Consider the following 69,849-nt stretch of genomic DNA (forward strand, 5'->3'; position numbering starts at 1 on the left):
AACACACGCACACGATCAATACTTCAAACAAAAACTGTGCATCTGAGAAGGATTGGGTGTCCAAAGCTTTATTCAAGCCTTTTATCGATTAAGAGTTTGCTCAATAGAAGTGCATTCAGTCAGTTAGAAATAATGGATGTGCTTTCTGGATGAACTACATTTTATTCTGGATATAAACAATTTAGGCTGAGAAGCCCCCAAGAGGTTTCAAAGCCACAGGTGTGTTAGCTAGAGGACTGCTGCAGTTACACAACAGCAGTTACTCAAACACATGTGATCAGTCTTATGAGTCAAACGTGTCAAAGCCAACATATATGACGGAGCTATGACTTCAGAGAACACAGACACAGTGCTCGGTTTGTGAGTCCCTCACTGAAGCAGAGACAGAGAGGCCACTTTGTGGAGCAGAGGCAATAATCTATAGCATTCTGCAAATATCCACCAAATGACAGCCGATGTACCAGACATCAATAATGCAAATTCATCACCTTCACCCCCCAGAGAGTGACGTGCAACTGCTCAATCATCTTCTGCAGAGCAGGATCAGCGAAGTCCCGCTGCTCAGAGTAACAGACAGATGGATTGATAAAGCCAAGTCAGAGGCATGCACGGACAGGCTGATTCTGAACGCCTTGAGCAGCAGATAACAGCGGCCCAAGCTTTCCCACACGATTTCTCCTACAACTGGCCTTAAAAGATCCCAGGATCCCTGCTGCTGAGCCAATTTATATGTGCTTCTCTCACTGCAGTTTCCTGGAAGAAAAGCACTCGTGAATCCTGTGCCACCAACTACAAGCTAATCCAATCCCCTGAATAAAACCACTACACACTGACACGTAGTTCCAGTGATCTACCTTCAGGTAAGGGCTGAGCGCAATATCAACAGAGGATGATTGGACTGTATTTACAACATTTGTCTGGAACTTGATGACATGAAGATTATGCACCGACTTGTGGTTGTATAAAATCGCACATGGGCTGCTCTTCTGATTGTATGTGTTTAATTATACACTCACAATACTTGCTACTGGTATTAATCCAAGCACAGCAGACAACTTGTGCTAAAAAGTCTGCATTTTTTGTTGGTTTTCCTGTGGTGAGGTGCCACCCTCCTCTATCTGCCATTTAGCTCCCGTCTAAAACTGCTGATTAACAGGAAAGCAGACTCAACACTGGGATGTTTGCTTCTAAAAAAAAAACCCTCAGAGGCTGGTCCAAAAAGGAAGACTTTAAAGTGACCTCCCTATGAGCCAGCACACTCAGTTTTGCAACATTGTCCCCTCTGTGCACAACAATACACATACAGATTTGTACAAAGTTGTTCTCCTGGGACTGTCTCGAAGTTTCCTGTCAGTATACTGTGTTTTGTTTACGGCAAAGGTAGAGAGGGAAGGGGAAACTCACTTTCTAATTCACAAACTATGCAGACAGGAGTGTCACAAAAACACAGAGAGGCAGACAATAAGAAGTGCTTGATGTAACAAACTATGAAATGAAGATTTAGCATGAAAACACGAAGATGACAGTGAGTGACTCAATACATCCACCGTTTTCAGCCTTTCATCTCAGTTTACGACACAAGTGCTCGTTATTCAGTCCAGTAAACCTGAGAAGGTCTCCTGAACGGTCATTATCACTGCCCACACTCATAAAATACAAACTTTACCAGTGACACAGCTCTGACATCTTGATCAGAGATAAACAAAGTTTTTGTTCTCCAGAGCTACACAAATGGTTTCAGGGACTTCATCACAAACAGAGGTTTTCATTTCTGCCAGGGACATCATTTTAACCTGAACAGCCCTGATGGTGTTCAGAGAGTCTTCACATCATCATACAAAGTCCAACAAGAGGACACTTTCCCAGGTAGTGTACGAGAGAACTACGAGCAGCAGAGATGCTACCAGGGGAGCTTTTTGATTGTAGTCACCACAGTGCCCTCGAAGTAGAGAGGCAAGTAGGACAAAGTCCTGTGGCAGATACTTAAGATTATTCAGAGGTGGGATTTGGATCAGCTCCTGTGACAGTGAGTCCTCAGACAGGCACACAGGGGGCTGCTGCTGAACTCCGAGCTCAACAAAGACTCAAAAACACAGAGATGTAAAGATGTGTGCTTTGTGATGTTCAATGCAGTCGCTATCTGAGAACAGTGAGATGAGCTGAAATATGTGCTGTATAAAGTCAGCATTATTAATGCCGCTTTGAATAAGCTGTTTGGAAGTCTTCAGATTTTCTTCCCGCCTCTGAAGCACAAATCTTCAAGTCCCCATTATCCGGAGTGTGACTAACACCCGAATGAATGAACACACAGGCTTTTGATTCACACCTTCCACATAAGTCCCTAGGAGAAGCCTTTGTCCATTTCTGGAAACCTTTCAACACCATTGCTTCATCAGAGACCAACCTTTCATTTTCACCTGTCTGTGGCCAAGAAAAGAAATGGATGAAGAGGTAAAGGAACAAAATACAACTAGTCAGAAACTTCTTACAGCTTCAAAAGGAATGTCTGGCATGGGCACAAGTATTTAAAGGACTTTAATCCCCAATTATTTACGTTACAATCCACTTATCTTAATTTGTGATGATTGTGTTGTGTATCAAATATCCGCAGATTTTACAGTAAACAAAGAGCAATCTTAAGTTACTGCATTGAACTCTGGGAACATAATGCTTTGAGGATCATATGCTTAATGAGCTACATCCAAATGTTCCACGCATTTAACATGGGTTAGCAATAACCAGATGTTTTGGTTGCAAATATTTTCACTATAGTTTGAGAAAATACTGCAAAAAAAAAAGATTTGAAGTATCTAGGCATTACTGAAACTCTTGTGCAACACATTTGCTAGTTTGACCTTTCTGACAACTCTGGCCCAGCTAAATAAGTATGAGCAGATGGACAAGATGCTTTGCTGTTCAGTCATTCCTATGGGCTTCTTACACGCCTGCTACAGCCTGAGTTTCCCCAATTTGATTTAATTTTTTTTGTCGGAGCACATGATTTAGGGATTGGTTTTGAGATGTAAGGAGAACTTGAAATGATGCCAGAAACACTGCTTCAAAAACAAGTTCAGGGAATGAAATCCTTCAGCAGCAAATATTTCCCATGACAGCATGGGAAGTTATTAAACGCCTCAACTCCTTCAAAGTGGAGGATGATGAGGTGGAAAACAGCAATTTACCTGGGCAGGACCACCTTTGTTTAAAGAGATTAAACCTCCGTCTGTGCAAAGCCAGCAGCCAGGTGTAGCTCATCATCCAGGCTCCACATTAAAGCAGCCTGCAGCCCAAGCCCAAAGAAAGTTGCTTATCATAGAGTGCCACTTTGACCCCCTTGACAACCACAAATACACACACACAAGCACACACACACACACACACACACACACACACACACACACACACACACACACACCTCATAGAGCGAGGGAGCTATCAGCCTAATGGAAAAGTAAAAGGGGCTGCTCTGGTTGACTGGAGCAAAGCAAACACACAGAGACAGATAGGACAAGACAAGAGACAGGTGGAATACACGCAGGGAGTTCGCACACGCACACACACACACACGCACGCACACACTAGTCTGAAGGGGTAATAGAGGCAGTAATGTGCACACTGCCACTCACACAAATCATCTCATACACACACAGCAGGAGAATATACACGGGGGAATTTGCACGCACACACACACACAGCTTGCCCAAGCTGGATGTTCCCAACACAATAAAGTGACTGTGCTCTGTTGCTCTCCCTCACCTCACACACACACTCACACTCACACACATGCACACAAGTACACACCTGAATAAGGATGCAAGTACAATGGTAGGATGTCTTCTACACCTGGAGCAGATTTGAGTTACAACCCATGCATGACATACTACTGCCTGTACAGGCCTGAAATATTATGAATGGAATCTTTGCATCCACATACACAAATAATGCTCTCCAGCTTCTTCTTCTACTACAGGATAAGGTTTGTAACAAACTTTATGTTTCAGTGAGAAGAAATTGATATACACCAGCTTATCAAGTACCATACAGAGTGTAATAAAGCAGACTTAATAACAATGTAGCAAAGTTTTCATATAACTTTATGGTAATTTGAGAAGCTGGGTTACTTCTCAGTTCTATTAGCTTATGCTGAAGGGTGCTACAAACTAGGCTGCATACTAACACTGTTATCTACTGATCAACCAGGACATTTATATTAGTGCTAGATCTATCTAACATCTGAAAATGAGTAAAAAAGGTATCAAATGTCTCTTTGCTGCAGTGAGGTTTTTTTTTTAATGTAGCATAGTTTCATCAAAATCTATCATTTCTACTTGATAAACTCCCATACTGATTAAATGATAATCACTTGAATCCGAAATGATGGAGTCAGCTTTTGCCGGTAGCCTGAATGGCTGTTTAAATTAAGTTCGTATGAAATTATTGAAAGGCTTCAAAATGTTTAACCCCTTAAAACCCAATTTTTTAATTTTTTTAAGTGGCTATGCTGTTTCCGTGGTAGAAATCAGATATAATCGCAGCTGGCATGTTGAAAATCACGGACAGTGTGGATGTACTATCAGAGCTTTGACTCGTTGAAGCAGCACACTTCCTCATCTCTGCTCATTTCTCGGAGAAGCAGCAGCAACTTGTGCTGACGTGCTCTACAGTCTCACCCCCCTCCACACACACACACACACACACACACACACACATGCACACACTCATACACACACCACCACCCCCGGCCCTGTGAGCCAGGCCAGCCGCCCTTTATTAACAACAACCCTTCAGCATGCCTCCACCTCCACACCGCCCATACATTAACCGGTAACGCCACGTTGAAGTGGTTACCATGCTGCCCGGTGAGGACGTGCTCCGCTCCCGCTGCCACGAGAGGGGAATCACCGGCACAGCGGGAGGTCTGTGCACGCCGACCGACGGCCAGCCTAACTACCCTGCTGCCCTTGTCCACGCTCATCTCCACCAAATCAATGCCTGCCCACTGATACTAGCAGGCCCTTTATCCCGACCGTCACAGCATCAGAATTGCAAAACCGAGCCCCGTACAGCAGAGGAGCGTCAAATCACGGCGCTCCATCTTCGCTTTGTCCTGGAAGAAAACCTCCACACGGACCCGCGACGGACCGTGTAGCCGAAAAGGTAGTCGAGGAAAGGAAATCCTACCTTTCGACTCAACGCTGTCCCCGAGTAGAAGTAGTAGGCTATCCCCAGCACCCACAGCACCGCAAAACACAATAATATCCTCGATTTCCTCCGCATGGCTGCCCCGTTTTCTCGTCCTCCTGCCTGCGCGAATCGTGGCTCTGCTCCGGTCTGACTGTAGCAGCGGCTCGTCCCGGTCGACTGTGTCCGAGCAGGGCGCTTCTTCGTGCGGCTTCTGCAGGATTTGTCAGTCGGTCAGGGGGAGCGGTGGGAGCAGGAAGCAGCCAACATCAGCGAGGTTAGAGGGCAAAGGCTAGCATACTCTAATCCAATCAAACACCGGCTCAGGCAGCCCTGGAGGAGGGCCGGTGCTGGCAGCGAGTCGAGCTGTGCCGTGCGGTTCTGTGCTAAAGCCGAGCTCAGGGGGTGGGGTCAGGCGCTTCAGCAAATGATTGTTGTCAAATATCAGTTCTGTAGCTATGGGAGCTGTGTGAGAGAGGCTCTGTGATCATCATCCTGCTCAATGATTTCACTGTCTGTCTGCTGAGAGCTGCACTTGCTCTGTAGGGACGCCAGGGGCGCCAGAGTCTCCTTAAACCCGGGTTAAACCAAGAAAACAGAAGCTGCCTTATTTTGGTTCAGAGCCAGTACAGGGACAAGCCGAGAGCCTCTGAGATTATTACATTAGTGTGCTTTAACCTTTGTTTAAAACCTCTATCTATTAATTGATCCAACCCCTTCTGGCTAATTTCCTTGTTTCCTTTACTTCTCCAACCCCCTGGCTCCTTCTAAACTTCCTCACTTTCTTTTTTTCCTTTTTTGGTACTCCTCCCTTCTGTCCTTCCTTCCTATCCTCTTAATTTCACCTTTCACCCTTGATCCCTTCCTCGCATGCTTCCTCCCTCCCTTGCTTCAATCCTTCTTTCATTGGTAATTTATTACTCCCTTGTTACTATTATCCTTACACCCTTTCACTCTTCCTTTGCGCCTTCTCTGTTTTCATTTTCTATTTCTCCCGCCATCCCTTAATTTACACTTCCTTTACTCCATTATTGATAGCTTTTATTTCCTCTAGTCTTTTCTTTTCCTCCTTAGTCTTCCTCCTACCATTTATTCACTGGTTCCTTCATTCCTCCCCTTACTCCTTGTACTTTTGTGTGTATACAAAGGCAAATCATTTAGATGTCCATTTATTGCCAATCCCTGAGATATTCGATGGGCCAGCAAAGCTCCATAGTAAGACTGAAGAATTACCCTTTGATCCAAAACTTGCCTCAAGTGTGTTGAAAATGAGGAAAGAGTACGTATTGAGCAAAGATTTGGTCCCCTTTGTTGGTTTTTCATTGAGTTTGTACAACGTAGAAGAATTTGTGTCTCTTACTCTAACACACTGGGAATCAGATCAGTGTTATGTAGCTAAAATGGTTGAGTTCAAGCACATATTCCAAACTATTGGATAGAGGGGGAAAACTGGATGACCTCTCTGGAAACAGGTAGTTTGGCCATGTTCTGTCTGTCCATAGGAATGTACTTCCTTGCTACTGGTAGGCTGAGACATGCTTACGGATCCACTGACAGACAGGGTATTTAGATCCCAAACAACAGTTCTTTATCTGTAGAGGAAAGTGTGTTTCTGCTGGATCAAGTGGCTTGTTGGAAAAAAAAGAGATATTTAGGACCTTGAAGTATTCAAAAAAGCATCCATTAAATATCTGGTTGCTTTCAGGTATACAGAAAAAAGACGTATTAGAGGCCACTCCTTGTAGTTCAAGAGTAAATTTGAACACTGGATGAAAATCAATGTTGAAACAACTGCTCAAACAGAGTATTTTATGGTCTCTGGCGTTCAGATAAACCCTCTTAAAAAGAGCTCAGCCATAACACCTTCAGCTAAACTAAAAGGTCTAGTTCATGTTCAGCTCCTCTGACATCTCTCATTTTAACTGTGACAAAATGTGATTTAACTGGAGAGCGAAACGCTCCACAGTTCTAGTAAAATACTTTCAATACACACTTTGTGCTGTGCCTCCAAAGAGCGTCCCAGAAGTATTACACACACACACACACATTTATTCATCGCTGCTCTCGCTACGGTGGTCTGAAAAGTGTGTTTGTGTTACCTACAGTTGTGTTGGAGCGCGGGTGGATGGGAGTCAAACTGCAGTTAGAGGGAGGTGGAGGAGAAACATATGTGCAGATTTAGCAGCACAGAGGTAAAAGAGGGTTTTATCTTTCGCCCTTTGCCTCGGATGTCTTGAGTAACTATTACGAGGGTCTCAAATTACCCCTGAAGTGGGTCACTTTGGCTTTCAAGACCTCTGACAGAAATAGAGCAGAGAGGTGACAGGTCTGTTTACTAAACTTGTTGAATATTTTTAACTTGTGTAAAACAGTTTAGGTCATTAAGATCATTAGGATTTCCTACTCTTCATAACAGTAGTAACATTACTGGTGGAGAATGTGGTCATAGAAGGAGTACAGGCTTTAGATTTCATCAGAAACCTTTTAGATTTTAGGGAAATTGGTTGAAATATCAGCAAAACTTTGAAGAAGGAACATTTCAACATCCCCCTGAGAAGTTTCAGAGGCCTTATTGGTCAATTTTTTTAACAGGATGAAAGATAATACATAACAGCTGAGGAAGAGAAACTGCTTTTGTTCCAGAAATCTCTGTGAAAGTTTAGTTCCGTTTGTATCTGTGTAACCAGAAAAAGATGTGGTTACATCAAGACCTCAGTTGATATAAAGCCTGAATGAGAGTGTTAACCCTCAAACGTCTTGCCCGTTGAAGATTTATTCCTTTTTTTATTTCAAGTTAAACTGAACACATGTTGGATTGTTATCACTACATAAATATGGAAAATACACACAGTGTGTTATCAGTTAGAAGAGAGGACAAATCAAAACTGAGTTCAACTAAGATCAAAGTTTTACAGGAAAGAAATTTGTGTGATAGTAGGAAGGTTTCCAAATATATTTATAAAAGGAATCAATTAAAATAACAAGTTTTACAAGCGTGTGTTGACATGTCACTGAGACTTGAGCCCATCCATTTCACATACAGTATTTTAAATGTCAGCTGAGCATGGAGGGTGGTGTCAAACTTGCTGAACTGGAGGAACTGCTGCCAACAAATATATGCATTTATTCAACCTGTCATGGCTGTTTGAGGCTTTGTGCTGCTGCTCTGCTGATCCACTGGCAGGACCAGCGTGGCTCATACAACACAGACCTCCAACAGAGACACAAAACAGCAGTTTAACGGCTCTCTTTGGATGATCAGAAACAAACAAGGGGCTTCACCGACATGTCTCAACTCAGCGGTTTCTCTATTTGTTGGAGAGATGAACTCTCATTCTGATTCATAATAAGCCCAGTCATCAGTTCAGACACCTCTTTGATTTGTTTCACATTGATCAGGATAAGTGCTGTTTTCAAACACTTTGTCTATCCCTTCAAGCTCTCTGCTGAGGTTAGATAAGTAGAGTGAGAGCTACACTAAATTCCTCTTTATTAGCACTGATTTGATAAAGGCTAAAGTGAAACCAGTGGAGTCAGAACAAACAAAGCAGTGTCCAACTCTACTACGAATTGATGTACTGCAGAAGTTAAGTATAAAAGCCATGACTTGTTAGGAGACGTCTTGTTTGTGAAGTTGACTCACATTTTCTTGGACTTTAAGTTCATGAGAGAAACATTTTTCTGTTCCCTCATATTTACATAAACCTTTGAGTCTGCACTGAAAAACTGGATAAAAGTGTTAAATGTAGACTTTCATCTTCTGTGCCCACAGTACTTCAAAGCCCCACATCATTATTTTATTCAACGCAGCGGTGATGGAAATCTCAATGGATTCGTGTGCTTTTCATGACTGCTTTATAAACAATGTCAATCTGAATAATCTGTTTAAAGTATGAAAACTCAGAGCTGTCACTGACTGCAGGCTTTCCAGTTACCAGCTCTGTCCATTGATGAAGGTGAAATGAAACACCTGTCAGTTTACTTTACATGAAACATAAAGATAACTGCTAATAGGGTGTCGCACAACAGGAACCTTATAATAAGTTTAATAAAACGTCATTTAAGAAAAGTAGAGTTTCAGTTGTAAGGTTGATATTTCTTTAATTACCAGGGTTGGATGTATAAAAGCTGTATAAAACAGCTTCAGAGGCGTTTTTTCTAAAAAATCAGTTCACACTAGAGAACGGATGAGCTCATGATGTTTTTTGTGATGTAAAGACAAGTTTCAGTAAATCTTATTTATGCTCTGTACAGTCACATCTGCACATTTTTTTTAATTCATTCGTTTCCCAATTGGGGTCTTCAAAAGAAAAACACTGCAATAAATATGACTGCAACATAAAAATGAAAACTTATTTCACATAAACAGAATATCAATATTTTATTCTGTGAAGCCACAGTATTTAAATCGGAGTATGAACTTCTGAAGTCTTTCTGAAGTCTTTGTGCCTCCCAACAAACAGCTACAGTCAGTCATGAGCTGTAAGTTTATCCTCCAGGGTGTGACCACAGCCATCCACCTGCAGACAGCTTTGTATTTACAGACAATATTTAAAAGTTGCTGTAAATGCAATTTGTGTAAACACATTCATGAAGCCCAGGGACTGCTGGTATGCCTGGTTACAATCCTGTCCCAGCCATGATGGATCCACTGTCTTCTTCCTTTTAAACTTCACGGTGGTTTTGTGACTTGCAGCTTGTTGCGCTGAGTCCAAAACTCTCATGTTCCAGATAAGAAATTACACATAAACACAATCTTTTCATAAGAGTTGAAAAAATATATTTAATTTGAAAACTGAGGTGAAGGTGGGCACTGCTCGCTGCAGCATCTCAAACCGTGTACTTGTCCTCTCCCTGCCTCTGAGCTTTGTGGTAGTGTGTGTAGCTGCTGTACAGCTCATTGAACACTTCCCTCACTCCCATCTGCAGTCCGGCAGTCAGAAACTTGATATCTGACTCCAAACACAAGTCCAGTATGCGATAAATCCCCTCTGTCAGATGCTGCTTGATGTCAGGCCGCAGGGTAACCTGGAGAGGTGGATAAAAACAAAAATATGAAAACAGAGAAGAAAGCAGTGATAAGCGAGACATGACCAGAGCTCTAAATGGGTCAACACTGGCAGAAGAATTAGAGGTCAAACAGTATTCATATAATTTTCCTCAATAAAAAGATAAAAAGGACAACAAGCAGGGTTGATTCTTTCAGTTAAACATCTCTAACTTCATAATTTGCCTCACACACTTTAAAGCCTCAGTGAGAAACTTTTACTAGTGTTGATTTTGGCGCCCTCTGTGGACAAAGTGGTCCCTTTCTGATAAAGCAGGAAGGACTTGAGTTTATGCAAATTTTCTTTTTATTAAAAGAAAATCCTGATCTTCTTCTAACAGTAAAGCATGTTGTTCATCGAGTCTTCTCTGCTGTAGAAAATGAAAAATCACCAAAAAGTCCGGTTCAGCAGCGTGCTGTTTATCACTTCATCTGACACCTACCCTGAAGCAGCTGTTTAACGTTTGAAAAATAAAATGCTCCTCAATGGTATTCTCGCTTCCTTTTGTAGGTCACAAAGAAACAAATCTTAATTTCAGATGGATTTATAATCAGTCAAAACTGTCTCAACAGATTTAACAAGAGTTTTACTTTTTCTGAGTTGATTAAGAGAAACACAAGACCATGTATCTACGAAACTGCCTGGGTAAAATATCAGGCTCTAAAAAGCTTTCATTTTGAGCAGCATCAAAAGACAGACAACATGTATCCTGACAAAATATTTAAGTGATTGTTACAAGCTGAATTTGAAAGGTCTGTTGCAAATGATCACTTTGTTGCTTTGTAGCTATTATAAAATACCTCGATCCAAAGCCTTTAATTTTATCAAGACTCCAAGAGTTGATCAAAGAAAGTGTCACAAGGCTGGTTCAGTTATGAAACTTAATACAAATGTCAGTCAATAACCTCTGTGTGTCTTATTACTGTAATTGGAAAGGTAAACACACACTTCACACTCATCACCATTCACATGCAAACACACAAAACCACAACAGACCTTTTTCTCTTGAGCTCAGCAGACCGTGCGTGACAAGCCTATTCAATACTGTTTAGTTACTGGTCCTGGTCTGATTATAGCCCACAGCTACACAAGCACTACACGCCATGACCCTGTGTACGGTCAGCTGAGCCCGAGTCCTCTGACCTCACACACTCATCATCACAGAGAGTGTGAGAGTAAACGATGAGATAAAACCTCCACCTTCTGATTACAGGCTTCACATTAAGGAGGGAACAGCCTTCTATGGATTATCTGCAAACAAATCATTAATGAGAAGTGCAGTGGAGCGGCAGTTTTCATAACTTACAGTTAGAGGAGCTCAGACCGTCATTACCTTATTATGTTATTACAGAGAGAGTCTGTGCTCTGCAGACTGTGACACTCAGAGACAAACTCTGCATTTTGGATGACATAATATGCTTACAAAGCCTTTGGTTACAGATCAGCACATACAGACGCTGCAAAGTGTTTTTCCTAATACAGACCACAGTGAGGTCTGCATCTTGTCTGTTTGCTACCTCGGGTAAACCTGTGACATTTTGGTTCCAATATCTTAAAAGTGATGTTAGAAAGAAAGTTCACCAATTTTCTAGCAGTTTGTTTGATTTGCTGCTACACACGTGAGATACCAAAAATACAGAAAAGTCTGACTAAGTATATGATCAGATGCCTTTCTTCACTATAAAGTTAACCACAAACCACTCTTATGATAAGTATCAGTTAGTTTCACAGTAGGGAAAGACAGATTATCCGCCAGGCCAAATATTGGTCTTTCTCATCTTTGAAGATTACTGATACTAAACACAAGAGTGGTTAGCCAAACATTATGAGGCATGTCGACATCAGCCTTTTGGTTTGACTGTCGATGGGAAATCAATATAAAAGCGTTATTTTTTTGGCTCTGACGCAGCCACGCTTCTCTATCTGCAGCAATTACTCTATCTCCAGCATTGTCCCACCCTCAGTCACCCACCATCTGATTGGTTACACGAAGAGACTTTTTTCTCCGAAACCTTTATTTGTTGTAGGAATCTAATTTTTAAAGTTTTCATTTAACTTTATGACATGCTGCAGTGCCTGTGACTGCAATATTTTGACTTTTACTGTAAATGAATATCAGCTCTAAATGTCAATTATCAGCCTCCTTGACTACCAATAATTGGTATCAGCCGAGAGAAAATATATTGGTCTATCTCTATCTTAAAGGTTTGTAATATGCATAACTTCTTAACTTCTGAATCATAGTGAGCTAAACTAGGGATGGGCCAATACACTATTTTACATTCTGATCTATTAAAATTTAATTGTGCCGATTCCTGATCCATACCGATACAGAAGGCAACATACTAAAACATAAAACAAACAAAACATTCTCAATTTCAAGCCATTTATTAAATAGAGTTATAACAACCTGAGTGCAACATGTAATAGCATGGTATGTGGGGATGCACCGATCCAACTTTTCTGGTTCCGATACCGATGCCTGGGCTTTGGGTATCAGTCCATACCGATACTGATCCGATACCAGTGTTAAATAATAACCAGCATGCCCCACTGTGGGATAAGACTGGTAATGTTTTGGGTAAAAGGCAAAAAAATGAGTAGATGGAAAAACTGAAGTGAATATTTATTTAAACTACAGAATATTCAAATGTTAAGCACCATTTTGGTAAATACAATGCTTCAGAATGTACAGAAATCCTATTCAAATGTAAACTTTAATACCCTGTAGACTGGTAACACAGCAAAAAAAGTGCATCAAAGGAAACATTTTAAATCAAGTAGCCAAGAGAGCCAGTGAAAAAAGGCATGGAGCTTTTTGCCTGGATCAGCACTATGGATTGTCCCCTTTCCCATTGATACCCATCCAGCTTTGAGGGGCGCCAAAACACTGATACCAGGATCGGTATCGGTGCATCCCTAAGTTAAACATCTAGTAACCTGTGTTTGGAGTTAAACTTTATCTGGTGAAGTTGCTTTCGTTCACTATGGTGTCATTTTCTGAACCAAACTGTCTCCTAACCTTAGGTCTGATAAACCTCACAACCACTTTAAAAAAGTCTTAATACACTGTTTTCTCTCACACCTTTGGCAATTTGTGTGTTTTGTGTGCGCGTGTGTGTGTGTGTGTGTGTGTGTGTGTGTGTGTGTGTGTGTGTGTGTGTGTGTGTGTGTGTGTGTGTGTGTGTGTGTACCACAGACTTTATAAAACATGGATGTGGCTTTAGTGACATTACACATTTGCTTCTGAGGCGTTACAAAGACCAAAAATGGACATCACCATAACTCAAACTAAAGAAATATTTAGCCCACTGCCTTGCCACAACACACCCACCTGTCAGTCATACCAGATGCACCACCAGCCCCCAGTCACTGCACCCATAAATACTCTTTGCCCTAATGCAATTAAAACCACAATTCCCAAGGCCTGCTCAACTCCAACTGCTGCAAATATAACCATCACTCATGGTTAGTTATCATTTAGTCATTGATTCTGTCTTTTACAATACTCAGGACATAGAAACCATCAGTCTGATTAATGCAGTGTTTTTTGTGTGTTTCTATCCATCTCTTACTTCCTGCATCTCCTTACCCTCCCACTTTCTCAGCTTATGCAGTCCAGTCCGATGACTGGTACCCAGTGCTGTGGTTCTGCTTGTCAAAAGGGAATTGTGCCTTGTTGCTGTTTTTTCTATGCTTAAGATTCATCAGACCAAAAGTTGACCTGTTTGTTTAAAGTAATAATGGAAAGATGAATTAAAAACAAAATTCTGTTTATTTTAACAGCTATTCACATTGTTTACAAGATATCCAGAGTCCTGGAGCGACATTCAGAGTCTTGAGATTCCAACAGCCCACTTCAAATTTCTGCTTCAGGACTTATTGTGTATAGCTTGTGTTAACATTAACTCCTTCTTTTCTTATAATCAATCATGAGAGACAGAGTTATGCTGAAGGTGTGGCAGCTCGTAACAAGACGTTTCAGCGCGTCATAAATGAAACCACATGCTCTAATTCATAGTCTAAACCAGCAGAAAAACTGTTCTCCTCTCCTAACACCTGTGTGCTGCAGGGAAAGCTCACTGTCAGGAGTGTTTCTAATGAGCTGCAGCCTGAACTGAGACAGCCAAATGACCTCTGAAATACAAAGAGGTCCAGCTCTCTGAAAAGACCCATTCAATTTCAATCTAAATCCAATTTAGGATTATTGGATAAATCACAAGGAGCTCCTTAGAGTTACAGACACCTTTTTCTCACTACTTCTGTCCCTCTGTCTGCCCGTCTGTCTTTCTCTTTCACTGCTGGAAACTGCTGAGTCAGGTTGGCGCCAAGATAAATACAGTCTGGTAGCAGAGAGGAGCCGCTTTCACCGGCCAGACGTGACTCACTGCAAACTGGATGAAGCTTCAGGCTGGATGTTCCCTCCAAGCAGAGTTACAGTAATCCTGGACCTGCTCGCCCAGATCTGTGAACATCCACCACCCAGCCAATAGCAACACTCCCCCACCCCTCCTCTGCTTCTGAGCGTCAACAGCCCATCACTCCGCTCGGCTGATTCACGTCAGCTCAACGACAAACTAGCCTGGATCAAAGGATCAGCTGAGATCGTCATACGTGTGTGTGTGTGTGTGTGTGTGTGTGTGTGTGTGTGTGTGTGTGTGTGTGTGTGTGTGTGTGTGTGTGTGTGTGTGTGTGTGTGTGTGTGTGTGTGTGTGTGTGAGTGTGTGTACCTTCTGCAGCTCTGTGACGTACTGAGCCACCATGAAGGCAGACAGCGTGGTAAAGCTCTCAGACATGGCAGCGATGTGAGAGTACATCCTCTCTATCAATCTGGAGCACTGCAGATACACGGCACTGTCTGGTCCTGAAATTAAATAAATAAAAGATTTTATATAAAGAATGTAAATATATTCTGAGATTAAGCTTTTTCTTGACATCACTTCAACAGCAACAGAATCAGAATAAGATTTATTTCCAAGTAGTTCTTACATTCCAGGGAAGCTGTTGGTATAAAGAGTTAAAAAGACGGAGAACATCAATAAAATAATACAATAATGAGAATACAGACAAGAAAATCCAAGCTAGATGTACACAAATGTGTTCCTTTCTGCAATAGTTGTAGTTTCACTCAAAGACCAAAACAACTTTACAGAGTACGACCAAATATATGTAACTAATTCATTGTAATTGCCTGCCAGGTTAGAAACTTGATTCTGATTGGCCGTAACCACATGATAGTAATTCATTTCACACACAGTATTAAATCAAACCCTGTAAGGAGTCACATACATTTCCCCTCTGTCTGATCACACTGGTAAAAACACAAGTGTCTCAGGCTGGTCTATGTAGTGAAAACTTAGGGAGAGCAGCCTGAGGAGCTACTGGACCCCGACGATTCCTGACATTGAAAACATGAACCAGGCAACAGGAACAGAGGCTGGTGAGGGCATCTCAAAACTGATGATCTTAACAAAGTCATTTAGAGGTTGTGATAATAACAGCAGTGTTTAAAGTTGTGAAATTTGTCTCATGTCTTTTTTAAATTGATGTCACTGAAAATCTCCATAAAGAAGGAGAGCTGAATGATGGAAAAAATGCCATGACTGATTTTGGCATTTATCTGTATTTTTAGAGTTGTAAAAATAAATCCTCTTTTGTGTAAGATTTGTCAATTTGCATATTTCTGCAATTTGAAAGAAATTCCCTTCAGGGTGAGACCTGCTCAACCTGTTGGGATTATAAAATATTTGCATAATCACTAAGCATGCACCGGTCAATTGGTGCCAATTTCTTTAAAGGTCCCATATTATGCAAAAATCCCATTATTAAGTCTCTTAGTGAAATTTTTGGGTCTTTGGCTTTCCTCCCAGCCCACAAAATGTGATATTTAATGACATTTATCCTCATTGGTCCACCAGAGCAGATACCCCCATACCCCCAAACCCCCTCCCCGTCCACGTCTCTCCAGCAGCGGGAATGCCAAAGTTGAAGAGCCATCACTGCTCTGTTTTTGGCTGTAAACAGCCACATAGTTCATGCACAAGCTTCCCATCTCGGAAGAAGACAAGACTGAGTGGCTAAAGTTCATTTATCAAGGAAATGTTCCAGCTACACTCAGTAAAACTGTGCATGTGTGTGCTAGTCACTTCACAGTTGACTGCTTTTCCAACTTTGGACACTACAACAGGGGGCTAGCGAATAGACTGGTCCTGAATCCAGGCGCATTACCAACCATCCACCAACAAACCTCGGACCCTGGAAATGTGAGTATTTTAAATGCTGTGTGCTGTGGAGCAGATGTAAGAGCTTTTCCTCAGTGTCCCCCCTGTCTCTGTGTTAGCTTCAGGATGCTAACTTTAGCTGCGGTTAGCCTGTTGTTTTAGCCTGTAATGTTACGGTAAACGAGCTCCGCTCTTTTCTTAACATTGTGCACTCAGAGCTCGTGGCGCCGCTCTCAGTGATGCGGAAGAGCGGGGCGGTATCAGTGGTGGCTCATTTACATATGAAGGTCACGCCCACTAAATCAGAGCGTTCTGAACAGAGGGGCTATGAGAGCCTGGAAACAATGCTGCTGTGCTTGATTTATTGGCTTTTTGGACCAAAACATGTTACTACCATTTCATGAAGTCATCAATGATCCATATTAAACTGCAGAAAAGGAGCATAATATGGGACCTTTAATTTTGGGGGGGTCGGTAAACGGCCCATCCTTTCATATGAAACTGATCTTATATACCTCCAGGATGGTCTGACAGCCAGCCATTGTTGCTTTTTGCTCTGAGATCTAAAACTCAGGACACTTAAATTAGTTGTTTTAGTTAAAACATAAAGATTTCATTGTTTCACAGGTATTGTTCAATGATTTTTAATAAAATAAGATTGGAACATTGAATGTATATGCTGTCAGTTATAAAACATAAAAATCAGTATCAGCCCAAATCGGTATCGGCAGGTCAGGCTTTGAAAAGATGTGCTGATCTGATCTGATCTGTGATCAGCCAGAAAATTATGATCGATGCACCCCCAGTAATCACACGTTTTCTAAACATTATCCTTCATATGTGTGCCATGAGTTTAAAACGCATCTGCCTGCTTTTTAAAAGGTTGAACTAGCAGCGATGAAACATTCTAGTCTCCAATTTATGTTACTTCAAAGATTTTAACTTAAACAATGAGGCAATTTACTGCGTCTCATCTTACAAATACCTGAGAGTTCTTGAGGAATTGAATCTGTCTTTAAATCAAGATTTCTCAAATCTCACAAAAAACTGAGGGTGACATTGTATTGTATTGTATTGAAACAAACTGATTGATTTTCTTTGGTAAATTTCCCACATATATCATAATATATGTAAATGTGTCTTCTCAGCGCCTGTGTTACCTGAGTCACTGTCTCCTCTCTGTCGACCCTCCTGCATGATGGATGCCAGCAGGCGATGGAAGATGTTTAAAAATGATGGAGCTGCGTTCAACATGACCTGGACCAACAACAAGAGAATAGTCATGAAACATCTGTGTAGTCTACTCACAGAACAAAAGATGGATCACACCCATGACATTCAGCTTTGAACATATTCATACAGAGTGTTTCTACAGCCAGTAGACTGTAGACACAGCTTCAGAAAGACAGGAAACCTTTATAATTGGATGTAACTGTGTAGATGTGTAGATGTTGGAGTGTTTTGCTTCATTGAGCATGGGAAGGGGAATCTGAAAGTTTTATGGCTTTAGAGGATGAGCAGGGGCCTTTTTAAGTAGGAAAAACAGTCCTGCAGCATCCATCTGTCACATCATTTTCACTGTTTGAGTCATAGCAGAGCAGCTCATAAACTTACAGTCCAGAAACTTTTTCTGAAGTAAAACTTGGACCCTCACAGCAGTTGGTTAGCTTTTCTGTCTACTCTCTCTCAGCTCTCTGCTGTCTGTTCAAGGCCTACAGGACCGACTCAGTGCAAGCGAGACAGGAGAGAAAGGAGAGGAGGTGATGTCACCAGCTCTGGTTGGAGCTCGGTAATGGTTTCCAGCGCCTTAAACTCCTCCATGCCAACTGACGCTGCCTGCCAGCTCCCCAACCTCTCCCCTCCACCTCCTCCACCTCCTCCACCGCCTCCCTCTCTGCCTCATCACACCACCTTTCCCCAGCTCATTCTCCACTTTCCAAAAACTTTCCTCTCGAGCATCACATCCAAATCACATCAAGGGCTCTTATTCTCTGTCAAGTGCTTCCTCTGTGGTGTCTTTATCAGTTCTCCTTCTTCCTCTATAAATGTCCTCTCCCTTCCTCTGCTCCTCTATTAGTTTTACCTCACCCTTTCCTCCCCCTCTCAGCCGCTCTTCTTTACAGCTCTGTTTTGTCCTCACAAACATCTGATATTGGTTAACTGGGTCTTGCCAAGTTTAACTCAATGCAGCTGCCCTGATTCAGTCACTCTTTTTGTCCCTTTATGACAAAAAAGATTATTAATAAAAACAACAGTTCAGAAGTAGGGTGAGAAAACTCAAAAATTATCACATTAACACCATTAAACTTAACAAAAAGACATTTTCTGGACTATAATGTGGAGTACAAGTTTAATACTTTACATTTCTAGCAAATTATTTTGTACTTTGTGACCTTTGGGATGAAAAGCATGCACTCTGAGGGGAAAAAAAAGATAATTTAGATGCTGTGAGGTTTTTATACAGCTGCAGTGGGACTCTGAGCTGCAATATCCTTTTGTTCAAAGTGAGTGAGACAGTCCTCAGGGGCATCCTGTGGGTTCACAGGCAGGGATCAAGGCAAGTATGACCAATTCTTGAAAATCGTGGATTCAAGCTTGTAGCATCAAGCACTACACGGAAGCTTGGGCTCAATAAGCAGGAGACACGATGGCGTCAAAAAACAAACACCAAGACAATGATATAGGGCCTAGGCGATGTTATTTCAGTCTGCAGCCACTACTTTACAATGAGACTCGTAAGCAAACTTTTCCTCACCACTCTGCCAACAAAAAGCCACATGATTCACTGCATTAAAATAAATCTTTTAGTCTAAAAGCAAATCCCAGCAATCCCACGCAAAAAGCCAAAAGTGATCCAGAAAACTCATGAAGTAATGCTAGATTTGCATTATCACAACAAACAAACACTGGCTTTACTGGAATAAATGACATTATTTTCCCTTTGTTTACTTAAAAGATTTTGTTGCAGCCCAAAAAATTACCTTGTAAGCCTAAATTTAATTTAATCTTTTAGATCTCTTCTCTGAGTCTTTATTCATGAAATCCCTCCCTCCTTCCGTCCATACCTGAGGATGACACTGAATGATGGCAAACAGCGCCTCGTGAACAGCCAGGAACACTGACTGGTAAACAAGCGGGGTCAGGTGGTCGAGGGGAACAGACTGAAGAGCCCCGAGGACCAGGATCACATGGTGAGGGTTTGAGATGAGCCCCTCTCCCTGACGCAGCAGTGATGTCATCGCTGTCACCGTAGGAACCGTAAAGGGGAGGGTCAGAGAAATGTCCTCACTGGAAAACCTCACCAAGAACTGTTAATAAAAACAGAAATATATGAGAGTGCTGAACTCCTTTATTTGTTATTGTGCTTTCCTAGTGTCTCATGATAAAACAAACACCAAAGAAGCTATTTTATTTATTGTTCCAGCTCCACATGCGCTGAAAACATGCTGTTCGTGTTGCAAAGAAAAGACAAAGAGCTTTTCTACTGCTGTTACTACATGAATATTTAAGAGGCATTTAATTTAGATGATTTAGGGCTTCTTCCTGTGACACTATCTAAAGAGAAAAAGCTGGAAGAAAGACAGAGAGAAACAGAACAGACAGCTGACAGACATATGGACACAGTGAGAGTGGGTAACAGGACACAAACAGCATGGTTAGCATATTTATATTTGAGTACAGTGCTGAGTGTGTGAGTGTGTGAGTGTGTGTGTGTGTGTGTGTGTGTCAGTGTGTGTGTGTGTGTGTGTGATGGTCAAGCAGATTGCCATGTTGTCTGTCTGCTCCACCCAGCAGGCCTGATGGAAAACACATTGACTTAAAGAGGAAATTACAATGAACAGGCACTCCAACGGAAATCAGCAGACTGTGATTGTCATTTTGGTCGCTGAGTCACTCCAGACATCTGTCACATGTACGTCCAGCAAACTGTCACTTACACTATTACGGATGTGGGGCTTAAGAGCGTACTCTATAATACACTCAGCGTGATTCTGCTCATAGCTTGTCCTAACATTTCTATAGATGTTTCACTGAAAGGTCTTAATTTACAATTTCCCCTTTACCTTAGCATTTATCTTATTTTATTATGAAAATATTATGATGAAGTTAAAGCTATGCTTTTGTCACCATGGAATACTTCAGAAAGGTTTTTAAATATATTACATTGGAAGGTGGCTCCACCTGCCAGCTGTGCGGAAAAAATATTGCTATCCAAAAGTGTGAACCTCAGATTTTGTCAACCTTAAGCACAACTTTCAAGAGTCAGAACGCATAAAGTCTCATAATTCAAAGCAAATTGGAGACACGATAAACTGATATAAATATTAATATATTAGGGACGGAACAGTTCACAAAATCTATGGTTCGGTTCCAATCACGGTTTTGTAGTCACAGTGTTGTCGTTACGGTTTTCATTTCGGTGCGCATTGCTGTTGTTTTTAACACCTTTATTTTTACCATTTACCTAATAATGCACCATGAACAGATTTTTTTGATCAATTATCTCATGTCTAGGCTTTTTCCCATTTGAAACATAATTAAAACTGAGTGAAACATTGCTACTTGCAGCAACACTGCTGCAAGTGAAGACTGTCTCTGTGTTTTGGATTGATGGGGGGGCTCACGATTGACCACGCTGCCCATTCAGGAGATCAAAACCATAGAAAGGTTAGACTCCAAATTACTGGAAAGTTGCGAGAATTGTTGTCTTTAAAAAAGCTTGCCAGAGGGGTCTGAAATCTATTCTAAAATGCTCCAGGAGAGCAGAACGACTTAATGCCACAGACACACACGCCTCCCCATAACTGTTTTCCTGGATCTTTCGCCTCACGTTGTGCAAGCGTACGATCAGAGATGCTCGCTTCAAACTGAGCTGTAAAACGAAGAAAAGAGAAAAACACGAACTGAACAGAGCACATGCACCCCAAACCAATTGAGGGACGTTTTTTTTTTTTTTCATAAACTGTTCCATCCCTATAACATATGTATTTTCTGAAGCAGATTTTCAGAGTTCCCTAAATCTGACTTGTCTGGCATCAAGTGTTTGGGTGTGTGTGTGCATATTTTCCTCACCACCATAGAAGATGTAATCTGTGGTGTAATGAGCCACAGAGCTTTAGAGCAGGGCTCAGGTAACTGACAGCAGGACAGTAGCTTGGTGATGATGACTGCAGATAACACCTCCTGGAAAACAGCAGCGAGAAGGCAAAGTGAGAACAAGTCATGAACAATATACTACAATATTATTCTCACTGAGAAAAAGGGAAACTCTCTTTAAGTAGAGGGACTGATCGCAAGAGGAATCAACAACATCAGAAAGAGGAAGTGTTAAAAAATACAACAGTTCCTCAGAAATTTACACATGTGATGACACGTGGCCTCACCCTGTAGTGTCCTGCTCTCAACTTGCTGATGTCCAGTCCCTCTCTGATCAGCAGCAGAAGCAGGTTCAGCTGACCTGTGGTGCTCTTCTCCACCAGGTGGCGCAGCAGCTCCTGTACAGCAGGCTCCAGTTCACAAACCTCATCTGTGGAAAGCCAAGAGGCTGAAAGCACAGGAAAAAGTAATGTTATAATAATCATGCATCACACATAGACTTATTCTTGATGAAAATTTGTATCAAACACACTTTAAATTAAAGTTTAAGTTTACTTTAGTTCCTAATTTCCCTGAGTGGGCTCTTCTTTCGTCCTCTGTGACAGTACAACAAACGTTGTTTTGGGCAGCAGGAAACTCAGACGTTTGCCTATTTCAGTAAATTAATTAAAAAAAGCAGGCAAATATTTAAGATTAAGATATATTATTATAACTATTATAATTATTCTTTCAAGTTATTTTTTGCCTTTAATTTGTGACGACAGACACTAAATAGAGCAGGAAACAGGGAGAGAGTGGGGAATCACACAGAGGAAACAGGCCACAGGCTGAACTCAAACCCCGGCCACCTGCTCAAGTTCGCACCTCATGGGGTGGGACCTAGACCAGTAGGCCATATGCACTTCAATGGTGTATAATTTTAAAGAGAAAATGATTTAACTGCATGTTTTTAACTAAGTTCATAGTTTGAGGTGGTGCTAAAGAATATGCTGAAAGATGTTCCCGTTGTTTTGTCCAAAGCTGATCTGAAGTCATTTTTCTCGTGTCTTATTCTCAAAGAAGCACAAATATCATTTTTATACTACTTCTGAGCTATTTAAGCCCAACACTGCTCATACATACGGGAGAGAAAATTCTTGATATTAGTTTTCTTTTTGTCTTTTTCATACTGAAAAAAAACTGACTAACTGCAGAGAAAGTGAATGTCATGTCAGTATAAGTACCTGTCAGCAGCCTGTGGATAGTCTGCAGCATCTTCATGTACAGCTCCTCTGACTCCTTTTTCTCCTGATCCTCTCCTTCCTCCTCCTGACTCTCTACTGCTGTCGTCTTCACTGCTTTGTAGAAAGCCGACAGGAAATGGAGAGAGGAAACCAGGAAGTCCATGGGCCTGTGGGCAGAACTTATCTCTTGGAGAATCTGCTGGCAGAAGCTCTGATAGAGACACATGTGACTGAAGGTGGGCTGCTCCTCTCCCTCCACCGACCGGGTGGAGAGTTCACTCTGCAGCATGACTGTAACTACTTCAGCGATGAAGGCCTGACCCAGGGCACTGACTGGCTGGAGGGCTGACTGACTGACAGTGTGCGGCTTCAACACTGACTCAACAGCTGGTCCCAGAGCAGCTGTTGTTCTTTTTAGCATCTGGGTCAAAATTGGACCTATTGGTTTGATCTTGCCCAAGTAATAAGTCATCACCTGGGAGAAAGAGGTGAGTGAGGCCAGCAGGAGATGAAGAGACAGCACAGACGCTCCTGGATCGGTTTTACTTGACTTGTCTTCTGAACATGATACAGTTTGCTTGCTTGATATCTGAGTAAGATAGGAAGCAAACTGGTCCAGGTTGAGTTTTATGCTGCTGTTTCTAGTGATGATCACCTGGACCAAGCACAGAACAAAGCTCTGCAACGCTTTCATAAATTCCAACCAACCAGAGCTGCTTGTGGCTCTGAATCTCCCACTGTCGCTCTGCCAAAGAAGAGAAGACACAGCGGCCTGCAGCAGGGTGCCACCGTGGATTAGTTTCAAAACACTTGAGAAATTTCTGCCCTCCAGGAGACAAGTCAGAATCTTCAGCAGGTTAACTGAAAACAAGGCATCATCTTCAGGTTCAGGTGTATCGGCATCACTCTGGTTTGAATGTTTCGAGGTGGAGGTGAGCACGAAGAGGACGAGGAAGAACACAGAGGGGAGATCCTCAGAGTTCATCCCATCTGGGTCCAGTTTAGTCAGGATCTTCAGAATGCTTACCAGCTCTTCTCTCTGTGTGTCAGTAAGAAAAACAGACATCTGCCCAGACTCTGAGGAAGCCATGATATCCTCAACCAAAGTCTCTTTTTTCAAAGGTGTGGACAGATCTCCTTCTTCCTGAGACCTCAAGAACGCAGGGCGGACTTTGGGAGCATGTCCTGCCTTGAGAACTTCAGTAATTCTGTGTGTGAGGGATGTGACCGTGGCAGAGAACAGTGAAGGTATCTCAGTGAGAACAAAGCTTTCCAGGAGCTGAGAAGAAACAAAGGAGACTGTCAAACAGCCGGGCGGTGGGTCTTTCCCTCCGTCTGTCTCCTTACTGAGGACAGAACTGATGAGCACATCCGCCATGAAGCTCACATCTTCTGCAGCCAGGTATGGAGCTATTACAGGTAAGTTAGATGTGACAACATACCAGTGAGCAGCAGGGTAGGAGCATACACTCACATTTCCTATCTGCCCATCCCACGCCTGCTCTTCATCCTGACACACCTTCAACTCAGATTTAGCTAAAATAAACTGAGCAGCTTTTCCAAGCAGAGCAGCAGTTCTTGATTCAGACAGCAGTGAGGAATCCAGGAGGACTTTTTTTAGCTGTTGCAAAGTGAGGAGTTTGAACAGAAGACAGCTTGAGGGGCTGCAGGATGGTTGAAGACGTGCAGGAAAAATCTCACCACATAGAAGACTTTCTACTTGTTTCAGGGCCTCAGCCTCACTAGAGCCAAGAGTTTTATATTTGCTACAGTAGATACAGAAAAGTGTGTCCACTTCCACCCAGGTGTATCTGAGGAGGAGAGTAGCCTCCTGGGTCTTCTGTTCCCACAGTGCTTCTATTTTAGACTCTGAAACCTCCTCAGACTCTCTTTGAGCTGAAGTCTTATTGCCTTTCTTTGGGGTCTTTTGAACTAAATTTAAGTTTGTTTTAACTTTTCTTTCTCTTGACAAAAGATCTAGCATCTCAGTAACTAACTGTTGCATCTCCTCCATCATCCCCTGACTCTTCTTCACAGTGGGAAGAGGAGAGGAGTTATCGAGAGTTTTCAGACTAAACATGATGACATGAAGCAGCTGGCTGAGCGCAAACAGCTTCAGAGATGCATCCTCTTTCTCCTGGTTTATCTTGTCACATCCTCCATCCACCTCCATCTTTTCTGCCTCGCTGCCCTCCTTCTCCAGGTCAGGCAGAATATGTCTCCTGATGCCCTCCAACACCAGTGAGCAGATCTCAAGACTCTGTGAAGGAGGAGTGTCCAGAAGACAAGTCTTGAGGGAGGCGGAGATGCCCTCAGACAGCAGGGTGGGGCGGAGGGTGTCCAGAGCAGGCTGATGGATTACAGAGAGGAGCTCACAGAAGAGGCGAGGCAGCTGTCGGAGCTTTGTGTAAGTCTCGAGGAGGCTGCACACAAGGAGCTGTTGGGAAATCAAACATTTTGTTTTGGTCAAAAATAATCTCTTAGTAGATATTCATAAATAGTTCATTGTTTTAAGTAGGGTTGTACAAGGTTGTTAGTGAGTGTATTAGCCACATGGGTTGCCGATGAGCAGAAGCTAGGCTATCAATCACTGCAGACGGGTTCAACAAACCACGCTGTGCTAGAGCACAGTCTATTTGAGACTCTTCAGTGCTTTGCTTTTCTCTCAGAGAGCCCGTTTGTTTTTGCACTATTCTCAGACATGACTCACACATGTTCTTCCACCTGCAGCGCAGCAATCATTTTTTTGGGGTCTGCAGGCTTAAAGAGAGACAATAATAAAACCAAAAGAAGTTCTGATTCTGACAAAGCCAGTGACATGCTGTTTACTGCAGAAACAAGCAGACACCAATGAAAGCCAGAGTTTGTGCAGTAAGACTGAGACTCTAAGTTATTGAAGGAAAGGGGAAGGACTTGGGTGCTAACTGAACATGTTGGTGCAAGTGTGTCAACTCACAAAATAAGAAAGCTACTTGCCTCCATGAGTGTGACTTGGTAATAGGGCTGAACAATTTTGGAAAATAATCGAATTGCGATTTTTTTCTGACCAATATTGCTATTGAGCATGCGATTTTTATTATTATTATTATTATTATTATTTATTTATTTATTTATTTTTTTGAGGGGGGGGGGGGGGTATCTTCTGCATTATTCACTTAACACAAGCAATAAATCATCATTCTATAGTATGATCAACATAACAAAGGGTAATGTAACATATTAACAATTCTTTCCTGTAGGTCATGCCTACATGCTATGATGAAATGAGATGAACTGATGCATAAATTAATACGAATAACATATCTTTATTGAACTATTATAGTCACATTAGAATATTGACTGATTGGTTTGACTTCAAGCCTTGTAGGCGTGTAATAAAATTCTCATTAATTACCTTAAATAGAATTAGCGAAAGAAACAAAGCACTGCAGAACAGGCCTGGTATGAACAATAATATAAAAGATAAATGTGAATCCTCCTCTATGAATCTTACACTAAACAAAGTGAAGAAATGTAAAAAAGACCAAATCTCTGTCTCAACCACTGAAATATTTCAACTTCAACTTAACTTTTTGATAAAATGAAAGGAAACACTGAGTGAAGATAAACATGTGTATAAAAGTCTCACTGATCTCTCAACATTAACGGAACACAAACTAAATTTCAGAAATATAAATAAAAAATAGTTTTGGCTTGACCACTGAAATATGGAAATGTGTGGATTGCACTTTTTAAATGCACTTAATTTTTTTTTTTAATTGCAGCCTTTGCAATTTGAAAATTGCATTCTATTTCATTGGGATGTCTGTTTAAATTTGATTAATTGTTCAGCCCTACTTGGTAACAACAGTACTTTGGGGGAACTTAAATCAGAGGACCACACACAGCAGCATTCACCAGCCAAAGTTTCCAGTCTCTCTGACCACTGCTGTTTTTGTCATCTTTCCTCACTTTCAAGAAGTCAGATCATGAGAGTGTTCTGCTCTCATTATCTTTTTATTGCATAATGACACAACTTGCTGTCCACACATGTTCATCTTATCAAAACACGATGTTAGCTAATGAAGAGGGACGGGGTCTTCTTAATTATCTTAAGCATTAAGTGCCTAAAATTATTTTAATCACCCAAGAATCATACCGGCCACCGGCCACCTGGACTTTTTTTGTTATTTTGGCTTCAAAAGAGTCAGCTCGGAAAGCCTGTTCCCTTTTCTTTCAGAGAATATTTATTTTCTTGCAAGCCCGAATGGTTGGGTGTTACTGTACTTTAAAGAGCACTTGTAAAGTAGGTGCGCCTGTACTCTGCTGGGTTTCAAAATGTTGACTGATATACAAAGAAATTAAGAATTCACACTGTCAGTTATGCATCATATACTTGGTTAGCTGATCAGTGCAATGTAGGCAGAAGGTGGAAAGGTAGAAATTTCTAACATGTAGCTAGATAGAGTGGTAGAGTAGACACAGTCTGCAGTTGATCTGGGTCTTTAGGGAGCTTAGCTGACCAGCATCCCCTGTGGTTAATGCACTTACTTAAGACAAGTACCTCACACAGCCCCACTTTGAAAAAATAAAACCGATTTATCCCTCTGACAAAAAAAATCCTTTTCAGGGCTGAACAAACACCCCTCACTCTTATAAAACCATCTGATCTAGACCTCAAACAGTTTTCAACTTTGTGTCACTACTGAGTTTCATCTATATTTTTTTACATGGTGAATAAATAGAATATAATTTCAAAGGACTTTCTGATTGAATAATACACCAAAAGAAGAACAGAAAAGTAAGTTGGAGATTATACCTGTCTAGCTCGTTGCACTCGTGTGTCCATGCATTCTGAGTTAACCCAGGCTGAAGATAACAGCTGGTCCAGGTCTGGCTCCAAAATCAGATGGTTGAGACTCAACAGCAGCTTTAAACAGCGGTACCACGCTGGGATGCTGAAAGCAAAGATGGTAAACGTAAATCAATGTGGGACTAAAACATTGTCTACAAGAGGAAAGCTCTGAAGTTACTCTGAATCTCAAAGGCATTTAGTAGATGTAAAGGAGTTTATTCTTCTACCTTGGTTGGGCCTGGTTGAGGAGTATTTGATCCAGGGCTGTGTAAAAGTTTAACTGCACCTCCCCATGTCTGATTCTGTCTGCTGCTACATTGTAAATATCCATGGAGAGGGCCTGGCTCAGCAGGGACTCCACAGCCAGCAGAGCCAGACCCCAGCTCTGTGGAGATGCTGGGGGAGGTTCCTGCTCAGTGGGCACTGGAACCGGCTGCTCTGTTTTAGAAGGTGACAGCAAGTGTCCATCCAGATCTACGTCCAAGACGGGGACCAACTTGGTGAGGAAATGGAAACACAGCATCTTCTGTGCTTCCTCACTGTCTCCTCTTCCTCTTCCATAGCTTTCCAGGAAGAATTTAAACAGCAGGGGCAGTGTGTTTGACTTCACAGAGTAGTGCAAAGAAGTCTCACAGAAGCCTTGACTATTCAGTTTGGATAGTAGTGCACTGACAGGCCTCAGAGGGCCTTTTGCTCCTCCAGGGCCACGTTTCCCAGAATCCTCTTTGGACGGAAGGAGCTCCTCCTTGTAGGAGGTCAGGTGCTCAGAGGGGAAGAGAGCTATCAGAAGGATTGAGTCTATCTTCATGCGGAGGTCTCTGCACAGGTGCTGACGGAGACCCAGATGTGTGTGAGAGGATGAAAAGTCCCCTGAGGTCAGTAGGTGTCTGAGCAGGACTAATGGCTGCATCAGCTGGTTTGTTACCATAGTGAAGACTCTGTTCGGATTGGCTTGTTGTCGCTGAACTGACAAATAACAAGATAGGACCTGAAGCAACACCTCAAATAGATTTGGAGAGCGGAGGTTCTCTACCGGCTTGGAAGTGAAATTAACTGAACTTAATTGTTTTTCATCTGAAGGGTTTTCTGTGATCAGATCAAACTGGGAACTGTCTAAACCGCAAGAAGGCCGAGCTGGAAGACCCTCAGCCATCACCTCATCCTGGCATGTGACAGACTCAGTCATCAAAGGTTCTGTAGACAATGGCTGCTGAAGCTTATGACAGGCCAAAAGGCAGAACTTGGCCAAGAGGTCAACCATGAGTTCATACTTTGTGGTAAAAACAGATGAGAGAGCAGGAGCAGAGAGGAGGCCCTGACACACACTCAGCACAGTGGAGACACACACTGGTGACTTGGAGCCAACACATGCATAATCCTGGAGACGGTCAAGCAGCAACTGTAAAAATACAAATCAAAGTTATTAAAGACTCATGTTAGCAGAACCACACAAAATAACAAGTTAAAAACTGTTTATGCTGCATTTGACCCACCCCCTAGATTTGCAGGTAGTAATTATTTATAGCTCACCTGTGCCATGTTGAGCCTCAGGCTAATAGTCTTGCCCTGTTTTAGGAGAGAGTGGAGTTTGCGGCTGTGAAGCAGATCATCAAAGTAACACCACAGTCCCTCCAGGACTTTCTCAGGAAACTCCACCTTCTGATTGTACCAGCCTGTCAGAGCATGTGTGCACCAGTCCAACAGCACCTACAGAGGAAAAGAGGCAAGACACAGACATGAGAGAATGAATGAACCACTGACTCGGTCTTTTATTCAAATATATTTATTCAAACAAAGATAAATTGGAACAAAAAGTATATTCAAAATGTATTAACAAAACAACTCCAATATCATGTGCAATTTTGGATTTTTGTTATTTAAATAAACCTGTCCCATAGAAAAGAAACTACTTCTACATAAACGAATATGTTAAACAGCTCATTGATTTAGACATCTGAACCATACTTGCAACACTGATCAAAATATATAATTTTATAAAGACACAGGCATCTTATGACATGTCACCTGCTCTTACCTGTTCTTTGTTGGGAAGAAGGCACTGAGTAGAGATCCAGGCAAATCGTGCCAGCTTTAGCTTATCCTCCCATGGAGTCTGAGGACTCTTCAGTTTCAGATGGATACCCGAATAGATGGCAGCCATCGCTGCGACTAATGTAACCTCTGCACAGGAGGACAAAACATGAGCAATTCAATCTATAAGAGGGACATAAATATTGGCGATAATGCTGTTCAAATGAACTGACACTTGAGAATCACATGAGTGAAAACACTGTGAAAAAGCCTTTCCCTCCACGACAGCTATGCTAAATCTCATATTAGCATGCAGTTAGTTTTATTTAATTTAGCCCTGACGCCGGGTGTTATTATTTTTCTTATATTTCTATTGAGATACTGTCAGACCTCAGCATGTACAGGGATATCTTGTGAACAAACCTCAGAAAAGATCTATAGTAGAGGTTTTTTTGTATTAATTGTTTTAGTCTTTCCGAAACTCAATAACTTTAACCCTCTTCTTCATCTTTGAAACACCTGCAGGCTTTGATGCAGATACAGATACTATCTACTAGCATGCTAGCATATGATTGCTAACATTAACGTTAGCCAGGTTTAGGGCCGCTTTTAACTGCACGTCAGCAAACCACCACAGAGCCTCGGAGCTGTATAATATTTAAGAAGTGTAACATCGACCTGTTTGATCACGATAATAACACTCACCACTTTTCAACCTCCACGTGTCTGCTGTTTTCAGATGAGGGCGAACTTTCAACTTTCACCCTGCCGGCCAGGCATAAGCAATCGAGAACCGCTTTAAACTGCTAATTCGAAATAATCCACTCATCCACTTCCTTCAGCAGCACAAATCGTGGTGAATTTTTATGCCAGGGGAGTTGTATTTAACAAAACTACTAATTGAGCGTTATATAAGCAAAACACGGAAATATTTTTAACGAGAAATTTGTAAGATTTTATTGATAATCTGATACGGATTCAACAAAATCCACGAACGATGGGCTTTTTTGGGTTCAAGAGCTACACGCTCGTTTTGAAGTTTGTCTCGGATTCAAAACGTGTAAAACGAACGACTCGGTGTTCCCACTATTATTCCCCATTGGGATTACCTATCTGGATTTGCTTGGTCATGTCTGGGAAAGTTAGCTTATATCATCAGCCACCGCATTCCGCGTAGAACAGGAGGAGGAGGAAGAGGAGGAATTGTGTATAACACAGCCCGTGGACTGAACCAGGGTCACCTTTCCTGGTTCTTCCTTTTTAGACTCTTCCGGGGGAATTCTTGTTATTACTCAGAGTGCAGGTTGTGTTAGTCTGTGAACGGTAGCTTGTGTTTTCGTTTCATCTCCTCGCCAACCACATATTCAGCGACAGATGACAGTGACAGGCGGGGTGTTGGTAGCTGCTCATTGATAAGAGATAAACGGGGTAGGCGGCTGTCACGCGCAGATAAAACGTACAATAACGGTCGGAACCCGAGAATGTAACGGCAACAAGTTCCTCGACTGCTCGGCTGTGTTGACATAGCGTCTGGAGGAGTAACATGTTTCTCTTGGTGGACTTAACTCTGTGCTATCAACACTATCAATCACGGAAACTGACTTACCACTAAGGGAAACACATTCACTTTTTGTCACGTAGCGACCGTGTGGTCTCCACTAACTCGGACAATGCGGCAGTTACTTCGCACATCAATGTGCACACATGGGCTGCACCTGACCACTCTCAAGCTAACACAACCGAGGATGTTGTGGCTGGAGCACCGTCTCGCCCTGTCCACTGCTTACCGGAGGGGGAGACGGTCAACCGGGGTCAAGTCGCCGGTCCATCAGACACCTTGCTTCCCTCCTCGGCCTTTCATGTCTATCCTGTCCTCCAGAGGTCTTTCTGTTTTCTGTCCACACGCACAGACAGGCCGAGCACGGACAGCCACAAATATACCTGTTGCCTTTGCCAGCTCGTCGGCCTCCTCTGACCCCACACCAGACGACCCACTGAAGACTGACAGAGATAAAGCTCCCACCACGGTTCCTCTGGAGGATGTTAAAAGGATTTTAAAACTTGCCCACCCGGAGAGATGGAGACTGGCAGGTAAACATTATGCCTAACACCTGATCTTTTTTATTTCCATGCCTTCACACTGTCACTGTCCTACCTGTGTATATGAGAACCGTGTTGTATGGCTGCCTTCTCCCCTGTGTGAAAAATGTGTTTTGATTTTTGTCTCTTCAGTTGGTCAGAGATGAGTCATAACCTCATCTAAACTTTAGAGAAAAGCAGTCTCACAAGAATAACTTCTGTTTTTAGCCCTGTAGTCTTAAGCTTTGAAAATTACCATGAGTACCTTTCATTTTTTCTTCATAAGTCTTTTCTTACTTAAAATTTCTGAAAGGTGTTGTTATGAGTTTTAATTTCTCAGGTTGTGTTTTTGTTTGGATCTGATCTACCGCTGCTTTTTTTCCCAGCTGCTGTTGGCTACCTCACCATCTCCAGTGCAGTGACCATGTCAGCTCCGTTCCTCCTGGGTAGAGTGATTGACACCATTTACACCAACGAAGCAGATCCAGAGACCATGGCGGCCTCCCTGACATCGCTATGCATCATGCTCACAGGAGTTTTCCTGTTTGGAGGTGCAGCCAATGCTGCTAGAGTCTACCTCATGCAGATCTCAGGTTAGACAAAGACACAGATTGACACTCTACACATGTAGAAACACAAGCACATACATGCCCCTGTCTTCATAATTTGATTTCTTTTTATCTCTGTTAAGGAAATAGTGTAGGGTGTTATACCAGCCAAGTATCATAGCCTGAAGAATTATGAAAGTTTGGCCAAAAGTCTTAACTTTCGATCCGTGTTATGTTTCATCTAACTTATTATGAAAACTAGGAAGGGCTTGTCTTTCTCTGTACATCAAAACAAGATATATGTTTGTTTAATCTTTCCCAAGCAGCGGAGTTCAAACATGTTGAGAGTTTTGACTGGTCATCATGACCTGCAGGCAGGTGCATTCACTTCCTGGCAACCTGACAGCGTGGACATATCTATTTGTGTACAGTTTATTACACATGGTGGTTTTAATGGCTTTTTAGATACACTTAAAATCTGCACAGGAAGTGAGGCAAGCTTTTTGAGCTTTAAATCTACATTTTGCTCAAAAGAAAGTCTCTAAAGATGTAGACATTTAACTAGTTACTTTCTTTTTTCAACTATGTGATATCATGAAATTAAGAGTATGGAAAAACAATGCAAATTATGATCCATAGTTTTACTTAAAGCCTAGTTATTTCATGCTTATGTGTCTATAACCAGCAATTCTTGCAACTTTTTGACTTCAAAACTTCATCACTTGTCAAATTTAGTGCTGGTTGTTGACTTGTGAACAAGTTAACTAAGAGTATCATCAAAACACATTCTTTCCTGTTTCCTGTCGTTTTAATACTGTCTTTTACTCTTCAGGCCAGCAGATTGTTCGTGATCTCCGCACCTCCGTCTTCTCCTCAATCCTCAGACAGGATGTGGCGTTTTTTGACAGGAGTAGGACGGGAGAGCTCATCAATCGCCTCTCTGCAGACACGGCCGTGGTTGGCCGCTCCATCACAGACAATCTGTCAGATGGGCTGCGAGCTGTGGCCCAGGCAGCTGCTGGCGTCAGTATGATGGTACGTCATCTGTCAGAGTGATTTGCTTTGATTAAATAAATGGTAAGAGTAATAACGGCGCTGTGAAAAAAAATGTTGGGTACTGTGTTGTCTGTTCTTGCATAACCAAACTGTTTACTTACAGGGTGAGGAAGGTACATGTATGTGATTGACCTACTTAATCCTGCTTGATTCAGTAGGTCTGTTGGTCTCAGAGCTGATAGTTGATGTGTTGTTACTTTTCGTAGAACCCAGAATGTTGGGAAACAGGTTTACTTAAGTACCTCAGAACAATTCAAAGAAAAGGGAAGATCAGATTGCCCCACCCTTAGCCAATCTCTGGTAGATACTTTGGGCAAAATGCATTTTATAGTTTAACTGATACATTTGTGCTTATCTAAATAATACTAATCTAACTGTTTCCAACGTCACCAGTCTCCACTGTTTGTTGACCAACAGGTTTGTAAGCACAGTATTTATTTCTTCCTTCTTCCTTTCCTGGTTTGTGTCATAGACTGTCATAAAACACAACCCATACTTACCGCTTTGTGTCTGAACAAGGAAGTAAAGTGATTTCCTTCTGCGCTGTGTTGAAAGGAAGAATAATTACTGTTCAGAAAGATAAAGTGTGAACTGCTGCCCCCTCAGTTTTCTCTCCTTCATCTTTCTTCCATTTTATTCTCTTATATTAACTGATGTTTTCTTCTGCCTCTTCTTTTCTAGTTCTATGTCTCCCCCGGTCTGGCGAGCTTTGTGCTGCTTATCGTCCCTCCTATGGCTGGTCTTGCTATAGTCTATGGCAGATATCTTCGCTCAATCTCGAAGCGCACCCAAGATGCTCTCGCACAAGCCACACAGGTGCAGTAATCAGTGTTTATTTCTTTGTTTTTCCTCGGTTAAATATGCAGAGAATATGGGTAAATTTGCTGTTTTGGTGACATGATTCCACACATCAAGTGACTGTAGGATAATTTGTGTGTTTGTGCAGTTGGCAGAGGAGAGAATCAGCAACATGCGGACAGTCAGGGCCTTTGGTAAAGAGCTTTCTGAGGTCAACTCATACATACAGAAGACTGATCTGGTTTTAAGCCTCGCCAGGAAGGAGGCTGTACTACGGGCTGGTTTCTTTGGAGTGGTAAGTGTTTGTGTGTAAATGAGTGTGAGTGTGTTCCTGTAGTGATGCAAACCAAATTCACAGTTTGCAAAGTGTTGCACTGAGACTTCTCCTTTCTGGCAGCTGTATTTCAGGCCTGTTTAGCCCTGGACTATAGACAGAGGGACTAGCAGCAATTATGATTTCCAGCAGCTGCCCAAAGGGACTGTTAGCTGTATAGCTAGTGCTTTGTTTGGAAGTAGTAGTGATGTCAGACCTTATAATTAATCCAATAACTGAGTGCGTGTTTGTGTGTGTGTGTTTCAGACCGGGCTCAGTGGAAATCTAATGATCCTGTCAGTGCTGTACAAAGGAGGCCTTCTGATGGCCAGTCAGCACATGACGGTTGGAGAGCTCTCATCCTTCCTCTTGTACACCTTCTGGGTGGGCATCAGCATTGCAGGTAGCACATGCAGACATTTGTGTACTTCTTCTTATTTCCTTTTGTATTTTATATTTATCTTTTATATTTTATTTTATTTTTTTGTGATGACGTCTGCTCTCCCTGCTGGATTTACAGGTCTCAGTTCATTCTACTCTGAGCTGATGAAAGGTTTTGGAGCAGGATCCAGACTGTGGCAGCTGTTGGACAGAAAGCCTGAGTTTCCTCTTGATGGTGAATACAAACACTTAGACTTGTTTAGGATCTACCTAGATCCTTGAACCACATTACCACCCTGAGCACATTAGAGAAATATTGAGGGGAATAAGCTGTCCAAAGGGTGTAACTTCCTTTTGTTTTGATGAAATAAACACAAAATTATCACATGGACGTAAAGTATTTGATTTACATTTTTTGGGTGGCATTAGGTTTTTTTAAATTAGTTCTTAAGTTTAGGCAGCTTGTACAATCTTTTATACATATTTCTGTATCGGTTACATTTTTTCACAAAGAATGTACTAATTGAAAGAAAAAAAATAAAAACATACATTAAATCAGGCAAATTGACAGATAATAATTTGAAAAAAATAAGATAAAATTGGGATCAAGGGACTTTGATTCACCATCACAGCCAGGGCAGGGCTCCACCTTCCATTAGACACATCTCTCTGAAGTCTAAAGAATAAGCAACCTTTTCAGTTGAGTAGATTTTTGGAGACCTTCTCAGACCACATGACAAGTGAAGGGGGTTCAGGTTTTAACCACATAGCAGTAATACATTTAATTGATGATTTCAAAAGTATTTGTAAAAGGTTCCTTTTCCCTCTCCCATCAATTTCCTCTGGTGTTACATCCAACAATGTCGAGATAAGTTTCAATAAAACTCATCTAGAGCCTCGTGCTTCTTCCCTGTTGGACATGTGTCATGTCCAGTTGATGTTATTGTGGGAAAAAAAGGTTTGAAGTACAAAAAAAGACATACAGTATGTATGTTCAAACGTCTGTGAAATAGAATTTTAACCTATTTTGTATCAACTGCCACACTTTTCCAAACTTATCTGGTTACATGTTTGAGCCGTATATTCACTGCTGTTGGTTCTTGTCTTGTATTTGTTGTAAACCAGTCAAACACGTTAACCTGTATTAACTCTATTGTCTTGGTGTTCCTCTTCCTCTGCTCCTTCACAGAGGGCCTGGTGCTTCCTGCAGACCAGCTAAAGGGTGAGCTGGAGTTTCATGATGTCTCCTTTGCTTACCCAACTCGTAAGGAGGCTCCCATTTTCCAGAATCTCAATCTACAGGTCCCAGCTGGTACCATCATGGCTATAGTGGGACCCAGTGGGTCTGGGAAGTCAAGCCTTGTCTCACTGCTGCTCAGGCTGTACGACCCAGATTCTGGTGAGTGCAAGCTAGTTTATACCCTCCCTTTGTCACTTAAAAAGACTGTTGCTTTGTCATTAAACTCTTGAAAGATCAACCCCTGGAACTGTTTTATGTCTAAGAATAACCTGTGCCGTCCAGGTGTCATCACTGTTGATGGTCATGACATCAGAGATCTTAATCCTCATTGGCTGAGGAGTCACATTGGAACTGTCAGCCAGGTATTGATTGATTATTTTATTTCTCATGGCACACACATAAACTGGGCAGACAGAAAATACACTGCAAAAACTGGAATCCAAGCAAGAGTTTGTCTTTTTTTTAGAGAATAAACAAAATCTTTTAGACTTAATATGATCCGCGTTCACCTGACAAGTCCAGAAAAATGTCTCAATTTAAAATGTTAGAATAAAAAGTGAACACATGAGCTGCTTAAAGATGTCTTTTAAGATGTTATTCTTATTTCATGAAACGTGACTGTAAATATTGGTTAAATATGTCCTTCTCTTCTTATGCCCTGGGTCACAGGAGCCAGTGCTGTTCTCATGTTCAATCAGAGATAACATAGCATATGGTGCAGCCGACCCAGATGCTGTCACTACAGAGGACGTCTACAGGGCTGCCAGAGTTGCTAACGCCCATAACTTCATCCAGGATTTCCCCAAAGGCTTTGACACTGTGGTGGGAGAGAAAGGAGTGCTCCTGTCAGGTTAGAAATAAATCTGTCATTTATTCTGTAGATACGTTTTGTTTAAGTCATTGACAGATTTAGTTGATTTTATATATGTTAATGTATTTCCATTGTCAGGAAGTGTGCATAGTTATTCACGAGGATGAAGCCAACTTCCCTAAACCCTATCCTGATCATCTGGATTATCACTCTCAATCTGCCATGTTTAAAACTGATAAAGACTTAAGAAAACTTGAGGCATAAAATCAGAGGATATACAGATAAAATCCACGCTGGCTCCTTTTTTATGACTGATTACCTGACCTACTTTTTCACAAGTATTTGTTTTCAGTGGTTTTTAATTCTGCTCTCAAAGCCAAGTCATTGCAAATTTCTTTTCCAATGCAGAGAAACCATTTTTAAAACTGACAAGTTTTTTTGCCAAGGCTTTGTTCATCATGTGGATAACCTCTCTGTTGGTTTCTCAGGTGGTCAAAAACAGAGGATAGCCATAGCTCGAGCTCTGCTCAAGGTAAGTTCAGTTAAAAAAGAAAGAAGAAAAATGTTTCGTATCTATCTTTGTTATACCATAATTTTCTTCTCACATCTCTGAATGAGTCAGTGTCACAGTACTTTTTTCTCTCCTTAAAGAATCCCAAGATCCTGCTTTTAGACGAAGCTACCAGGTGAGGAGGGCTGTGGTGTGATTCAAGAATATTTATTAGCACAAAAACAACTTAATCTCTTGCTACTGCACAGGACTGTAAATGTTTTTTGAAATGACAATGATAGCCTTGGTCTTAAAAATCTTTTGTTATTGGATTTGTTAGAGTCATGTTTTAAGATTCCTGTAAGAAAAAAATTTCTAATCAACAGTGTGTCCACAGTGCATTGGATACTGAAAACGAGTTCTTGGTCCAGGAAGCCTTGGAGCGTCTGATGGAAGGTAAAAACCAGCACCTTTATGAATAAAACAGCCAAGAGTCAAAGAAATATTGCTTTGTTTCATGTTTTTATTCATTATTCCCTCCACTTCTTACATTTTAAACAGGAAGGACAGTGATAATCATCGCTCACCGCCTGTCAACCATCCAGAACGCCAATGCTGTGGCTGTACTGGACCAGCAGCGCATAGCTGAGTGCGGCCAGCACACAGAGCTGCTTAGGAACAGGCAAGGGCTGTTCAGGAAACTGATGGAGAAACAAGCCTTTCTGCAGGAAGAGCAGAGACAAGCACTGCGCTGAGAGGACACAGGGTACAGATGAGCGGATGAGGAAGAAAGAGGTGAGTTCATGTGGAGGAAAACTGCTTTGCCTTGCTTCAAAAAGGGTTGGAGACAGAGGACATATGAGGTGCTGCTTGTAATTTTTAACAGTAGATAAGAAAAAAAAGAAGCAGAGAAGGTCCTTTGCAGCTGGACTGAGAATGTAGCATCACCTAGGGAAACAGACAGGGTAAACCACAAGGAAGACCTGAGAACTGGACTGAATCAGAGCCTTCCTAAGACACTTTATTTTGGAAACATCTGATCCGACTGTGAAAGAGGAGGACAGAACAAGCAGCTGAAAGTGGAAGTGAGACACTCCTCACACAGGACCTTGTTATAAACCACTTTTAACACATCACCGCCATTGTGATGGAAAGCCTGAATTCTGTGTCCCATTTTCAAGGTTTAAGGGGGAAAATGTTTTGCTGTCAATTAATTCTTTACTCAAACCAAAAACAGTCCAGTGTGATATACATAGAGCGCTGCAAAACATGTATTTGATAATAAATCTGTCTATTTATTTTATTACTAACCTTCTAAACTTGAAGCTGACATGCAGAGCCTTATGGGAGTGTAAAGAAGCCAAATGAAGAGGCTGTTGTCTCCACTGTTGTAGAATACCACTAACATAATGAAAATATGTATCAGAGGTGAGGTGCTCCCAATCTCAAAAACACTTTCCTTGAAGAAGATTTTGACAAAATATCACTGCACTGTTGCGTCTCTCGCTGGTCTCTGTAGCTGTTGAACTTTTCCATCTTTCTCTGTCAGACAAAAGGAACGCTCACTTTATTTAGTATCTTAGATTGAAAGATCTTAACTGACTCTGTGTCCTGTTGCTCTTAGAAAGTAATGAGCGCAGGAGACAAGCCATCAGAGTCAGAGGTGGTCTGTGTATCACAATCAGCATTATAATCTTCATCTCTTTATTTCATCATGCCTGCAAAGAGTCATACTGCACATATGAAAATATAACCCAAGTCATCTTATGATGGATAAACAGAAATCATCATAAAGGTTGGACACTGCTCCCTCCTGTGTCTGTTGTCTTCTGTCTGGGACCTTCCAGTGGTGTGTGTGTTTACAGGATGTGCTCTTGGCCAGCACTAAATCCTACATAAACAGCTTTAAAAACCATGCACACGTTCACCGCAGCACTATTGAGCTAGCTAAATATTATAGCTGGAGAGGGGAGGCTGACTAAGAAGTTGTGACTCGATTCTGTAAATATTTGGACGTTAAATGCCCACTTCACTGCTCAGGGAGATCAAGCCTGACCGATTCAGAGGATCTCTGACTCCTGTTACACCACGCATGAAAACTACTGGATTTGCTAGCTTGTTGCTAAGCTATTACAGTAAAAGTAAATGTACAAATTTTGGTGTCACACCTCTGATAATCATAGGAAAATTATCTTCTTTCATTGAAAACAAGAGCAACACTTATGAGTGTTATTGAACAGATCTTGATCTCTTTTTTACGCCTTTGAGCAACAGGAAAAAAAGAAAAAAGTTATGGATTTATACAGATAATAACAAATAATCTCATGTCATATGTTGTTGTTTTATTCTAAAAGGGAAGTTAAAAGCTAAGCTGTCTGCCATTAATAAGACTAATCCGTCATTTTGATCAAAATGACGTGACCCACAGCTTGGTTGCATTTCAGTGAGCATCTGCTGTATTGTAGAGATATTGTTTATGTGTGTCTGTGTGAGCACTGCAAAAACTGAAATCTGAGCAAGTGTTTGTATCTTATTTTTGATGACAATAGATTTATGAGACCTCATGTGAGCCACATTCACCTGACAAGTTGGGAATATTTCAAAATATCTCAAAATAAATATCTCTGACTTGCTGGTTCAGAAAAATGTTTAGTTTCTTAAAATAAAAAAATATGTCTCATACAAAAAAAGTATTTTTTTAACCTTATCAGCAGATTTTTTTCTTGTAAAAAGCAACTCGGGCTTCGTTTTCGTTGTCCAACATCTGTAAATAAGACATTTTTTATGGACTTGTCAGGTGAGTATGGCTCAAGTCTAAAAAACAATAAAAAAAATATTAAATTAACACTTGCCTGGATTTTAGTGGGTTGTGTTTTGTGTGTGTTGTGTGTGTATGTATGTGTGTATGTTCACATAGCCCACAGCACAAGTCCAAAATAAACATCAGTGGTAATATTTGAAAATAAGAAATGGTGTAATTATGACATTTTAGAATCTATGTAAGAATTTTTATACATATATTTTAGTGTACAGGCTGTACAGCACTAGAGTTTGAGCTCTTGTCTCTAAATGAATTTATTAATACCAGATGATTTGTCACAGTTTTTTTAATTAGCTATGCCTGTTTGTGTTTCATCTTAAAGAAACTGTTTTTTTACATTCATATTTTCATGTCTCACAACATGTTAGTCTGTATTACAGAGTTGCCTTGAACACTGACGTCTCTGACACATCCAGACTTTGTCTTGTGGTCCCTGTGGAAGTTGGTGGGTCATTAATTTACAGCTCTGAGTTGAGATAAAAAGAAATGTTTCTTTTAATGAGGCCTTATCTCAGCACTCATACTGATCAAGTTTTAAGGCTGCACAGAGGTCAGATTCCTCTCTTTTTTAAGAGTTATCAATATGACCTTTTCAATGGATGATGGATTTGTTGTTCTTCTGTTTGTTAAATTATAAAATTTTATTGAGGACATTAAATAAAATGTTATCATAAATATTTATTTGCAGTAATTTTTTGTGGGGGTTGTCTAAAACAGTGGTTCTCAAATGGGGTACACGAGGGCACTCCAGGGTGTACACAAGATTCAAAAATGTATATCCAAAAACATATCAACCGAGAAAAATCCCTTTAATACAATTTATTCAATCGATGTTTGAATCCAAATAAGTTTAAGTTCCTAAACTGAGTACTTGATCCAGTAAACACTAATAGTACAGTGCTGTTTTACATTTTTTTGCAACCAAAACTAATTGTGTCTCCGTGCAGTTTGTCAGGCTGCCAGCAGAGGGAGCTGTCACTCTAGGCTCCATGCAGACACACACACTGCAGGTTTGTGGGATCAATGCTCATGGAGTCTATCATCGTATCTAAATAAAACCTTGAGGTAATGAAATGAGTAATGTGTTTGCAGCTGTTGGCAGCTGGTGTTGACAGTGTGCTGAGCTCCTCATGCAAATAGACACTAGTCATTGTCTCATCAGGGCACACACACACACACACACACACACACACACACACACACACACACACACACACACACACACACACACACACACACACACACACACACACAGCTCCTGTCACTTCAGCAACCAGTACAACCAGCTCATTTAACCTTTCTTCTAAGTGTTCTTCGTGTTTCTGCTGTAAGAGCCCGTCCACATTTGTAAGTGTACATCAGTCAAAACTTTTAGTTATTAAAAGTTACTTTTACCTGACCTGTTTCTGATGTGGGAAGTACTGAAGCTTGTTCCCAGAAGATTCCTCTTCACATTTTTGGTGCAGTGTAAGAAAAAAGAGCAGACGGCTCAAATTCAAGCTTTAAAGTTGTCCCCTGTATGAACTGAGACGGCTTAAAGCTCTTCACTGATCCCTCTGTGATGATTGACTCTGTCTCAGCTGTAGGTAGAGCTCGGCCTCCAGCAGAGGCAGCACTTGTTCCTGTCCGGCAAACACGGCTCAGCTGGCTCTGACCAGGTGCTGCTCAGCCCTGCAAGGATTTCTAATTCAGGCCCCATGTGCTGCAGCTCTCCTCGCTTTTCTCTGTATCTACCCCCCCAAGCTATTTGAGGAACCAGGGGAACTGAGGTTCTGACCCTTTTTAGGCCTTATGCAACACAATGACTTGAAAACAGGGCCTTATTTGTTCACTTGAACCTACGATGAAGCCTGAGTTTACAATGAAAACACTGAGCAGTGGTTGACAAGTAGAAAGGTTTTAGTGTCATTAAGTAGATCATTTTCAAGTGACACTGATGATTTAATACATCACACCTTTTTACAACATGGGCACTTCACAAACACGCCGTAGCAGCTTGTGTAGAGAGGAATCGATGGAGAATTGATGTCCAGGGTTTATCTTTTTACAGGAATCTCACAGAAGTGAAACACTGCCCACCTTTTTGCCACCTCGTGGTTTTCCTGTCAGCCATGATACAGAAACCAAATGGCATCTGGTGTGTGTAGCACATGGCTAACAAGATGAGGCCAAACAGGAAGAGTAATTCGTCTTGTAGACTCATGTCATCAGATCAGGCAGTTTTTAGAAACGAAAAAAGACAGATTTTATTTGGTAACACTTCTCCAAGGCTTAGACTTGAACAAAGTCACAAATATTAATGAGAAAGAAAACATGAGTTGTCTGAATTGATAGAAACACTTTACTTTTCAAAACTAAGAAACCCTCACACTTTAAACTGAACTCTCAACATCCATTGTACCTCACAGTGCAGATCTGAGAAGCCTTCTCTTGACAGTACAGATTTGACATTTTACTGATTAACTCTGCTGCCAGCCATTGAAAGTTATAAAGGATAAGTTCACACTTTCACAAGTCTCTTTAATCAGTGACAGCTTCTGTATGAGATGATCTAAGTGTTGAAAGACAAAGCTGTCGAGCACTTTTTACCTTCACCCTTAGGTTATCCTGTGAATTTCTCCACTTGTAACACCTGAGATAGAGAAGCGACTTTAATATGCTTCATTGTGCTAGCCTCCCATGTGTGCTCTCTCTGGCTCTGTGCATGCAGTTCACACAGCCTCACTTAAAAAGGTAGGACCCGCATGTACAGCCAGTGTATTGGTTCCAGTGATTGAATGCCAGCTTGATGCTATTCTTACACTTTCACGATGACACTCTCACCCTCTGTGCTCTCAGGAGAGAGATGAAGACTGGAATACAAATCTGGCTGAAAAGTAGAAAACTGAGCACGCTCTGAAGAAGAAATAAATCATAAAAGTGGGGGGAAAAAAATCCATTCTTCCACCTGACTATCTCTATCTTTTATTCTACTTAGTAGACACACGGACACACGGTCAGTGAAACATAAAAATACTCTACTTGTAAACAAAACACCAAAAGAATCCTCCACTTGTCCAAAGTGTCTCCTCCAGCTGGCTCGGTGACATTTCTTCTGACAAACTGGACTCATTCTTTCTGCCACCTGCTGCCCACACGCCCTTTCACCTCCCTCTTTCTCCTCCCCTTCCCCGAGACGTCTCTCCAGGAGACTCCCTCTGCCGCCCCCCCAGCGCCTCGGCCCCTCTGACCTCCCCTCCCCTCCTGACAACTGCCAGCTCCTTTACATTTTAGGCGTTTCACAGACCCCTCGGATCCAGAACGGCTCACAACAAGTGCATAAAAGTAGCTCTACCTTGCTGCGCAGCCCCCCACCCCCTGACCCTCCCTCCCCTTACACACACACACACACACACACTCTATTAGGGCTGTAGATTTCGAAGATTTCCTCCCTCCTCCTTCCCACCCTATTTGTCTTGAATTTTTGTTTCAAGTACAAAAACCTTTGGGGACAAATCAAAGCATCAGAATTAACTTTATTTAATCTTTTATTCACCTTACATGAGACACCACCAGCAAATCCTATGGTTCATTTCAGCCGCCTGTAATCCATATGGAGCATTCAGTATCTGCTACAGTGAATCCGGGTCATGAAAGGCTATCTGTGTTGACTGAAGTCCAGCTATTTATGACATAAGAGCACAAGAAATGTTTGTGTTGAAGCAGTTATTTGTGCATTTTCTCTTTCAATGCCCCCTGCCTTTGGATTTTTGTGACTGATGGAATCTGGATCAGAAATTCCCCTTTTTGCCAACATTTTTGTTCTGCTCAGTAGCGAGATTTTAGATTGAAATCAGTTAGTCTTATTTTCTGTTTCATGTTCATTCAGTGTTTTCAACATGCGCTCAGCTCTCCCTTGGTGTCATCTGAGCTGCCAGCTCTGTTTCTCTGTCCTGTTTCTGCTCTTTGAATTCACCAAATCAAGCTGATTTGATCTGCGCTCCGCCTCTCCTCATCTCTACACTCCTCTCACTCCTCTTTCACTGCTACACCTCCTTATCAGATCACCCTAAGCTCTTCAGCACCTCCCTTTCCTCTGCCATAACATACAAACATACATGTGCATGTATGTACACACTCTGGGTTTTTCTCACTCCCACATGCACACGTGCACTCGCTCCCCTCCTCCATTGGAGTTATAATTAATCCAACTGCTCCAGTGACTGAGCAGAGGAGCTCCTGCAGATAGTGTTTCAGCCTCAGAGCTTCTCTCTGTTGTTTGTTCAATATGTACGCCTCAGAGCCATGTGGACGCCACGCCATGTGGCCCAAAGAACCACAGACTTTTTATTTAAGTAACTGTTTCTAAGAACTAATTAAATAATCAAGTATAGCGTGATTGAACATGTACTGGGGGTGGAAAAGCACATTCTCCAACAAACTTTGTCACAACAGGTTTGGATGCAGAAAGGCCTTCAGTTTTCTACACATCGTTCTAGATTAGAGTCAGCTTCATTCTGCAGCATGTAATGCATCATTATAAATAGTCTACCAAGGATTTCATCTCTCTCTGGATGACTTATGTCTGAAACAATGAAGCACACATGTCACTGTTCCCTCACAGACGTCTCCTCCTCAGCTTTATCTGAAGAGTTCAGTGTTCCTTCCTACTGATCACCATGATCATCAATAGGACTCTTAATTGACCCCCTCAGGCTTCAGATCAGTTCATGGTTGATCTGTCAAACAGAAGTTTAGGCCCTGGCCCTGTCTGTGGGCTAAATCTGTTCAGATGAGGGAAGCATTTTCCCATTTTAAGGCTGGATGAGGCCTACTAGCAGCAAATCTATAACCCTGGTTGGTAGCAACTGGCGTCTCCCCTAGAAAACCCCAGCGGCCTGCGCGCTCCTTATACGGCCCTCTAGGTGGGACCGCGTGGCTCGATGGGAGGTCAAAGCGACAGTTCCATATATGGCGCGCGCTCTCTCCTGGTCGGGGACGCGCAGCGTCACTCCTGATCCCCTCCTGAAGCCTGATGGATGGATGGATCTCCCTGCGTACCTCCGCAAGGCGCGCATCCCTGATGCGCCCCCACCCCTCCTCCCACTCCTCCTCCTCGGCCTGCCAGCGTCCTAATATGGTAGAGGGCTGGGATGGGGGCCAGTGCTGAGGTTTGTGAATGGTGGAGGTCGGGTATATAAGGGGCACCGGCAGAGCAGAAGACCGTAGCTGGTTCAGCAGTAGCACTGGTTGGGTCGTTCTCTCCGAGCCGCAGACACTCCCCTAAGGTAAGACCCTGCAAGGATCTGCTACTCCTGAGGACCCTCACCAGGTCCGGACACCAGACTATAGGCCTTAAGCAGCCACACCGGAGCATCTACTGGAGCAGAAGTCAGAGCACGGCCAGAGACAGGGCACCCAGGACTGGGCACTACAGCCGGCCACAAGGCCAGCTTCTCTGGAGGATAGAGTAGACTGCAAGAGAGGCCTAAGAGCGAGAAGTCTTTAAGCTGCTGATACTAGACTCACATGTTACAGTGTTACACCTGTAGCATCATGTCTGGAGATTAAGAATAGATTGGCAGATGCAGAGTAATTTTACTCAGTGCCTTCAGCATGCTCAAAGGCTTTTCACTAAAACCTCAAAAGATGTAGCAGTATGCAGTTTGCCTTAAGACCAGTTAAAGATAGTTTATCTGATAGAAATATTAAAATGAATGCTGAAGGATGACCCTGAAAGTTGCCTTATATTGGAATTGGCAGAAGATTTTCTAAATTCCTGAACTTCTTGTTAAACTAGGGAAGTTGTTTTTTAGACTCATCAGTCAAGGTAGATTTTATGAAACAAAAAGTGTTTTTGTTTTGCATCATTTGCTTTTAATGTGCTGTAACTCAGGCTTTTAAAGACCTATGTGTCATGCGTTATGGTCCAGTGTCACTGTGCCATGATTACAGTCAAGGCAAAACTTCGTCTTCCTGCTCCTGTAAATGCTACCGTTTGTTTTAACCTATAACATTATTTGGCCTGGTGGGATCTCAGGAGAAGAAAAGAAAAAAAAACAATTTATGTCAAAAATTGTTTTCTTTCATCCAGCTTTGTGACCCTACGAGGATCTCACCTTTTTTCTCCCCCTCCTCTTTTACAGAAGCCATCATGTGTGACGACGATGAGACTACCGCCCTTGTGTGCGACAACGGCTCCGGCCTGGTAAAGGCTGGCTTCGCCGGAGACGATGCCCCCAGGGCTGTGTTCCCCTCCATCGTTGGCCGCCCCCGTCATCAGGTAAACAGCAGAGAAAACAGCCAAAGAACATTTGGAGGGAAAGATTTAAAGCCTTGACTGAAGGGGTCTTAAAGTAAAAAAAAAATATAGTAATGAATTAAACTTCAACTTTAATATTTTCCAAATATATTTTAACCTAAATGTAAATCATTCAAATAAGTAGATATATAGCCTAATCCATTGCAGCAGATGTAATCTTCAGCCTTAGAAGAATTTTCTAATTTTAAAGATTTTTTCGTGTTTTGCCACAAGAAACGTGGTCTTTGATGTTGAAGCTAAATCACTCACAGATGGACTGACAGTAGCACAATTGCCGTTTCTGTCCCTGTGTACCATTGTGTTATTTGGCACGTTTACGCAATGGTCTACATTCTTCGGGCCCGCACAGTAAAGACTTTAATCTGCCCAGGAGAAGGTTACGCGTCTGTTTGATTATTTTAAGTAACCTTTCCATCATCTCGCCTCCTCTCCCACCTTCAGGGTGTCATGGTCGGTATGGGTCAGAAGGACTCCTACGTCGGCGACGAGGCCCAGAGCAAGAGGGGTATCCTGACTCTGAAGTACCCCATTGAGCACGGCATCATCACCAACTGGGACGACATGGAGAAGATCTGGCACCACACCTTCTACAACGAGCTGAGAGTTGCCCCCGAGGAGCACCCCACCCTGCTCACCGAGGCTCCCCTGAACCCCAAGGCCAACAGAGAGAAGATGACCCAGATCATGTTTGAGACCTTCAACGTCCCCGCCATGTATGTGGCCATCCAGGCTGTGCTGTCCCTGTACGCTTCCGGTCGTACCACTGGTGAGAAAGAAAACAACTTCTACCAAAACACAAACACCGATATCCAGACATTAGTAAACAAACACACAGAGGCATTTAAATGGAAAAATATTTTAACACTTAAACCCTACATATAGCAATAATCTGGGTATAAATGCAGCATTTCCACTTTCATCCATTTGACGCACAGCCTTTACGCACAGTTCTCATCGAGACTGTTTATGCTAATTTATGACCCACATTACAGCTCAGTGCGGTGCACTCATATATATATGGCCACAGTTTTACGCACGGTTTGTTGTCGACTGGACTTAACCAAACTCTCGCTTTCTTCCTCTTCAGGTATTGTGCTGGATGCTGGTGATGGTGTGACCCACAACGTCCCAGTCTATGAGGGTTACGCCCTGCCCCACGCCATCATGCGTCTGGACCTGGCTGGTCGCGATCTGACCGACTACCTGATGAAGATCCTGACTGAGCGTGGCTACTCCTTCGTGACCACCGGTGAGGGACTCATCCCACCCAAACAACAAACAACATGAAGGGATAAAAAGGAAACCATCCACAAATACTCTAGATATGAAAATATCATATCTTATATTTTACTTAAAGTTTGGATAAATTATCTGTGCATAGGTCTTAAAGTGATCTGACCAAAAGCACCAAGTTTAATGTAACATTTCTTTTAATTTTAGTAAGTTAGTAACTTAGTAACTTTTGTTCCATTAATGTAATTTTATCCAAAGTGATCATTCGATGTTCAAGAAAGGCTAAAAACTGTGCACTTGTGCTGTAGGTCACTTTGTCAGACTGCCATTACGCACGTTAGACATTATTGATCCCCGCTGTTTACCCCTCTGATCAACATCTTATCAACTTGTCCCCCCACAGCCGAGCGTGAGATCGTGCGCGACATCAAGGAGAAGCTGTGCTATGTGGCTCTGGACTTCGAGAACGAGATGGCCACCGCTGCCTCCTCCTCTTCCCTGGAGAAGAGCTACGAGCTTCCCGACGGTCAGGTCATCACCATCGGTAACGAGAGGTTCCGTTGCCCCGAGACCCTCTTCCAGCCTTCCTTCATCGGTGAGTCACACATGATCATTCATGTCATCTGATTACGCACAGCTCTGGGAATACTCCCCCTCCTCCTAACACTTTATCTTCTCATCTGATCAGGCATGGAGTCTGCTGGCATTCATGAGACTGCCTACAACAGCATCATGAAGTGCGACATTGACATCCGTAAGGATCTGTACGCCAACAATGTGCTCTCCGGCGGTACCACCATGTACCCTGGTATTGCTGACCGTATGCAGAAGGAGATCACTGCTCTGGCCCCCAGCACCATGAAGATCAAGGTGAATATTTTGATTATAAAAAACACTTAAGTTCTCCTCCTCCTCACACTTAGGCAGATGCTTGTGCACACATTCACGCACAGGAAACTCAGCTGGCGCTTGACTGATCCTTTCTCCCCCTCCCTCCTCTAGATCATTGCTCCTCCCGAGAGGAAGTACTCCGTCTGGATCGGTGGCTCTATCCTGGCTTCCCTGTCCACCTTCCAGCAGATGTGGATCTCCAAGCAGGAGTACGACGAGGCTGGCCCCAGCATTGTCCACAGGAAGTGCTTCTAAATCCTCCATCTACTTCTCCAGCTTCTCCATCATCTCCATCTTTTACAACACCAGCTATCTGGAGATCATGCGAAAGGGAGGATCGACCTCTGCGGCACAGCAACACTCTGCTGTCAATGGACTTTCTGTCTGCGCTGTTGACATTTATATGCATTTTTCATCATTTAAAAATGTGCATATTTTAAAAGCTGTCTGTTGTCTGTGTTGCACGGAGAGAGGCTGTGAAAACCATCACTGAACCATGCATCCATCCAAAAAAAAACTTTAATAAAAAAATAAGAACAACATGTTGCCCAACACATGTGAATGTAAGTGTATATACATATTGATAATTTATTAAAGTCCATTATTTGGTATTTTGGACCCCGGTCTTGTTCTTCCAAAAGAGGGAATAGTGGAACAGGGTGAAAACAAAACAAGAAATAACGCAGATGATCAGCAAAGGGACCACTTTCACTAATTCAAAATAACTTCAACCTTTTAATATTCTGAAAATCAAGCAAGAACTGGGGAAAATTTTGGCAAAAAAACAGCAATCATCATCACAAACCCTTGTAAGTCTGACTGACTCACAAATAAAGCTCCTGTATGACACACAGTTCAACAATTCTAGCTCAGGAGCCAGGGAGTTCATAAGGGTCGTACTGGCGCAGCACCTTAGGGTGGGTACGAGGGAGGGAGACAGGGTGTCTCTCTGGTTGGGGGATTACTGGGTGACATAGGTATTGGAAGACACGCCTTCAGGCTCCGACAGTCGGAGTGTGACTTGCCAGGAATGTGCCTGTGAAGCAACAGCTCCGCTTTGGACCGAACGGCTCGGTGGCATGAGACACCTGACACCCGGGTATGAATCCTGTTAGGCCGCCTACCCTATGTGTCTTTATGCGCACCCCCGGCCCCCAGACCATCTTTAGACAAAACCGGACCTCTGAGGGTACAGTGGCTCCTACCTTATATGCATAGAAAGCTCGTCAGGTTGTGCGGGTGTAGGCTTAAAGCACAAAGGAGCGCTGGGCACGCCTGAAGCGCGCAGCACCTCATCATCCCGAGGACCTGTTGACTATAATAAGATACCATTCAAATTATTCCTTCACATCTATTTTCGTTTTCTCACCAAAGTTTGATACAAAATATTAATGTTCAACTTTATACTATTGTCTCGAGTCTCTATCCACTGTCTTGCCTTTACCGGGAAACAGCCCTTTATCTTATCCGTCTAAGTGTCTAAATCAAATTAATCACACTGTCTTTTCACCCTTTTACCGTCTGATAGAAACCATTATCAACCACATGGTTAACAACCCGGACCACATTCCTGCCCGGGCCACCTGTTGCGGGTGTGCTTGGCTTTTTAAAAACGTCCTCAAGCGGGCGGAGCTAAGAGACGCAGCCTGAGATTGCATCCAGCAGCAGCAGCGTGAACGCCATCTGTTCTTCTGTGCTTCCGTGAAATCCGACCCCAGTGTGAGTATATTTACTGTACACAAAATTAGACTCTTGCAGCTCTGAATCACTGCTGCTGTCAAGGGTTGCACTGCTGTATCTAGGACGAGAGACGGTTCATTGTCAGTGAGGTTTTACGCTTTGGCTATTTGTGCGAGCGATGACAGGCGATTATCTGCACCCCGTAATACTCCATGATAAGCAGCCCTCCTTTGACAACCAAAACACATTTTTCATGGTCGCTGAAAGTGGTGACAAAAATTATCTAATCAACCAGGACACGGAGACTCGCTGTTATCGTGTAATAGCAAATGATCCGGGCCAAATCAATTATTTATTCCATTTTATTTTGAATTCTCGGGTCTAAAATCATTACACATCACCATGTAGTAGAGGTGAGGTTTTAGGACTTGAGGGAAAATTGATCAATAGTGTTTACATACATTAAGAGCAGCTGACCTTTAATTTGTAGTACTCGGCGGACGTTCAGATCACTGGGACCAATCACAGGGGGAGATACATGTGACGTCATCATCGTAAGCCGTTACCACCCCTTGGAGTAATGGTTGATGTCATTATTCGCATATTTTACAACATTAAAACAAAGATTGAGTTTGATTAAAAAATTCTCAGTGTACATAAAGGCTTTATAAACACTTTTATCACATACTGCGGCCCAGAGAAGCGGACTGTTACCGGAAAAAAGAGGAAGTAGGCGGGATCTTCAGCTAGGGAGGCCTCCAGCTGCTCTGCCATTGGTTTGATCTTTGTCTACGTTTGGTTTAAACGTCTGGCGGTGGTAGCAAACGTCAAACATCTGTGCGTGAGGAGATAATAGTTTTTAACCTGAGCTTTAACAAGGATTACAGTACAATGTTGTGTACTGTGTAGTCGGTAACCCCTTTGCACGCTTGTTTAACACCTTCAGCCTTTTTTACCTCAACATTTTTAAAGGTGCAACATGGTGACCAAGAGGATCCGCTCGGAGTACATGAAGAAATTCAAAGACCCCAAATGGGAGACCTACACAAGGTGTTATGAGGAAATGCTGAAGTACAGGCTGACCCGCAGGCTGCTGGAGCACACACACAACCCCTGGTTCTGGGCTGGTTCTGAAAGTGAGTCAGATTCCGGAGGAAGGAGTCCCCTGCCTCCTCCTTTAAGCAAGAACCAGGTTCAGACTGAAACCAGCAGGGACCAGGCAGAGGCTGAACTGGAGTGCGAGGGGGCCAGAAAGGACAGAGAGCCAGAGAGCAGAAACACAGAACCTGTACCCCGGTTGGCCCCTCAAGAGGGAGACCAGACTGCAGACCCTGGTAGAACAAATATTAAACTACTGTACAATGTATAAGGGTGTATGTATGTCACCCTGCTTCATGATGCCTCTTTCTCCACTGCAGGCTCACAGCTTGAAAGTGCAAAGGAGACAAAAGTGGTGGAAGAAGAGAGAGCGAGCAGCCAAGGGACTAAACAGAAAAAACTTCTTCAAACGAAGGGAGAAAACAAAGGTACTTTAAAATAGAGAAGTAGCTCATGTGCATCTTTCTCCGCTTTGATTAAAAGTGGTGTCCGTTTTTGGGCATCTGTCACACTAAAAGGAACAACAAAATGTGTCATAGCAAAGAGCTCCACATCATAAAGAGACAGGATTGCAAAAGGTTTTACATTTCATCTAAAACCTTCTTGTCAGAGTATTGTAATTATAGTTATGTTAAAATTAGATTTAAATGAGTATTAAGGTGTAGGTGTACATACTCTTGAACATCACTCTCATGTTAAGGATAGAAATGAGCTAAAGGAAGCAGGACCGAATATTTAACTTAAGTCATTTAAAGTATGTCCTCAAACACACCAGGTATTACTGCCCGTCATTGGCTGAGAAATTTGATTCTTGTTCATATTCCTCTTCGGGAAATTATTTTATTTAATTTTACTTCCTTTTTTAAGTGTTTTCTGATTTGAGAGGCCAGTTTTGACTGATTTTTCAGCTAAAACCTTAACATATTCTACAAGATTGAATTTTTTGAGAAGTTGTTTTCACCCCTATATCAGTATACTGAAAATCAATACCATATTACAGCTTTCAGTCTTCTGGGAGCATTATGGGAACTGAGTCATGCAAGTAAACAAACATTGAGGAAAAGTGACGCAAGTAATGAAAAAAAATGTACAGTGTATGAAACTGTGTTGGCAGAGTTGCTGAAACAGCCTGCCCACACATTTATTTATAACACATCCTTAAAACTGGACTGCTTGTTTTTTCTTTATGTGTGCACAAGTACAGTTTTATTAATCATCAGACAGAGACACCAGTAGCAGTCTCTTTTGGTGCTCTGGTATGAAGTTTTGATTGATTTGTTTGTCTTTTGTATTTGTAGTGAGGGACACTGGAGGGCAACAGCAGAGCAAATCCTCCAAACCCTTAAAGCAAACATGGCGTGCAGAGCGAGTGAGACCTGCCCCCGTGCGGCAGGCTGAAGAAGACAGTAAAGAGTCCAGACATCCTTTTGCTCTGTACGGTTCAGGAGAGAAAGACGCAGACATGGCAGGAAGGAAGACCCACAATGTTGGCCCTGCAGCTTCCACTAATGAGGTAATGACTCTCCCTCAGCGATAGCAACCTTGAACAAACGGAAATAGGCACATGTTGCTGTCACACCCCCCTCTTTTGGGACACTGTCAATTGATTGATTGATTGATTGATTGATTGATTGATTGACACTTTTTCTTAAAATGTGGTATTTACTTTTCTTCTCATCTGTTTTGTAATGTACCTTTTAAATGTGTGAAGGAGCCTGTCAAAGATGAATTTCTGTCACTTGTGACAGACAATAAAGTTTCTATCTATCTATCTATCTATCTATCTATCTATCTATCTATCTATCTATCTATCTATCTATCTATCTATCTATCTATCTATCTATCTATCTATCTATCTATCTATCTATCTATCTATCTATCTATCTATCTATCCTTCTTCACATCTGTATGTGACTGCCTGTTTTGTGACAAGAGATAACTGTATATATTTTTTTTCCCTGTAGATTCATGACTCTGCCCTACGTGCCAAGACCAGGCGGGAGGTGGGGCGTCAGATCCAGACCCAGAGGGCCGAGCGACGGAGAGCCAAATCTGTGGATGTGAACAAGGCCAGAAAGTTGATCCAACCAGAATACAACCCCTGGCTCACTGAGTACATGCGCTGCTTCTCTGCTCGCTCTCGATAGGACACACATAAACTCACAGGTTTAATTACATCAGTGTGGTTATTGACAAAAATACTGAAATGAAGCCATAACTGCCTGTCACTTCTGATGTCTAACTACTCAGCGATGTTGAACAGAGTGAGACAGATCAGTACTGACAAAAAGGTCTAAATGTGTAGGCACAGGAAGTATGTAAACTGACAAAATGTTGACATTTCCAGTGTGGTTTAGTAATTGTTTTATACACAGTTTCAATACTATATATTGAGAAACAGGGTAAGGGGAAATGAGAGAAACTTTTGAAACTCAAAGTACTTTTTCGATGAGAGATAAATGTATTTTAGAGCCATACTCAAATGCAATCCCTTTAAACACTAACTGAATAGTGTGTCCAATATGTTTTACACAGGGACATCAGAGCACAGTCTCCTCACACAGGGGTGATAAAGACTTCATAGCTTCATAGAAACTCTAAGATAAACGTGACTCCACAAACATGAAGAATGTACATACACTGATTGTATACATACACACAACAAATGCTAAGTATTCTCGCAGCTGTGGGTGATGGTAGTTGCTTTCTTATTTTCTGCTGAGTGCTCAGTATTGATTGACGTATGGAGATGTCTGTGAAAGCTTCTGATTTGATCAGATCACTTTGTGCTGTGAAGTGGCTCTTGTGGATTTGCTGTGATATGGTTTGATGGCTTGTGATTCTCACTCTGTGCTGTAATCTCACTCAAAACTATGATCTTATACACACTTTCACATTTCATAGACTATAATTAGGTTTAGGAAAGATCTGTTTTTTTTTTCTGGTGTGTGTATTGGTCACTATCTCAGCGGTACTGTCACAGTCTGAAAAAAAATGGTGTTTGATTTGGAGTCAGTCGGTAGCTGGTTTTATCATGATAGTAGACAGTGTAACAATAATACGCTTCTTAAGGTTTTTTTTCAGAGTAAAGCCATCAAAAGGTTAATGAATGAAGCCAAATTGTTGTAATGTTGTTACTGAATGTTCTTGTACTCAAAAAGTGGAACAATAACAAAAAATTGACGAGACTTGTCACCTTTTATTAAAAAAAGAAGAATACATATTCCCTGGTTTCAGAGCAAACCCCCTAAAGTGGGACCAAATCAGAAAAAAACATTAACAGTAAATCAATTCTCTGGTATTAATATGTGTAAAGGTGTAAAGACTACTTTACCAGCCTTCACATATTCATGTACTTCATCTGTTTTAGCCTCTTTGATTTTATTTTTTTCTGAATGTGCTCAACATCAGATACAAGCAGAAGTACTAAACATAATGTCATAAACATTTTTTTTTTAACATTTTGACATTTCTCGTCATTTTCAGAATGATGGTGAATTAGATTGCTGTCTGTTTGTCAGTAATGGCAAAATTAAGATGTGCCATAAATGAAAAATTAATTTCATTTCATTTCCTCTGCCACCTCAGCATCACTTGTCATTGTTATCAATGCTATGAACAGATGAGGGGATGAGGGGAGTGGAGGCCTGTGCTTTATATTTAACATTTTTAGAAAATATTTTAGTTATGTTAAAATATATCTTGCTTCAGTATTAAATCACCTCCTTTTGCATTGGTGTTATTTGTTAGTGTATAAGTTTTACTGTGATGTAGTTTTAATGACAGTCATAAATTTGTGCAATATTAGAATCAGAGTTTTTTTTTAGATGTGTTCAACTTTGACAATCGACCAGAGCAGAAGGGAAACAAGTTTATTTACTCTTCTTTTTCATATCATTAACATTATAGGAAGTTGCTAAAGCCAAACTGTAAAGTAATGATTGTCTTAATACTGCTGAGAGAATTCAATCTATTTTTAATGGTCTGTGCAATTTTTGGTGCATAGCAGAGATCAAAAGCTAATTATCTATTTTCTCCAGTATAGCTACATTTTAAATTATTGTGTTTCAAACTTAATGATTACATAGTGGGTGTACCACATATTCCATTTTTTAATATTCACATTTAAGACTTTTATCAAACTGTGTGCACTTACTTGCTTTGTTCTAGAGGAAAAGGGTTTGCGTGCTAAATGGTGAAATGCAAAGCTGTTAATAAATTACTTTAAAACATTTCTTTGAGCAGTCCTCTGTGTTTCTCTGTCAAACTGAACAAATGACTCTTAAAAATTTAAAGGTGTTTTCTCAACCACGGGAACGTACCTCTGGAACTAGGGACTTTTTAAGGGGCGAGAGTCCGTTCTGGGGTAACTGGTCCACCTTTCAAAAAGGCCCAGACTCTGAGTTGAACTTCCAGAGATCCAGAAACTGTTAGGATCAGGGCCTGAAGCTAAACGTATGTGTTGATGGAGAATCCACAATGGTTTTATTTTACCCTCCTTCCACAATATCATCACACACATCTGTGATTGGCTTGGTTTAATAACTTCTAAACAATCATCTTCTTTGAGCCTGATAGCGTGCATGTGTCTGTTAGCTCTTGGTGTAACAGTCTGAAGTGGGACTCTCTAAACTACAGACCTTCAGCTTCATGTGTTCTGTTCTTTTTAAAGCAAGGTAGAAGTCTTGTTTTTTTTTTTTCATTTTTTGAGTATTTAATGATAATCTAAAGCCATAAGAGAAGCATGCATCTTGCTGAAATGCTGAATCTCTATGAGGCATGAACAGTTAAACAAGGGAATTCTCAGAGCTTGGAGATTTAACCAAAACAAGCTTTTCAAACTCACTCCTGTATCTGTAGTAGTTTTTTTTATTCTAAAAACATATGCTTTTATCATACACAATAAATTAAAAATCCATGATATCCATAATGACAAGAGAAAACCAGACGTACATACAGTAAATATAAACAAAGGACTTCATGACATAAACACAAGACATCAACCTGACATGGAGCAGCCAAATGTGAGATACTTCAACAGGTTGAAGTGTGCTTGATTAAAGGAGGAATGCGTCATTTTAAAACAGTGGACATTGATGATCTTCAGAGACAAAATACAGTCAAACACACATCAGATAGATTCATATGGTTGTTTAAAACTTGAAATGCATTCAGTTAGTATGACCCCACAGCTGGCAGCAGTTGCTGGGATACTTATGTAAACAGGCAACATTTAGAAATGAGCAGAAACCTCTGATACAAAAGAGTGCCACACTGTTAAATGAACTGAATGATTACCGTGGAAATTAAAAGATGACGTGTTACTCACACACACCAAGAGGTTTGATTAACTGTAACAGAAAGCCAGTGTAAGCTCTGAATATTTGCCCTTTTCTTTTTTTAATCTATGAGCTTAAGATATGATAGAAGAACATTTTCTCACATAAATATGTTAGTACTCATCATCTCCTTCATTTACAAACAAACATCGTTGCTGCAAACAGCACTGCTCATCCATACTGCTCACACATCAGCAGTGTATAGTAGTAGCTTAGCATGAGAATAATACAGTGGAGCATGAAAGAGATGTTGGATATGACTTCTACTTCAATATACATATATCTCTTCATAATGAAATACTCTGTTTGAGAAAACATGCGTCAGTCTCTATATACAGAAAACACTGTACAGTGTGTCAGATGCTGTGGGGACAGGGAGGAGTGGAGGGTGAGCAAACAGGCAGGTGAAGGGGTGTGCAGGCAGGTGAACAGAGAAAATGCTGGGATGTGTCCGTGTGCTAACTGTTAGCTTAGAGGTTGGGGGTGACTAGTTTAGCCTAGCTTAGTTGAACAGCGCCAAGAAATTGCTCACAGAGTGCAATCTAACTCTTCATATAAACATGTTCCCTGAACATGTTTCCTTTAAAACCCTGGGGAGAGATTTGTCATGGGCTTTGACTGACATGTGCGATCAGGCCCTCCAGTGTGGGATATGTCAAAAAATGTTTTGAGAGAATTAAGACAACCTACAAACATGTTTTTTGTAGTTTAGGAAAACAAACTTCCCAAACAGTGGACTAGTCCTGGTGGGAGTGTCAAGTGAGAAACAAAAAAGTGCTTTGTTTGGAGATAAGAATAATGGAATGCAGGGTGAACACATCTTACTTACGTTGTTGTAGTTCACATCCTGATTTGAGGGCTTGTAGGAAGTTTGGTCCAATCATAGAGCAGAATTATGAAGAGTAAGCAAAAAATGGTTAACATGATGATGCGGAGAGGGGCGTGGCTATGAAGTCCTTTTGGCTCTCTGTAGGTGTGGCTGTGACAACGCAGGCTCAAAAGTTTATGAAGATTTTGAAGATTTGGGGTTAAAGGTCAGATCGAGGGTCAGAGAGGAGTCACCAGCACAGCATCCTGAACCCATGATTGTTGGGTCCCAAAAGGTTGACCCTCCTCTGGTCTTCACAAACCTGTCTGAAACGCACTGAACACACACAGACAGAAGAACAGAAAAATAGTTAGATACGTAGCTGAGAAAGCTGTCTTTGAGATGTTGAGAGTGAACACTTAGACAGGAAATAAGCGGTTATGACTAGTACCAGGAGGAGTCAGACAGAAATTTCAGTTATTTGCAAAATGCTCATCTGAAGATATCTCATAAATGAGGCTGACGTCATCCAGATCAAAGTTAATATTACTGTCAACAAATCACAAAGAACAAGACTCAAACTTACAAAGATTGTAACAAAAGTCTCAGAGTACAGACACAAAAATGTTAGAGAAGTGAAACACTTTGTAGTTATGATACACGTAGTGAGGTGAGGTCAGCTTGTGGTTGGTAAGGTTAGGTTAGATAAGCCTAGCTCTGTTCAGGTTAGGCTCAATCCGGTTTGATTAGACTGTCTACATAGTTTGAACTTGCAGGCACAGTGTCTTTGTAAACAGAGGCAAGCTTAATTACTGTAAACAAAACACGGCACAACAGATGTTGGTGAAACTGTGCTTGATACTTGGAGAGAAACCCTGACTAATAACAAGTTATCCTCTATTTGAAGACTCATCCCAGCAGCAAATGCGTGTTTTTAGCTGATTTAAAACTGCCTTACATTCTGCATGTGAATCAAATTGAGGTTTGTATATCACAACAGGAGTGATGGACGCGTGGGGGACAAACAGTGTCTGAGTGCAGCAGATGCACAGCGCTGAGAGCAATGAGCAGAATGTCAAGTGGCTCCTCAGGCAGCCTGAAAGCTCTGACACTGGTAATGTGGAGGGAACTGTGAAGACGTGCTTATTCTGTGGTATGAAAACAATAACAGAAGAATCTCTATCACATCATGCACACAGAAACACATATGTGTGTACACACACGAAATTAACCTTGTCCATGAATGTGACAAAGCGCCTCCACTAGCAGCCACACTCCTGCGTGCCCTGTGGCTGAGCACGACGAGGAGAACGTAGCTGTCGTAATGCGGCATCACCATACTGGATGCCTGAACCCATCCTCTCTGGATCCAGTTCCCCTGTAAGTGAGACAAGACAAAATGAGGGGATGGGAATTTGGTTATTACAGGTGTAGAAAAATATTTGTACACTTTAAAGACTAAAGGTTTAAGGCCTTAAAAATCTCTCTGGTATGCTTCAGGTTTTAGCTCTGAAAACTCTTTATGAGAGCTTCAACCGCGTGGGTCCAAGGTTCTTACCTGACTCTATCTTGTTGAGAATTTTGCGAGCACACTGCACAAAGGCCTCTTCAACATTCTCCCCCGTCAAAGCGCTGGTCTCCAGGAACATCAGCTCTGACAAACACACACACACACACACACACACACACACACACACACACACACACACACACACACACACACACACACACACACACACACGCACACTCCTTTGAAACAAAACTACATCATTTTTTTCTGAGCAGCATGATTCTTTGAAATATAATACAATAATTCCAGGAGCATTAACACACTCTGCAGAACATACCATTTTCCTGTGCAAAGCGGGACGCCTCCAGGAATGTGACCTCCCTGTCGGCGTCCAGGTCCTTCTTGTTTCCACAAAGGATGATTACAATGTTCTGACTGGCAAGCATCCGGGCGTCGCTCAGCCATGTGGTCAGAGCGTTGTACGTCTCCCTGCTGCAGAGAGCAGGGGCAGAGAAGCAGCAGGAGGACACACAGGTTATATTTTGGAAAAGAGAGTGGAGCAGCATGAAAAACAAAGGACTTGATGTAGAGGTGATCTGAGGACATGTTCTGGGATTGGTTGATGTACCTGGTGATGTCATAGACCAGCAAGGCTCCTGCTGCTCCTCTGTAGTAACTCCTGGTCACAGACCTGACCCAGAAACATAAACATGGACACACAGATGAATTCATCAGTGGTCAGTTTCTACATATAATAACTTGCCTCTCCTCAAAATGAAAACATGTCTTTATGAAGCAGGAATTTTGGCTCTTCAAGCAGTCAGAGCTCAATAAAGTATATGATGCTCATGACTGTTTGGTTGCAGAAACACATAAATTAATGTCATTACTAAGATCACACAAGGACATTTTTGACAGTTGTATTTCTTACACTGGGGAGTCCTTCATCTGTTATATTTTATTACTCAGAACTAATGTAAGGGCACTTTACGACACAATCAATGTGAGCACAAAATCTAAATAATAACCAATGTTTTTGTGATGATTGGAAACTCTCTTTTAATCACTGGTCATTGCTGTGCACTTCTTTCTCATACTAAGATCAAGCTACATCCCAGAACATTCTTTCAGAAGTCAAGCATAACTTAATGTCATCGTTTGCCTTTAACATAAAATCAGGTGTTTGTAAAACAGACTCTTTTTACGAAACAAAAACAGGTAAACATTGTGTTGAAAAGGAGCGTAGCAGGGAATTTTCTTTACCTGAACCTTTCTTGCCCTGCAGTGTCCCAAATCTGCAGTTTGACCATCTTGTTGACCACATTGATAATCTTGGAGCCAAACTCCACTCCAATTGTGTGATTGGATTCATCTTTGACTGGAAAACAAAGGGAAGATCACAGCCATAACCTGAATCATCTTTTATCTAAGAAAAAAACGAATAAGACTATAACCCTTACTGTGCAAACTTTACTCATCTCTGTTTGTCTAATAACTACATTTACGTGTATGACCTGTTGTCAAATGCTATATTTAAGTGTTAATTATTTGTGCATAGTTTACACATTTACACAATGTAGCCATTTGGTTAGAGGGCTGTTTTAAAGACCTTTGGACACCTGACAGCAAATTATGAAGTGTGACTCATCTCTGACTTACATCTTTTCTCAATGAATTGGTGCAGTAGACAGGATTTTCCTGTTCCAGCATTCCCAATCACCAGGAATTTAAACAGGAAATCTGAGACAGAAGCAAAGAAAGGTTAATGAATACACAAATATCATGACACGAGACTGTCTATTGTTTCAGCAATTGTAATTGTTATGACCAGAGCTATAACACATTTTTTGTTAATGTTGAAGAATTATGTAAACTCATGGATATCAAGAAACTACTGATATATCAAACTTGTGGTCATAAGGATTTTCAACAACCTCCTGTTTATGCAGCAGCCAATTATTTCATTATACCTTGTGGTCAGGTATTCAGTGGTCATGAAAAGATGTCACCTCTGGCCTCACTATGACACAAGACAAGCCTTTAACATTTATAACTTTAAGCTACACACTGAAGATTAGGAATGGAAAACCATAAATAAATTGTAATGTTTACAATTAACAGAATCACATCAATATTAGTCTAGGCACAGGAAATTTAAGAAAATTAAAGTCGGTTGCAATAAGTAAATAAAATGCACTGCATCACACTTTCAGGTCTGTGTCAAGTCAAGACAAATTACCCTATAAATGTGGAGGAACACACACACTCTGTTCAACTTTAAAAATGACTATTTATTTGTGTTTTATGTGAGCTCCTGTAACATCTGAACCATATTTGAGCACGCTGTAGCTGTTTGAAGTTGTTGTTGTTGTTGTTATAATCAGCCCAAGTGAAGAAATGATCAAACGTCAAGAGGTGAAAATGCAAACAATCACTATATTTACACTTCAGGCCCATCGAGAACCTCTTCCTCAAGAGGTGATCTGTCCTAATATGCCCCCACAATGCTTTAGCGAGACAAACAGATGCTCAGGCAGACAGATCTAGTAGATCAGCTCTACCATCCACAGCCTGGTCCTCGGCGTCAGCTTCCTGTAACTCCGTTAACCCCAGATAGGATTTATATCCTCACAAACTCGACACATCTAGTCACAACCATCTCCACTCAATAGATTCTGAGTTATTACAAACGCTGACATGGCATTTTTAAGGCCACAGCCTTAACCAAGGGCTCGGTTAGCCTGGCAGCTATCTGTTTACGATGGGAGAAATCTCTGTCGGCACACCTGCCTCATCCTTTGAGTGTGTGTGTGAGCCTGAAGATAAATAGGTGGGCGCTTAAAAACACACTGCTCACCGTATGACTCCGACATCACCAGCCTCACGCTCTCACCGACCACAGGAGGAAAGAGAGGAAAATAAATTGACAGATGGATGGCTAGCTCTGTAAAGAAAAATATTGCCGTTGGTGGTTTCCGCGCAGTCCAGCTGATTTTCCCATCCGACTTCCCGTACGTGCTCTGTACTTTCAAAATAAAAGTCACCCTAACCAAAAAGGTATTGCAGCGTGACTAGATAACCGCAGGGTAGTGCTAACTGTACAGTCTGACAACTGATCAACCTTTTGGACTATTAAATCTCAAAATGTTTTAATTTAATTTAATTTAATTTATGTTAGAAGTCAATTTTTCACGTCATAAACATTACCTACAGTTGACCAATGTGGACTTTCATGTTAACAGTTTAAATATAAGCGAAACTTTACCATGAACAGGGCTGTCCTTTGTATTTTGGTGCTGCTTAACCCTAACCCTAAACCTAACTCTATGTAGGCAATCAAGCTGTGGCTGCCCCTTTTCACTTTAGAAATTCATATCCTTTATAATTATCAAAAGGATTAAAAAACTGTTGAAATTGTGAAAGACAAAAGACTAAATGAAAAGAAACTAACAACTAAACAAAAAGAGAGTTGAAACATAGAAAACTTTACAATTTTGCAAACAACACAAAAACCTAACCAATCAACCAACCAACCAACCAACCAACTAGACAAGTAAGCAAACAAACGAACAGACAATTACTGTTAAATCACTGATCATTCTTCTTTTACATATTAAAAAATTGGTGAAAAGAAAGAACACTCATACACCTTCTCCATTGTAGTTTAATAAATAACGAATGAATAATACAGCAGTATTCTTTGAAATATATGGACGTATAAAATACTTCTCTCTCCATAGACTGGCTATATTCCTATAACAATTGATATAGTATTACTTTTTTACTTATGGTCATCAAATAGTAACACTGCATAAATAAACATTACACACTATAAATATGTAAATGTATTGGCTAAATATCTCAACCTAAGGTACCCGTTACCTTTATACTTCATCTTTTAAGAGGTGATTTACGATTGTCATCTTAAAATGAAACTTTTTCTGTGAATGAGTTTTGATAATGCCGCAATCTCTTCAATATTGTTTCGTGCTTTAGCAATATGAACTATATTCCCCTTACCTGAAAGGAAAAAAAATGAATATGAATACTGATAGAATACAATAGAATAGACACTAACATTCCATCCCAGAAGGTGGCGTTCACGTATCTTGCAGAAAGGACCAAACAACACACGAAGAAGAAAACGAAGACGAGGCTACTGAGCTAGCCTAACTGAAGATTTAATTCTGATTAATATGGCAACTGTGCTCCCCGTGAGACCTCCCTGTGACAGTAACCCTGCCACCCCAGGAGCACAATCCATTAAGGTGAGGTTTTTATTTTAATAAAGCGTGAATAACATATTTAATTTGCTTAGGGAACACTGGACCTTAGCACGGCCAGCTAACGGCTGCTAAGCTATCAAACGGCACCCTCTGTTCATGAATGAACCTCAGCGTCACCTCTTTGTGTTTAAGGGGCACGAGTGGACAGTGTTTTTTTTATTTACTGTGTTGTACTTACAGTTTTTGCTTCATGTGGAACCAAGATTATAAATGTCAAATTACCCAGTAAAAAGTTTTTCAGTATTGAAAATTGTGGCTTTATATTTTCCCTGTCACAACTTTGCCAACTAAGTCAGCCTTCAAGCCGCGCTCGTTTTGGTTCTACTCTGGCATGTTTGCTTTCAGAAACACACATGGTTTGATTTTTCTGAAATATATATGGCGCTTATCTTATTCTGCTATGAACAAGGGAACACACAATGAAGGGGTTCAAGCTGCATCACCTAGAGTAAATACATTGATGGAGACTGTTTAAAGTAGATTATTATTTATCCCGAGGAGCCAATAAAATCCAACACCATGTTAAGTATTTAGTGTTTTCATTAGGAAAAAAACTGAAAGCAAAGCCGCACACTTCCATAACGTAAATTATATGTTAAAAAGTTTCGTAAAACTGATCTTTGAAAAACTGTTTGCATTGTGACAGGTTTGTGAAGTGAGAGGTGTGATCAAAACGAACAAACAAGAAACATGTATGTTAAAATATTTTAATCCAAAAGCCACGGGATAAATGTAACTTAACCATAACATTTAATAAGAAACCCTCGATGTTGGTTCTCAGGAGTTAAACTCAAGGAGCTAAAGGCATAAAGAAAAAAAAATCCCTTCAAGGTCTTTATCATTAGTTTTTAATACAACCAATGATCCTGTTTTGACAGCTGAAAGCAATGTTGAGATCAGAGGATTTCTAAAAATGTAAGCTTGTGTGATATGGCTATTCTAATGCCTTTAGATGAAAGTAGCTGTTTTAATTTGTGAGGAGATATCACCTTTAATCAGGAAGTAGAGCAACATGTAACTGTAATAGTGACAACTTAACGACAGCATAGCAGATACAAGAGGATTGTAATCTTGCTTTATTTCTTGTTTATAATCACTTTTAAGTGAGCTTTGTAAATACAGGAATTCTGTGTAAAATTTGCAGACATGATTATATTTTAAAATGTATTGTCCTTTATTCTTTGATCTGTAGGAGGATGTCATAGAAGAGGTTTCTAATGATGGCAGTCAGCCTCCTAAGAGAAGAAGGATGGGTTCAGGGGACAGTTCTCGAAGCTGTGACACCTCAAGTCAAGACCTTGGGTAGGTTTGCTTGAAATGGAGCCATGTACCTAAAGGGCTGATAAAACCCCAAAGAACACAGTTTTCTAATGTTTCTTATTGTTTCAACAACAATAACCCTCCCCCAGCCCAACATATTTCCCTGCGGAAAACCTGACAGAGTACAAGTGGCCTCCAGATGACACAGGCGAATATTACATGTTGCAGGAGCAGGTCAGCGAATATCTGGGCGTCACATCCTTCAAGAGGAAATATCCAGGTAAGATATAAGTATTAGTTTGAGACTACTATTCCTGCTCAAAAGTTTCAGAGGTGTTTTCTTATTCTGATTTATCTGTACAGAATGAGCTCTTCTTTCTCTGACCAGTTACATATTTTTTGATTTCTCTGCAGATATGGAGAGAAGAGACTTGTCCCACAAAGAGAAGCTTTACCTGCGCGAACAGAACGTCATCACTGAGACACAGTGTACTCTAGGTAAGACTTAAATCTCTGACACAGTTCAGTTCTCCAGGATATTGTCCCCTACTGTGTTAATAAGAATGTCTGTGTACTCAGGCCTGACAGCTCTTCGTAGTGACGAAGTGATAGATCTGATGATAAAGGAGTATCCCGTCAAACACTCTGAGTATTCAGTCATACTGCAAGAGAGAGAACGGCAGAGGATAGCAAAAGAGTATTCTGTAAGTGTAATGGCCAGAGTAATATCCTGGTGATAATCTTTGTCTTTGTGTTTTGACTGAAGCTCTTCCACATGCTTATTGTTTATCTGTTGCCTTCTTACATAGCAAATGCAGCAGCAGAACCCTCAGAAGGTTGAGGCCAGTAAGGTTCCTGAGTACATTAAGAAAGCAGCTAAAAAAGCTGCAGAGTTCAACAGCAACTTCAACAGAGAGCGTATGGAAGAGAGGAGAGCATACTTTGACCTCCAGACACATGTAAGTCCAAGTCAAAAAGAAAAGATGATGAACTTAAAACTTGAGAATGTTTTACTGAACTAGAGGCACTTACTTTAGTCCTCAAGTAATTCAGAAAAGAGCATTTTGTATTGTTAGTGTCTGAATTGTTGCCATGTTTTTTGTTTCCAATCAGATTATTCAGGTGCCTCAGGGCCGCTTCAAGGTGCTGGCTCCAGAGCTGACAAGGACAGGACCCTATCCTGTGGCTCTCATACCAGGACAGTTCCAAGACTACTACAAAAGGTACAATTTTTCTAACTTGATGAGTCTTTGGTATCCATGATGCTATAACAGAAACTATGCGACCTTTGAATAAATCAAAGTGTGTTTTTTGGATAGTCTGCTCTCTGTCATTCTGTGCTGAGAGTTTGATGCATGCTCATGTTGTGCGTTACAGGTACTCTCCCAATGAGCTGCGTTACTTGCCGTTGAACACAGCACTGTTTGAGCCTCCGCTGGATCCAGAGCTGCCTGCCCTGGACTCAGAACCAGATTCAGATGATGCTGAGGATGGAAAGGATGATAAAAAGAACAAGAACTCATCTGTAAGGGTGTAATCTGTGTGGATGTAGCTGTCTTAATCTGTGACTGATAATTTATTCACCCTTGATTGATTTCTAAACCCTAACATGAAAATGCATGATTAGAAATCACCATTAGACTCCTCATCCTTCAGTCTTCTTCCCTCCTCTTCTGATCCTCTTCAGGACAGTTCTTCAGGAAACGCATCAGACTTGGAGAGCCAGGAAGGAGGAAGTGGACCAGGCCACAAGTCCAAGGCCAAAGACAGGACATCCACGCCAGGAAAAGATGGCAGCCAGCGCCACTCAGCCTCCCACAAAGCCACCCCAGGGTACAAGGTAGAGGACAAAACCACCTGAACTCTTCTCCAACAACAGCAGCAGCACTTTTCTACCCCCTCCTCTTCTTTCTACTTCTACCACTCCCTTACTCCATCCATTCTGCTACCCCTCCCTAGCTTTCTTCACTTTGTTCTCCGGCTTCTTCAGTTGGTCAGCTTTTTAGCTGGGACAGTGTGGTCCACACAAACACGTAAACACACACATTACCCACTCACCCAGGGGGCCTGTCTTCAGTTTTTTTTCTTTTTTTATGATTATCGTGTGACTTTTTGCCCCATCTTCGTATCAGACTGTGAGCAATAAGAACATTTTAAAGGAACAAATTGCTTGTTTCTTGTTTCACTGCACTTTCACTTTTTCGTGTTTTCAGCAAAGACAAAATTTGAACTTTAAAAGTTTGTTTTCCTTTTTTAATGTCTTCAATATACCTCTTGTCTGTCCTCACTTGTCTGAAAAGATACATCTGAGACAAGTTAGTGGATGTTTTGGCTGCTAGTTTTCCTTTTTCATATTTGAAAAACAAAGTCTTTTTGTTATACTGATAGAGAAAATATGAACCACAAAAAGTTTGTGGTTGCTTTTAAGAATCGTTATTGTTAAACACTAGAGAACCTTTTATATCTACGGTGTTGATACACTTAACCCTCATGTTTGAAGTTTGTTTTGCTATGATAATATGCTTTGTTTCTACACCATGTGATGTATTGTTAACCTGTTCATAAGTATCACACAGCTGTTTGACATGGGCTCTAGTTGTCCCTATAATGTCACGTTGAAGGTGAGGACTTGTTGACCGTGTTCACACTGTTGCTGAGCTGAGCGACCAGTAGTCTCAGTGAGTGGCTGTCTGGGTTTAGAGCCTCACATGGAAGTATCTTTCTGAAACAAGTGGTCAGCAGCTTGTCTGTGGTAGCCCTTTTAACTAGACGCCTACAGCTGAGGGGCTGTTGATGGGAACAAAAGTTAACCATGTTTTCTTTTGCTTTCTCTTTTATCTCACCAACACTTTAAGCTGGAAAACAAACTTTCCAACACTTAAAATTCAGCTGGTATTAATTAAAGTATGATGGGCTTGGTTTTGTCCAGTTATGTTCAGCTCAGCTTTGAGGTGTGGGCATGGTCTTTTTCAGGACTCTGTTTTAAATAGTTACCGCTTTTAGCATTGGTAAGTCTGATTTAACTTCAGTTTTGACCTTTTTCTGTTATTTTTCATCAGATCATTCTGCAGGCATTGCATGCTGGTACAGTACTGTAAAATAAGTCCGTTCTATAACACCCCTTGACTGTAACAATATTTGATCAAAAGCAACAGAACAGCTCTGAGGCAAGTCATCAGTTATGATCCTTAGTTTTATAACTGAAAACTTGTCCTCCAGGGGTAAAATGTACCACTCCTCCTGAAATTGCTGATGCTTTTACAGAAAGTCCCAGCAGAGAAAAGTTAAAGGTTATTTCTGTTAATGCACAAGATACAGCTGATTAACGTTACCCCGCTCTGGTCTGCTACCATGGACAGTTTGTGCAGTGGTTTCTGATGACCTCATGATGTGCTATTTTACAAACAAGTCATGAATAAAAAAATCATGAACAAAGGTTGAATTAGATTGACTAAATGTGTCTACAGACGTATTTTCTTTATACTGTCATATGTGTTGCATGTTCCATACATGTAAAATCATCAATGTGATTTGTCCAGCTTAACTATTCCTTAAATGAATCACTGTGGTTCACAATGTCTTCCTGTATTTTAAAGGTAGAACTTGTAGTACTTAGAACTTATATTCACGTTTTTCAGGTGAAACTTTGTTGATGTTACTGCATTTTGGGAACATAGGAAAACCTTACTTTTTAACGTATCTTTTGAAAGCTGCTGAAAGTAAACACACTTTAGAGTCAATATATGAAGATTTCGTTCATTTGAATCCAATCATACAATTCACATAATACAGTTTTATTTTACTAATTATGTAATGTAAACACAAATCAACCAGTTGATATCATCTTATGGAGGTTTACATCAGAAAATCTTTGCATATGTACAGCGAATGTGTAAATATCGTCTTCCAGCTCCTCTTATATTTTTTGTTTCCCTCTCCTGCTGCTGTCTGTCCGTTAGACTAGCCTTTTGCTTTGCTTTGACTTCTTTGTTTTCCTGTTTGTCACCATTACCAAACCATGTCCAGTCCTTGTTGACCCATAGTTTTGTACCCATGGCTCTTAAATGTAGTCTGACCTGCTTTCATCTTGTCAGGGGGCATTTGGATGTAGGATGTCGCTAAAGTTATGTTTTAAATGACTGAATCTGTTGTAGACTTAAGAATAAACACAGGTTTGCTAACCAGGTGGGAAATAAATCTACTACATAAGTTCTGATTTGATGAAATCAGAGTTTATTGAAGGACTCTGCTGAAACAAACTCTGCTTATGTGTATAGTAAAATCTTTCCCTTTTATGGCATCCTGATTTGAATGTCCCTGTAATGCCCAGCTCTTCTTATCTCTTTCCCCTGGTCCTGTCCTTTCTCCAAGTTTAACTAAAAGCCATTTGACATAGAGAGCAAAAATCGTTGTAATATGCTTAAACTTGCTGGGATGTCAAGTAAGCCTTTACTTTGCGACAGTGAAAATAAATCTTTTTCACATTTGAAATTCTACACGTTTGAAAGGAGGTCCATAGAAGTAAACATAAACAGCTTGTGTCAGCATCCTAAGATAAGCAAAGATTTATGTACTTCACACTGTGACATGGTTTTAGTGAAGACTTCTGTTAAGTGTTTTCAGGGCAAACAATGGTCATATTTTCTCAGGTGGCAGTTTTGATGCCATTAGATCAAATCTGTTTGGCATGTATGAATGTTTAACCATTATGGATCGATCAAATCAGTTTGTTTTTCCTCCAGCCGTGGAACATTTGTTAAACTACTTTATTGTCCATGACTTTAGGAATATTGTGGTTTTATAGCATTATTCTGCCCTTGCAGCCTAAGGTCATTCCCAATGCTATATGTGGCATTTGCCAGAAGGGTAAAGAGGCCAACAGGAGGGGCAAACCAGAGGCTCTCATTCACTGCTCCCAATGTGATAATAGCGGTAAGTTCACTCTGTTAATTTTTAAAGGACACTTGACTTTTTTAGATTTGGAACATGATATGACAACCGTCAATAAAGTGTATTTATTAATGGTGATGCTAAGAATTGAATTGAATCGTTAACACCATTTTTAAAATGTATGAAGTTATTTTCTCAAACCAATGAATCATCTCTTGTATTATTGAATAGGCAGACTTATCTGCACTTGCATCTTACTGTGTATTAAGATTTTGACCTTAAACCAAATGTTTACAGTGTATTGTTTAAATCTTATGAAATTTTACTTTCGTAATGACACATTTGTTACATCTCAAGGGGTTACTGTACTTCATTTTGAGT

General features: G+C 41.3%; 7 protein-coding genes across 9 annotated transcripts in view; 4 read left to right on the forward strand and 3 right to left on the reverse strand.

Annotated features, from left to right (window-relative positions):
• The window catches only part of galnt2 (UDP-N-acetyl-alpha-D-galactosamine:polypeptide N-acetylgalactosaminyltransferase 2), a 72,741-nt gene extending 67,048 nt beyond the window's left edge, over positions 1-5,693 (reverse strand). For both annotated transcript variants that reach the window (XM_074666306.1, XM_074666305.1), the window contains exon 1: positions 5,182-5,693. In XM_074666306.1, the coding sequence (XP_074522407.1) occupies positions 5,182-5,277 (96 nt within the window). In that variant the 5' untranslated portion in view covers positions 5,278-5,693. The remainder of the gene's footprint in view (positions 1-5,181) is intronic.
• A 3,201-nt stretch (positions 5,694-8,894) lies between these two features.
• Positions 8,895-30,407, reverse strand: urb2 (URB2 ribosome biogenesis homolog). The gene is made up of 12 exons (XM_074665834.1): positions 30,341-30,407; positions 29,640-29,785; positions 29,135-29,311; positions 27,832-29,003; positions 27,569-27,707; positions 22,771-25,207; positions 21,835-21,995; positions 21,524-21,634; positions 19,516-19,758; positions 17,611-17,707; positions 14,960-15,093; positions 8,895-10,209 (listed from the first exon to the last, which is right to left on the reverse strand). Exons 2-12 carry the CDS (start codon positions 29,763-29,765, stop codon positions 10,012-10,014), a joined length of 4,995 nt encoding a protein of 1,664 aa, XP_074521935.1. The 5' UTR covers positions 29,766-29,785; positions 30,341-30,407; the 3' UTR covers positions 8,895-10,011.
• A 391-nt stretch (positions 30,408-30,798) lies between these two features.
• On the forward strand, positions 30,799-40,818 carry abcb10 (ATP-binding cassette, sub-family B (MDR/TAP), member 10). The gene is made up of 14 exons (XM_074665835.1): positions 30,799-31,726; positions 32,101-32,307; positions 33,095-33,297; positions 34,000-34,134; positions 34,265-34,411; positions 34,697-34,832; positions 34,950-35,045; positions 36,000-36,209; positions 36,333-36,412; positions 36,720-36,900; positions 37,350-37,393; positions 37,513-37,547; positions 37,749-37,807; positions 37,913-40,818. Exons 1-14 carry the CDS (start codon positions 31,306-31,308, stop codon positions 38,104-38,106), a joined length of 2,148 nt encoding a protein of 715 aa, XP_074521936.1. The 5' UTR covers positions 30,799-31,305; the 3' UTR covers positions 38,107-40,818.
• Positions 40,819-45,330: 4,512 nt separating this feature from the next.
• Positions 45,331-49,208, forward strand: acta1b (actin alpha 1, skeletal muscle b). Its single transcript, XM_074665708.1, has 7 exons — positions 45,331-45,439; positions 46,298-46,434; positions 46,915-47,239; positions 47,561-47,722; positions 48,110-48,301; positions 48,395-48,576; positions 48,709-49,208. Exons 2-7 carry the CDS (start codon positions 46,306-46,308, stop codon positions 48,850-48,852), a joined length of 1,134 nt encoding a protein of 377 aa, XP_074521809.1. The 5' UTR covers positions 45,331-45,439; positions 46,298-46,305; the 3' UTR covers positions 48,853-49,208.
• A 1,008-nt stretch (positions 49,209-50,216) lies between these two features.
• ccsapb (centriole, cilia and spindle-associated protein b) lies at positions 50,217-55,610 on the forward strand. The gene is made up of 5 exons (XM_074666058.1): positions 50,217-50,316; positions 51,250-51,611; positions 51,696-51,803; positions 52,674-52,888; positions 53,340-55,610. Exons 2-5 carry the CDS (start codon positions 51,257-51,259, stop codon positions 53,520-53,522), a joined length of 861 nt encoding a protein of 286 aa, XP_074522159.1. The 5' UTR covers positions 50,217-50,316; positions 51,250-51,256; the 3' UTR covers positions 53,523-55,610.
• Positions 55,611-56,060: 450 nt separating this feature from the next.
• Positions 56,061-62,038, reverse strand: rab4a (RAB4a, member RAS oncogene family). Of its 2 annotated transcripts, none has more exons than XM_074666059.1 (8): positions 61,890-62,038; positions 60,692-60,772; positions 60,296-60,410; positions 59,661-59,723; positions 59,370-59,524; positions 59,081-59,176; positions 58,755-58,900; positions 56,061-57,858 (listed from the first exon to the last, which is right to left on the reverse strand). In XM_074666059.1, exons 1-7 carry the CDS (start codon positions 61,903-61,905, stop codon positions 58,785-58,787), a joined length of 642 nt encoding a protein of 213 aa, XP_074522160.1. In that variant the 5' UTR covers positions 61,906-62,038; the 3' UTR covers positions 56,061-57,858; positions 58,755-58,784. The 2 variants fall into 2 exon arrangements, with proteins under 2 accessions (XP_074522160.1, XP_074522161.1); XM_074666060.1 differs by having other exon boundaries at positions 58,744-58,900.
• Positions 62,039-63,135: 1,097 nt separating this feature from the next.
• phf10 (PHD finger protein 10) overlaps positions 63,136-69,849 on the forward strand; it is an 8,271-nt gene continuing 1,557 nt past the window's right edge. Inside the window, exons 1-10 of the mRNA XM_074667193.1 lie at positions 63,136-63,300; positions 64,511-64,620; positions 64,728-64,858; positions 64,993-65,076; positions 65,158-65,282; positions 65,388-65,537; positions 65,692-65,801; positions 65,956-66,103; positions 66,266-66,418; positions 69,402-69,510. Of these exons, the coding sequence (XP_074523294.1) occupies positions 63,229-63,300; positions 64,511-64,620; positions 64,728-64,858; positions 64,993-65,076; positions 65,158-65,282; positions 65,388-65,537; positions 65,692-65,801; positions 65,956-66,103; positions 66,266-66,418; positions 69,402-69,510 (1,192 nt within the window). The 5' untranslated portion in view covers positions 63,136-63,228. The remainder of the gene's footprint in view (positions 63,301-64,510; positions 64,621-64,727; positions 64,859-64,992; positions 65,077-65,157; positions 65,283-65,387; positions 65,538-65,691; positions 65,802-65,955; positions 66,104-66,265; positions 66,419-69,401; positions 69,511-69,849) is intronic.

This window comes from Halichoeres trimaculatus, unplaced genomic scaffold (assembly GCF_033239565.1).
Source record: "Halichoeres trimaculatus isolate MK-OKI-2021-1 unplaced genomic scaffold, fHalTri1.1 fHalTri1_scaffold_3, whole genome shotgun sequence".
Taxonomy (NCBI): domain Eukaryota; kingdom Metazoa; phylum Chordata; class Actinopteri; order Labriformes; family Labridae; genus Halichoeres; species Halichoeres trimaculatus.

Coding starts and splice junctions, on each gene's coding strand:
- abcb10 (XM_074665835.1), top strand. CDS start 31,306: ATGCGGCAGTTACTTCGCACATCAATGTGCACACATGGGCTGCACCTG. Junction 32,308..33,094: donor CTACCTCATGCAGATCTCAG/GTTAGACAAAGA, acceptor TTTACTCTTCAG/GCCAGCAGATTGTTCGTGAT. Junction 37,394..37,512: donor TAGCTCGAGCTCTGCTCAAG/GTAAGTTCAGTT, acceptor CTCTCCTTAAAG/AATCCCAAGATCCTGCTTTT.
- ccsapb (XM_074666058.1), top strand. CDS start 51,257: ATGGTGACCAAGAGGATCCGCTCGGAGTACATGAAGAAATTCAAAGAC. Junction 51,804..52,673: donor AACGAAGGGAGAAAACAAAG/GTACTTTAAAAT, acceptor TTGTATTTGTAG/TGAGGGACACTGGAGGGCAA. Junction 52,889..53,339: donor CTGCAGCTTCCACTAATGAG/GTAATGACTCTC, acceptor TTTTCCCTGTAG/ATTCATGACTCTGCCCTACG.
- urb2 (XM_074665834.1), bottom strand. CDS start 29,765: ATGGCTGCCATCTATTCGGGTATCCATCTGAAACTGAAGAGTCCTCAG. Junction 27,708..27,831: donor CTCAACCAGGCCCAACCAAG/GTAGAAGAATAA, acceptor CTTTGCTTTCAG/CATCCCAGCGTGGTACCGCT. Junction 21,996..22,770: donor TATCCACAGGCTGCTGACAG/GTACTTATACTG, acceptor CTGTGCTTTCAG/CCTCTTGGCTTTCCACAGAT.
- acta1b (XM_074665708.1), top strand. CDS start 46,306: ATGTGTGACGACGATGAGACTACCGCCCTTGTGTGCGACAACGGCTCC. Junction 46,435..46,914: donor TTGGCCGCCCCCGTCATCAG/GTAAACAGCAGA, acceptor TCCCACCTTCAG/GGTGTCATGGTCGGTATGGG. Junction 47,723..48,109: donor CTACTCCTTCGTGACCACCG/GTGAGGGACTCA, acceptor GTCCCCCCACAG/CCGAGCGTGAGATCGTGCGC.
- rab4a (XM_074666059.1), bottom strand. Junction 59,177..59,369: donor CCGCTTTGCACAGGAAAATG/GTATGTTCTGCA, acceptor TGTGTTTGTCAG/AGCTGATGTTCCTGGAGACC. Junction 58,901..59,080: donor TCTCAACAAGATAGAGTCAG/GTAAGAACCTTG, acceptor TCTCACTTACAG/GGGAACTGGATCCAGAGAGG.